This window comes from Rhinopithecus roxellana, chromosome 19, assembly GCF_007565055.1.
Source record: "Rhinopithecus roxellana isolate Shanxi Qingling chromosome 19, ASM756505v1, whole genome shotgun sequence".
Taxonomy (NCBI): domain Eukaryota; kingdom Metazoa; phylum Chordata; class Mammalia; order Primates; family Cercopithecidae; genus Rhinopithecus; species Rhinopithecus roxellana.
This window is the reverse complement of record NC_044567.1, coordinates 71,824,869-71,893,330: the sequence shown is the minus strand read 5'-3', so window position 1 is coordinate 71,893,330 and position 68,462 is coordinate 71,824,869. Positions and strand designations below refer to the sequence as shown.

General features: G+C 52.1%; 3 protein-coding genes across 5 annotated transcripts; all 3 read left to right on the top strand.

Annotated features, from left to right (window-relative positions):
• The first annotated feature begins 288 nt into the window (after positions 1–288).
• PYY (peptide YY) lies at positions 289–1,569 on the top strand. The gene is made up of 4 exons (XM_010353934.2): positions 289–413; positions 825–1,012; positions 1,127–1,207; positions 1,337–1,569. The coding sequence occupies exons 2-4, from the start codon at positions 825–827 to the stop codon at positions 1,359–1,361; spliced, it is 294 nt and encodes a 97-aa protein (XP_010352236.1). The 5' UTR covers positions 289–413; the 3' UTR covers positions 1,362–1,569.
• A 10,890-nt stretch (positions 1,570–12,459) lies between these two features.
• PPY (pancreatic polypeptide) lies at positions 12,460–14,137 on the top strand. Of its 3 annotated transcripts, none has more exons than XM_010353933.2 (4): positions 12,460–12,515; positions 13,301–13,491; positions 13,725–13,796; positions 13,987–14,135. In XM_010353933.2, exons 2-4 carry the CDS (start codon positions 13,301–13,303, stop codon positions 14,009–14,011), a joined length of 288 nt encoding a protein of 95 aa, XP_010352235.1. In that variant the 5' UTR covers positions 12,460–12,515; the 3' UTR covers positions 14,012–14,135. The 3 variants fall into 3 exon arrangements, with proteins under 3 accessions (XP_010352235.1, XP_010352234.1, XP_030779309.1); XM_010353932.1 differs by having other exon boundaries at positions 12,485–12,515; positions 13,695–13,796; positions 13,987–14,088; XM_030923449.1 differs by lacking the exon at positions 12,460–12,515 and adding an exon at positions 12,694–12,769 and having other exon boundaries at positions 13,987–14,137.
• Positions 14,138–32,344: 18,207 nt separating this feature from the next.
• LOC104662147 (MAGUK p55 subfamily member 2) lies at positions 32,345–64,751 on the top strand. Its single transcript, XM_010363087.2, has 13 exons — positions 32,345–32,606; positions 35,895–35,958; positions 42,096–42,214; positions 56,601–56,753; positions 56,904–57,053; positions 57,430–57,657; positions 58,370–58,501; positions 58,610–58,715; positions 58,800–58,868; positions 59,106–59,267; positions 59,972–60,174; positions 60,550–60,678; positions 62,135–64,751. Exons 2-13 carry the CDS (start codon positions 35,928–35,930, stop codon positions 62,309–62,311), a joined length of 1,659 nt encoding a protein of 552 aa, XP_010361389.1. The 5' UTR covers positions 32,345–32,606; positions 35,895–35,927; the 3' UTR covers positions 62,312–64,751.
• Positions 64,752–68,462: the final 3,711 nt, after the last annotated feature.

Below are 68,462 nucleotides of genomic sequence, written 5' to 3'. Positions count from 1 at the left end.
GTCTTAGGGGCTGCCCCAGGAGTCTAGATCCAACCGCTTCACTTCCTCAGGAGACTAGACCTGCCATTGGGGGGCTGTGGGGTGAACATGGGGTTCAGGCTGGGTACCCCATCCAGTGAGACCCCGAATCTGAGCATGGCAGCTGCCCCCTCAGCTCCTGCGAGGTGGAGACATCACACACTGGCTGGGTATAAGCTCAGTGATCTGGCGAGGGTGGAAGGAGGGAGGAAGAAGGGCCCACCCCCTGCTGGCTCCCCCTCCCCCTAGGACTCCCCCTCCCTTTCCAGGCGGGGATATAAGCCCCACAAGGAAAGCGCTGAGCAGAGGAGACCTCAGCTTGACCTGCTGCAGTGCAGCCCTTGGGACTTCCCTCGCCTTCCACCTCCTGCTCATCTGCTTCACAAGCTATCGCTGTGAGTGGCTGGGGGCTCAAGCATGGTCTGCTACCAGGAAACCCAGGGTGTTTTGTGGGGAAACTGAGGATGGGTGGTAGAAACTGGGGGTGAGTGGTAGGAAACTGGATTGGAGGGGGCCATTGGAGGTGGGAAGGAGGCCCGGGAGTCGCGTTGCCAGCAACTAACTCTCTGTGCAGCAGCGGGAGCAGGGTTGGGGAGGCAGGCAGGGATTATGCCCCTCTCACAGATGAGGAAACTGAGTCAGGAGACGGTGCAGTGCCCGAGAACACACAGCAAGCCGGTGGCTGAACCTTGGTCCGGTACCAGCCCCAGGAAGAGCGTCGGAGCGCGGCCCCGACGGCAGCCGCAGCCTCCCGCCGTGGAGGGTCGAGGCTTGGAATGACCCACCCCCTAGTATCGCCTTCCCAGATGGTGCTCGTGCGCAGGCCGTGGCCCGCCTTGGCCACAGTGATTCTGGCCCTGCTCGTCTGCCTGGGGGCTCTGGTCGACGCCTACCCCATCAAACCCGAGGCTCCTGGCGAAGACGCCTCCCCGGAGGAGCTGAGCCGCTACTACGCCTCCCTGCGCCACTACCTCAACCTGGTCACCCGGCAGCGGTGAGCGCAGTCGCCAAGCGGGCGGAGCGGGACCCCTGGGGCTCTCACTCTGTGGCCCCGCTCCACCTGGGGGCGTGGCCAGATCTGACCACGCTCTTCCCGCCCCGCCCCCAGGTATGGGAAAAGAGACGGCCCGGACGCGCTCCTTTCCAAAACGTTCTTCCCCGACGGCGAGAACCGCCCCATCAGGTCGCGGTAAAAGCGCTCCCGGCACCACACATCCTGCCTCCGAGAGCGCGGCCTGGCCCCACCCTGGCAACATCACTTACGACGTCTCCCAGGCTCGCCTCCCCAGATCCAATTCCTTCCCCTTCGCTTCCGCAGGTCGGAGGTCCCAGACCTGTGGTGAGGGCCCCTGAGGCCTCCTGGGAGATCTGCCAACCACGCCCATCTCATTTGCATACGCACTGCCGACCCCAGAAACCCGGATTCTGCCTCCCGACGGCGGCGTCTGGGCAGGGTTCGGGTGCGGCCCTCAGCCCGCATCTCGGTGCCCCCGCCCCCTGGGCTGGAGGGCTGTGTGTGGTCCTTCCCTGGTCCCAAAATAAAGAGCAAATTCCACAGAAACGGAATGTGTGCCTTTGTATTTCCTTCCCTTTCTCCTTCGTGGAGGTGGTGTCCAGTGGAAGTGGAGAGTAGAGACGTGGGGGTCAGGGAAGAGAAAACCGACTGGGACAGAGGCGCCCCAGGCTGGGGCGGGCGGCGGGGTTTCCTCTGCTCGGAGCCCGGGGAAGACTCGACCACCCAGCCTGGAGCTGGACAGCGCCCAGACCAGGAATTGCTGTGGAAGGAACTCTGGTCGAGTAGGGGCAGGGGTGGATGGAGCTCTGGAAGAAGGGCGGGGAGCCTGCTAGGCAGCCTAGGAGAGCAGATGGGGTCAGGGCTGTCCCTCCCCCACCCCGTGAAGCCAAAGACGGCTGGGGGACGAGTCAGGCACCAACACACTGGGGAACTTCCCCAGGAGCTGTATTACTAGCGCCCAGGGCTGGAGTGGCTGGAGGTGAAGTGTGATCCAAAATGGGGCTGTGGAGGAAGAGCCGTATAGGGTGAGATGGCTGTATGTGTGCTGGCCGGAGAGGTAGGCCATTTCTACCGTCCCCCTTTCATTGAGTAGAGGAGCAATGGGAGTGTGGAGGCTGCCTTGTCCCTAAGAAACTGCCCTCCCCCGTATCACTGAATTCACACTCAGTGGATAAGTCATGAACTGTTCTTTCCCAGTGACAAGGCCATAGGGACACCCTCCATGTAACCCCCCCTCTCCCCTGGACTAGCTACTGAAGCCTAAAGGCTCTGTGGATGTTTAAACTGGAATCCAACTCGAATCCCCTCACCACTCTGCACCTATTCCGGAGCCTCTGCCTGCAGACTGATCTCCCCTGAATCCGTCCTTCCCTGCCCCTTTGCTCCAAGAAGCTTGCCTTGATTGTCCAATTGCACTCTTCCTGCCTTCTCTGGCTGCCCGGCTCTCAAGGCCTCCGCTCTGTTCACTGAGAGTTCTGTCTATGTCTCTGTATCCTGTGTCCCTCCTGGGGCCTCAGGAAGGAAGGGCCTCTGTTTCCTTCCTGGGACACAGCCTTCTGTACCTGTGAGCTCTCTCCTGGGACTCTAGGTCAGCAAGACCTGCCCAAATCTGAAGCAAGGCGCTAGGAGATGAGGGGGGAAATCAAAGCCTGTTACCCAGAGAGTGAAAAAACAACAGGAAGGCTGGGGCATCCTTGCAGCAGATCAGGGTTTTTTTGTTTTGTTTTGTTTTTGCTTTTTGTTTTGAGACAGAGTTTTTGCTTTTGTCACCCAGGCTGAAGTGCAGTGGTGCGATCTCGGCTCACTGCAAACTCCACCTCTTGGGTCCAAGAGATTCTCCTGCCTCAGCCTTCTGAGTAGCTGGGACTACAGGCGCCCGCCACCATACCCGGCTAATTTTTGTAGTTTTGGTAGAGATGGGGTTTCACCATGTTGGCCAGGATGGTCTCGATCTCCTGACCTCGTGATCTGCCTGTCTTGGCCTCCCAAAGTGCTGGGATTACAGGCGTGAGCCACTGCGCCCGGCCTGGATCAGGGTTTTTAAGGACTGTTTGCAGTTCAATGGTTCTGGAAGGAGAGAAGACTCTAAAGCTGACTGTGCCATAGCTGCAGAGAAGGTCCCTGCTTGGACACAGGTCCCTTGGGGACCAGAGGGCTCTGACACCCACCCTCCCCTGTGCTGCCCTCCAGCCTCCCTGGAGGTAGAGCTGAAAGGATGAGGCAGAGGAGGCAGGTGGAGGTCACCAGCTATGTGGATTCTGATGCTCTGTGCCTTTGCCCAGGTCACTCTCCCTGCTTGCAGAGCCCTTTCCCTCTCTTCAGCCTGGAAGATACTCTCAGGATAGTGGTCACCTCCTCCCGGAAGCCTTGCCTGATTTCTTGGGGACAAAGTTAGTTTCTTTGACTCCCTCTCCCCATTCATTATCTTAGACCCACTTTCCATCCCAGTTTGCCTCCTGTCTTCTCTCCTGCAACAGAACAGGTGGGACGGGAGCACACAGTGGCTGCCCAGAGCTTTGGTTCATTGTGTGGGTGGGGAGCGGGGAGAATGTGTCTGTGTGTTGGTGTCCTTGATCCCCTGTCTACTGATCTGCCTGGGAGAGCTATAGTCAGTTTAAGGCGGATGGAAGAGAGACCTGGTATGAATTAGGCATGACTACAGACAATTTCTGTCCAGCTTGACATGTCTCATTGACCATCAGTGACATGGGTCCACCTCATGTTCATTTTGAGGAGCGTTGAACAGTTTAGGGTAATAATATTATTAATAATTATTATTAGCATATTAATGATGACAATAGCAATAATTACCTTTCCCAAAAAACACTTATTTAATGTGCTAGACACTGAGCTGTTTATTTTACATATATCATATTACTAGGATATTGATTTGGCTTAAAAAAAAAAAACAGGTGGAATTAACAGTGGCTTAAGCAAGATAGAAATTTATTTCTCTTGCATGAAATGTGAGTGGCATCTGGGGAGCTGGCAGTTGTACTCCATGAGGGCGTCCAAGAGCCCAGGCTCCCCATTTGTGGCTTCCCCATGCCCTCATCTATGTCATTTACAGGACTGAAGACAGCCCACCATGGCCTTATCTGTGTTCTGGCCAGTGGCAAGGGAGGGAAGGGCAAGATAGGCACTCTGGTTACTACATTGTATAATAAGTTACCCTAAAACTTGGCAGCTTCAAACAACCATTGTACATCACTGAGGATTTTGTGGGTCAGGGTCAGGAAGTGCTCCTCCTGGCAGTTCTTGCTGTGAGTCTCACATGCGGATACTACCAGAGGTTGGCAGGGTTGCAGTTAAGGATCCACCGGGCTGATGCCTGAGAAGGCTCGTTCGCATGCTGGTGCCGGCTGTTGAGTTCAGCCGGGGCTGTTGACCATTGTACCTACATGTGGCCTCTCCAGCCTGATATTCTTGGGGTAGTTGGACTTACATGGTAACTGGTCTCCTGCTTAGAGTATTTCAAGAGAATCAGATGAAGGTGGCATTGCTGTTTAGTTTGCTAGGGCTGCCATAACAAAGAATCACAGACTGGGTGGTTTAAACAACAGTTCTTGTGGCTAGCAGTCTGAAATGAAGGCGTTGGCAGGTTGATTCCTTCTGATCTGTTGCAGGCCCCTCTCATTGTCTTGAAGATGGGTGTCTGAGCTGTGCCTCTTCACCTCATCTTCCCTCTTTGCATGTCTGTTTCTGTGTCCAAATTTCCCCTTTTCAAAGGAGAACAGTCCTACAGGATTAGGGGCTCACACACTATAGTATGACCTCATCTTTTTTTTTTTTTTTTTTTTTTTGAGATGGAGTCTCACTCTGTCGCCCAGGCTGGAGTGCAGTGGCGTGATCTAGGCTCACCACAACCTCCACCTCGCAGGTTCAAGCGATTCTCCTGCCTCAGGCTCCGGAGTAGCTGAGACTACAGGCATGCGCCACCTCACCCAGCTAATTTTTGTATTTTTAGTAGAGATGGGCTTTCACTCTGTTGGCCAGGGTGGTCTCAAACTCCTGACCTTGTGATCCGCCCACCTTGGCCTCCCAAAGTGCTGGGATTTCAGGCGTGAGCCACCGTGCCTGGCAACCTCATCTTAACTAATTATATCTGCAATGACCCCATTTCTAAATAAGGTCACATTCTGAAGTACTGGGAGTTAGGACTTCAACATATGAATTTCAGGAAGAACACAATTTAACTCATGACAACCATTTTTTGTGACCCAGCCTCAGAAGTCACACAGCACCATATCCCATATTCTATTGGTCAAAGCAGTCACAAGTGCACTCACATTCAAGAAGAGGGGACACAGACCCCACTGTAGGATCACACATGAGATAGGAGGTATTTTTGTGTCATCTTTGAAAAATATAATCTGCCATAGGCAGGCACATCCATTCCTAAAAACAGAATGGCAAAAATCGCTTTAACTCTCAGCCCATTGGCTAAAGCCTAGTCTCATGGCCCCACTTAGCTGCAAAGGCAACCTATGTCTTTGCTGAGTGGCTGTGTGCCCATCTCAAGCTCTTTGTTTTTACAAATTTTTTAAATTTATGAATGGATTATCTTTTTTGTTTTGTTTTGTTTTTTTGAGGCAGAGTTTTGCTCTTGTTGCCCAGGCTGGAGTGTAATGGCATGATCTCAGCTCACTGCAACCTCCCCTTCCTGGTTCAAGCGATTCTCCTGCCTCAGCCTCCCGAGGAGGTTGGATTATAGGCATGCACCACCACGGCCCAGCTAATTTAGTATTTTTAGTAGAGACAGGGTTTCACCATGTTGGACAGGCTGGTCTTGAACTCCTGACCTCAGGTGATCCACCCGCTTTGTCCTCCCAAAGTGCTGGGATTACAGGTATAAACCACCGTTCCCAGCCGGATTATCTTTTTGTTATATAACAAACCTACATATGCACCATCTCAAGGTCTTTGATGATGAAAGGAGAATGTGGATATTTGGGCACCTAACATTATCTGCTAGGAACATGATGTCCTTTGAATGTCATCTAGAAATCATTTGGGCCTATCTCTTCATTGAACCAATGGGAATCCCAAGGCGGAGAGGAAGAGAGGCTTGCAGGAAACCGTAGAATAAAGGACAGAGGTAAGAGATCTCATCCCGAAGCAGTTCTGTTTCTACTAAACATGAAATCTAAACTCTCTGCCAGAAACTCAGGCTTTTCATAACACCCCTTCCTCCTTCGGTGGCATTTCCTGCAATTTCTCAGTATGTGCCCCTGAAGTGCTCAACCCCACTGCCACAGAGCCCTGCTTCTGTGAAATAACATTTCCCCCTGCCTCCAGCCTTCAAGGCCACTTCAGGTCTCATTTCCTCCAGGAACCTTACTGCCCTGGCCTCCCTGTTTACCTCCCCAACACTTTCTTTTCTTTTCTTTTCTTTTTTTTTTTATGAGATGGAGTCTTGCTCTGCTGCCCAGGCTAGAGTGCAGTGGCGCGATCTCGGCTCACTGCCAGCTCCGCCTCCTGGGTTCATGCCATTCTCCTGCCTCAGCCTCCTGAGTAGCTGGGACTACAGGCGCCCACCACCACACCCAGCTAATTTTTGTGTTTTCAGTAGAGAAGGGGTTTCACCGTGTTAGCCAGGATGGTCTCGATCTCCTGACCTCGTGATCTGCCTGCCTCCGCCTCCCAAAGTGCTTGTTTTTTTTGAGATGGCGTCTTGCTCTTGTCGCCCAGGCTGGAGTGCAATGGTGCTATCTCAGCTCACTGCAACGTCTGCCTCCCAGGTTCAAGCAATTCTCCTGCCTCAGCCTCCTGAGTAGCTGGGATTACAGGTACCCACCACCATGCCCGGCTAATTTTTTGTATTTTTTGTAGAGACGGCGTTTCATCATGTTGGCCAGGCTGTTCTCAAACTGTATTATGTAGCTTAGTTTAGTTTCTATTTCAGCAAGAAAGAAGCCTTCCTCTTTGAGAAAAATTTGGAGCGGCAATGACAGGATTTGCTATTGCAGACACTGGAGACAGGAAGGGAGAAATATTGAACTCTCCCTGTGTGTCTTCAGGAGGCCCTGGAGGCAGATGGAGTTCCCAGGGCAGAGAGAAGTGGAGGCAGAGCCCAGGTTCCAAATTAGTGGAGTGAGCCCCCACTGGGTCCTGAATTGGCTCAGAGTGGGTGAGAGAAGGGGCTTAAGGTACGTGTGTGCATGTCACAGCTATCCCCAGCCCAAGGGCTTCTCCAGGGCATAGGTCCTGGCATCTGGGGGCAGCTACCCCTCACTCTATCTCTTCCTCTGCTGTTGCCATTTAATTTTGGAATAAGACATTGGCTTAAGAGCTGGGCCAGGCTCTAGCCAGTGGCGGGTTGGGATTGGGGGGGTCTGCAAACAGGGATAAAGCCAGGCTGGAACCATGTGGACCTGGGTTTAGTTTTGACCCTTCCTGACTCCCATGTGACCTTAGACAGCCTCAGCTACCTCACTGGACCTCGGTTTTCTCATCCGATAAGGGCGAAGAGTAATTCCTGCCTCTCTCACAAGGTAGCAAAGAGGCATTTGTAAGATGACCTGTGAGTAAGGTTCTGAAGCACAGGGCTAGGTGAGGGATGGCTGCCAGCTTGCTAGAGGGCCACAGCCAGTTTCTTCCCCTTTCTGAACTTTCATGTCCTCACTTTCAAAAAAAGCCATCCTGACCAGGTGCAATGGCTCATGGCTATAATCCCAGCACTTTGGGAGGCTGAACTGGGTAGATACTTGAGCCCATCTCTCAAAAAAAAAAAAAAAAAAAATAGCAGGCCATGGTGGCAAGCACTTGTGGTCCCAGCTACTTGGGAAACTGAGATGGGAGGATCCCTTGAGCCCAGGAGACAGAGGCCAGGAGACATCGCTGTAGTGAGCGATGATCATGCCACTGCACTCCAGCCTGGGTGACAGAGTGAGAGCCCGTCTGAAAAAAAAAGAAAATTAAAAAAAAAAAAAAAGCAAGCCATCCCCCAGCTTCTCACGCAGCTTTGACCTCTTTGTAGAACGCTTGCTTCTTCATCACCTCCCACTGCCCCCATGAGGCCCAGAACAGATGTGCGATAAATGACCACTCATTGGTTGATTAACTGAAAGCAGCAGGGATTGAGGTTAGACAGCCAGGATGGGGGCGGGGCAGGGGAATGTGTGTGATGGAGGACTCGGTGAGGGCCAAGCTGCTGCCCTGGGGTCACGTATGTAGGGGCCCCCATTCCGTTTGCTCCTTTACCTGCCTTCATTCACTCTGTGACCTCAGGTGTTCCTGGGGTGTTCCTCTCCTAGTCTCATAGCACTTACTCCATCCCCATCACCGCCAGTGGCCATCTGCCTTGTGCCAGAGGGCGTGGTGTTGGGCAGAAGAAGAGGTACCACTATCATCTTCATTTGGTGGGTTTGCAAACCAGGAATTGGTGCTTTCTTTCTTTCTTTTTTTTTTTTTGAGACCAAGTCTCACTCTGTCGCCCAGGCTGGAGTGCAGTGGCGCAATCTTGGCTCACTGCAACCTTTGACTCCCAGATTCAAGCGATTCTCCTGTCTCGCCCTCCCGAGTAGCTGGGACTACAGGCGTGTGCCACCACACCCGGCTGATTTTTTTAATTTTTAGTAGAGACGGGGTTTCACCATGTTGGCCAGGATGGTCTTGATCTACTGACCTTGTGATCCGCCCACCTCCGCCCCCCAAAGTGCTAGGATTACAGGCGTGAGCCACCGTGCCTGGTGAATTGGTGCTTTCTTTAAGCAGGGCTCTGTGGCAAGCACTATGGGAACATTACCGAAAAGAGGTCCTGACCCAGACCCCAAAAGAGGGTTCTTGGGGCTCACGCAAGAAAGAATTCAGGGTGATTCCGCAGAGTAGAGTGAAAGTAAGTTTATTAGATAAGGAAACAAGGGCCAGGTGCAGTGACTCACACCTGTAATCCCAGCACTTTGGGAGGTCAAGGCAGGAGGATCATTTGAGCTTGGTCAAAAAAGTGAGCCCCCACCTCTACAAAATCAATCGATAAATAAAAGGAAAGTAAAGAAACAAAGAATGGCTACTCCATAGGCAGAGCAGCCCCCAGGGCTGCTGTCTGGCTATTTTTAATGGTTATGTCTTGATCATATACTAATAAACAAGGGGTGGATTATTCGTGAGTTTTCCAGAGAAGTGGGGATTTCCCAGAACTGAGGGTTCCGCCTCCTTTTAGACCATGGAGGGTAACTTTCAGATGTTGCCATGGCATTTCTAAACTGTCTGGTGCTGGTGGGAGCATCTCTTAGCATGCTAATGTATTATAATTAGTGTATAACGATCAGTGAGGCCAGGCACAGTGGCTCACACCTGTAATCCCAGCACTTTGGGAGGCTGATGGGGGCAGATCATTTGAGGTCAGGAGTTCGAGACCAGCCTCACCAACATGGTGAAAGCCCATCTCTGCTGAAAAAGAAAAAAAGAAAAATCAGTGAGGGCAATCAGCAGTCACTTTGATCACTCTCTTGGTTTTTGCGTGTTCTTACCAACTTCTTTACCTCATTCTATCAGCAGGGTCTTGTGACCTGTATCTTGTGCCGGCCTCCTATCTTGTCCTGTGACTAAAAATGCCTAACCTCCTGGGAATGCAGCCCAGCAGGTCGCAGCCTCATTTTACCCAGCCCCTATTCAAGATGGAGTCGCTCTGGTTCAAACGCCTCTGACAGGAACACATGAAGATGAGTGAGAACCATTGCTGTGTTCTAGACATAGTGATGTAGTTAAACTTTGCGTCCCCACCAAATCTCATCTAAATTGTAATCCCCATAGTCCTCATGTGTCAAGGGAGAGACCAGGTGGAGGTCATTGAATCATGCGGGCAGTTTTCCCCATGCTGTTCTTGTGATAGTGAGTGAGTCACCACGAGAGCTGATGATTTTATAAGTTGCTCTTCTCCCCTTTGATCAGCACTTCTCCTTCCTGCCGCCTTGTGAGAAAGATACCTTGCTTCCCCTTTGCCTTCTGCCATGATTGTAAGTTTCCTGAGGCCTCCCCAGCCATGCTGAACTGTGAGTCAATTAAACCTCTTTCCTTTATAAATTACCCAATCTCGGGTAGTTCTTTTTGTTTTTTGTGTGTTTTTTGAGATGGAGTCTCACTCTGTTGCCCAGGCTGGAGTGTAGTGGCATGATCTCGGTTCACTGCAACTTCCGCCTCCCCAGTTCAAGTGATTCTCCTGCCTCAGCCTCCCAAGTGGCTGGAATTACAGGTAGGCGCCACCATGCCCGGCCAATTTTTGTGTTTTTAGTAGTGATGGAATTTCACCATGTTGGCCAAGCTGGTCTTGAACTCCTGACCTCAGGTGATCCGCCCGCCTCAGCCTCCCAAAGTGCTGGGATTACAGGTGTGGGCCACTGCGCCTGGCCTCGGACAGTTCTTTTCAAAGCAGTATGAAAATGAACACACATGGCCATGTAGTGTAGACAGCACATCTACTACCACTTCCTCCTGGATTGTCACCACATCCCTGAGAGGACCCAGAAGAGGAATCTGTTGTTTGCATAGGAGAAAAATGAAAGCTACAGTTTGGTTGACATTTGTGGACTACTTGTTATTTCTTAGGCACTTAGGTTTACCTCTGCGACAGGACAGAACTACAAGTGGCCCTGGCATCTGAGTCAATCCCTAGATCCACTGTCCGTCAGGTGGGGCTGGGTCACCACATGAGTAGCAGCCAGAACAGGTCCCTCCAAGGCCATGGTCCTGGGGGAGCTCAGACCTTTTAACTAGGGTTGGAGCCTGGCGCCCTCTGGCGGCAATAGCTGCAACCTCTACCTGCCAAACCCAAGGCCAGCATGAGACCAGTCACCAGCTCACACCCTTGTTTTGCAAGCAGAAAACCTCAGTCCAGAGAAAGGCCCGGGCTTGCTGAGACAGAACGACTTTCATATTTGCCTTGTGGAATGTAAGTTGTCTGGTGAAGCATTATTGCTCTTCTTGTTAACAAAAATCAAAATTGGGAGGGTTAAGGCAGAACACTGATGTTTGCTGAGCCTTCCTTTATTCTCCGTATCTTGAGATGGGCATGATGAGCTCATTTTACAGAGAGGAAAAGTGAAGCTCAGAGAGGTTCAATCAATTACTTTCCCAGGCTCACACAGCCAGCCAATGGCAGAGCCAGGATTTGGTCCCAGGTCTGTCTGACTCTAACCCCACCCTGCCAGATCCCTGGAGTTTCACCTCCAGTCCCCTCTTCCCCAACAGTCCCCCCACCCCCCAACTTCTTGGTGTACTGATCTGGGACAGCAGAACCATCAGCAGTCATAAGTCCTTAGCTCCGTACTCCGTGTCACCGTGTCATTCAGACACAGCCAGTTACCACTCCTTGGCCTAAGCTGGGGAGGGAGACTGGGGGTTGGGAAGAGATGCTGGGCAGGGGAGATTCAGGGGCTTCTGGTGGGGATGGATTAGTGGGGTTGAGAATCTAAGCCAGAATTTGGGACCTCGGTAGCTATGAGATCTTGAGCAAGCATCTTTACCTCTGTGAGCCTCAGGTTTCTCAGCCAAAAAGTGGGAAATTCTACCAATACTTTGACAGTCCAGGTTTGGAGTTAGATTTTGGCGTTAGATTTTGTTTCAAACCCTGAATCTCCCACTGACTGGCTGTGTGGTTTGGAGCCAGTGATTTGACATCTCTGAGCAGATTTCACATCTGGAATCTGTAAAATAGGTTGTTGTGGGGATTTAGTGAGGTGACTGAGCTGGAAGCACTTTGGAAAATGTGAGGCTTTACAAATGATGCTGGTTTTTAGCACTTCCCTGGAATGGGGGCTCTGAGATGGGGAGGGAAATGGCTATGGGAAACTGGCACCCCCTCAACCTTTCCCCTGAACCCAAGCACATGAGTTCTCATTCTGCATCCTATGCACCCACCAAATGGGTTTCTCCAAGCCTGGTACCCCACTCCTTTCCACCTTGCCTGAGGACCTGAGGTGCCTTCCCTCTTCCCACCTTGTTCTAGTTGCAAGCTTCAGAGGATGGCCTGAGTTTCCATTCTTCATCCTGGAGGCTCCAGCTGCAGCCTCAATCTTCCAGCTGCAGCTTCAATCTTCTGCCCCGAGGGAATCTGTTGGATGATTTGGGTTGATCCTTGGGAGGCAGGAGAGCTAGTTCCAAGGCCTGTGACCAAAACCTTTCAGTCATTCTGAAGTTCCAGAACCCCATCTTTCTTGAACCAAGCCTGCTCTGGTGCCCAAAGGGAAGGAGTGTCAGTGATGGGGGCCCACAGGAGACTTTTCCTGTGGTCCAGTTTTGTCTGTTATGCTGCTGGTCTGGCACCCACAGCACTGCCCTGTCCTCCTCCCATCTCTGGCCTCAGATACTGACAATATCGGGAGACAGTTGGAGGAGGGGCGAGGGCTGTGGAGCGAGAGAAGCTGACAGGAGGCGGGGACTCTGGGGGGCTGAGGGCTATAAAGCGGCCCAGCCGAGGGCAGGGGCCCATCCGGCCTGAGGCAGGTGCTTGTTTGGTCTAGTACCCATTTACTCTGGACTCCAGGTAAGTGGGCTCAGCCTGCCTGGGGCTCTGGGGGGCCTCCCCCAGGCTGGGGCCTCGGATCGAGAGGGCTCTCGGATCCCCCAGGCTGGGGCCTCGGATCGAGGTGTTTCGCAGGCCCAGGGGCCTTGGGAGGCCTAAGGTCCTGCTTGGGTCTTGCTGTCTGCATCTGGACAGACCTGTCACGCTAGAAGACAGCATGTATATGTGCACACTCGTGTGCATGGCCGTGAACCGGAATGTGTGACTGTGACCTTGTGAGTGACTGGGGTCCCTGTGTGAGTGCCTTTGCTGGTCTGTGCAGGACGACATGGGCAACAGCATCTTCTCCAGGACCCACATCTGTGTCTCTATCGCAGGGTGGAGGGCCAGACCCACAAGGTCATGGATTTCTGTCCTTGGCTTCCTGAGTTCATTCTGTGTCCCCCACCCTGTGGGTGACCTGGCATGGCCTTATTCCCACTAGCTGCTGCCTCCTTGGAGCCATGAGGCCCTGGATGTCATGAGTCCCATGTCTCCAGGACTCATGTCCCCATTTTCTCTGCTATGCTTTTCTAACTTGCAAGGCGCTGGCTTGCTGGGCTGCTCACAGGACAGGCTGTCCGCGCCTTGAGAGCAGTGTCTAGGAGGTGGAGTGGTGAGCTTGGAGTGGCCCTTTGCTCTGCCCCCTTGTCCCCAGGCTTGGAGAAATGGATGATGGGCTAAGGGGCTGGGTAGATGGACCCTGCTTCCTGGGCACAGGAAATCTGCAGCCCGGGCTCTCCACCTCCCCTCTGCTTGCTCCTCAGATGGCTGCCACACGCCTCTGCCTCTCCTTGCTGCTCCTGTCCACCTGTGTGGCTCTGTTACTACAGCCACTGCTGGGTGCTCAGGGAGCCCCGCTGGAGCCAGTGTACCCAGGGGACAATGCCACGCCAGAGCAGATGGCCCAGTATGCGGCTGATCTCCGTAGATACATCAACATGCTGACCAGGCCTAGGTGTGTGCCACAGTCGGGGAGAGAGATCCAGCCCCTGGGACCCTGAGCCCACTCCACATTCCTGGCCACACCCTATCCCCAGCCCCAGCCCCTTCCAGGCCTGCTCTTGGGCATCTGTGCTGAACAGGCCTAGGCCAATGTGCCCTGGGAGAGATGGTGCCTACAGGCAGATATGAAACAGGTGGGCTGGCACCTGGGCACAGTGCTTGTGCCTGCTGCCTCTTCCCTCCCAGGTATGGGAAGAGACACAAAGAGGACACGCTGGCCTTCTCGGAGTGGGGGTCCCCGCGTGCTGCTGCCCCCAGGTGAGTTTGACTCCCTGCCCTGTCTGTCCAACTCCCTGGGGCTGAAATAGGGGTGGTGGGACTGAATCAGGGTTTGGAAAGGTGTAGTGGGGAGTGGAAGAGGGAGAACAGGAACCCAGAGCCAGCCTGAGGCCTCCTGAGGGCACGAGGCCTACGCCCTACACTGCCATGTTCTGCTCCGTCCTCACAGGGAGCTCAGCCCGCTGGACTTGTAATGCTACCTTCTGTCTCCTGCGACTCCATGAGCAGTGCCAGCCCAGCTCTCCCTTCTGCACCCTTGGCTCTGGCCAAAGCTTGCTCCCTGCTCCCGCACAGGCTCAATAAAGCAAGTCAAAGCCACAGCCTGTCCTGTGTCTCTGTGGACCCCTGGTGGGGGCAGCAGGAAGCGCCAAATGCATGGGAGGAAAGAGGAGGGCAGGGCAGAGGAAAAGGGGATCATCCAGAACATTGGTGGGGTCATCAGAGCCGCTCAGCTCATCCTCTCCCTTTCACAGAGGGACAAGTCGTGGCCCGAGGAAAGCAGGGACTCCTCTGAGCAGATGGTCCTTCATGGTCCTTCAGCAAGTCTGTGAAGTGGCAGTCTTGAATCTTCCCAGTTCAGCACCCATAGATCTTCCCGACATGGCCCGATGACAACCCTTCCCTAAGTGCACCCCTCACCAGTGCCTTACTGCAGCCTAGGCAGCAGAAGCACCAAAAATTATACTAAAGCATCCTTGGCATGGGGGCAGGGGCACAGCCCAGCCTGGAAGAACGATTCTGGTGCTACAGCAGTCATGGCTGCATCCAGGGGCCTGAGCTGCCATCCAGAAATTTGGAGAGAATGGGCTGCCCCGTGAGGTAGTGAAATGCTGGGCACAGGAGGTATTCAAGCTACTGTGGAAGGGGAGGAGGCTGGATTCACTGAGAGTTCCAGCCAATCGAATCGAATCTGTAGATTGCACACTCCAGCCCTGTGAGGGCGAGGACCTGGATCCCGCCCCAGGGAGCACTGCCCAGAGTCCCAGAGAGCACCCATCTCTTCCTGGCCTTTTTCAGGCACCCTGAATAGGTGGGGACAGTGTGCGCATGCATGCGTGTGTACATGCGTGTGTGTAAAGGGGAGAAGTCAGGGAACCAGAATGTGTCCGGTTCCTAGAATGGCTTCTCCTGCCTCCCCCACATGCTTGCCCTGAAGGGATGGGGTTTGGGTTTGGAAGATGAGGTGTCCGCTTTTCTGGGCTTAGCACCTTGCACAGAAATGGAAATAGCACCACAATTGTGTTTCTCTTCAAGTCCTACTCCATCTGGTGTGTGCAAATGACCTGGAAGTAGAACCAGGTCCTAAAAGGCAAAGAGCTTCTAGAGGATGCAGCTGCTTGGCTCAGATTAATTTTTTGTTTGTTTTTGGAGACAGGGTCTTGCTCTGTCACCCAGGCTGGAGTATAGTGACATGATCACAGCTCACCATAGCCCTGACCTCCTGGCCTCAAGCGATCCTTCTGTCTCAGCCTCCCAAGTAGCTAGAACTATAGGCACATGCCACCACACCCAGCTAATTTTATTTTTGTAGAGACAGGGTCTTGCTATGTTGCCCAGTGTGGTCTCAAACTCCTGGGTTCAAGCGATCTGCTCACCTTGGCCTCCCAAAATGCTGGGATTGCAGGTGTGAGCCACTGTGCCCGGCCTTTGGTTGATTCTTAAATCAAAGGGATGTCTGGATAGAGAGATGGTTTTGCAAGAGAACGGTTTGAGTCTGGGAGAGGGAGTCTGAAGTCCCAGCATTTTCTCTGGCAGCTTAAGGGTATGGGTGGTGAATGGGGAGAGGAGTGGATACTTCTTAGGGCCAGGGGTTCACACCCTGGAGACACACCTGGATGTGAGGGTAGGATCAGGGCAGGGGGCTCTTTCCCCACTAGGTCTCTCTGATGGCCATGGGAGCCCCCAGAAGAGAGAGCCACCCTCACACTCAGCTTCTCAGGGACAGGCCCCGGCCAGGCTCCACCCTTTCTCCTGCTCTGCTCACTCCCGAAGGACTTAGAAGTCCAGGAGGCAAAGACGGCCCCCTATAATCTGCATGCTGAGGGGCAAAGGCACCTCTTCTTGTTCCTGTGCCAACTCTGACAGCCCAAGCTGGGCTGTTTGGTAGAAATTTGAGCCAGGTGGGAGTTGGGGTGTGTCTAGCTGAAGCCCCTCCTTTGAGGTTTCTTCTCTCACCTCTGCTCTCCCTCTGGGTTAGAGCCCTCCCACACTGGTGCCATCTGTGCAGGACTAGCAGGGCAATAAGTGTCTTCTCCAGGACCTGTATCTGTGTCTCTACCATGGGGTGGAGGGCCAGACTCACAGGGCCATGTATGGGTGACGTGGAGGAAGGCGGATGGGTTACCAGAGGAGGACCCCCAACAGCTGAGGTCTTTTTCTCCAACAGCAGAAACTCCAGAGTCCCCCTTCCCCTCTGATGGACTGGTCCCTCCCTGACCCCAGGCCCACAGAAGTCACTGAAGCAACAGAAATTTGTCTTTATTGTTTCCACTGAGGGGATGAGGAGGGGTTGAGGCCCCTCTCAATATAAAGGGGTTGGTGGGCAGAGAGGCGTCTGGAGGCCAAGGCCCAGCCTGGAGAAAGAAGCTCCCCCACCGGGGCGCTGTGTCTCCCTGAATGCTCTCCCCCAGGAGCTTCCTCTCGCTATCACTCAAGCTTCCCCCAGTCCCGAGGCCCCTGGCTCGGTGCCGAGCGTCCAGGCTGTCCTACCTGGGGCCTCGGGAGGACATCGGTGGTCGGGGTTCCGAGGTATTCAGCCACTGGGGGTTCGTGGTGGTCCATGGAGGGTATTTCGTGCCTTTCGATGGGGAGGTGTTCGTGGCGTTCGCAGTTTTCTTGTGGTTTTTAGATTTCTTCGGGCTGGGAACAAGTCTTTGCAGTCATGAGGCTGCTCCCCGAGCCCAGCTCGGGCCGCGATGTGCGTGGGGGTGCCTGGTGGTGTCCGTGTCCCGCCCCCCGCGCCCCCCCACCCCTCCACCTCCCGCTTTCCTCCCTACCTCACGCCCTCCGCCGGCCCACCTGCTGTTGAAGAGCTTCCCCATGTACTTCTTGAAGGAGCCTAAGTTCAGCCAACTGGCGGCCCTGGGCTGTGGCACTTGCAGCTCCTCGCCCAGGGCGCCCTCGGGCGGCAGCAGCAGCGACACGAGGCCCGCTATGGCCAGAGCGAATACGCAACGCAGAGCCGGCGTCTGGAGGGGGCGGGGCAGACAGAGCCGCGGGCGGTCACGTGATGCGAGGACTGGGGTCAGCGCGGCGCCCGGACCGGAGCTTGCAGGTGTTCCGCGCGGTGGGCAGGCTGGGGTGCAGGGGTGCTGAGACCGAGGGACGTGTCTATTTCTGGGACACACACCAGTGCACAGACGCCATAAAGAACATCCTGGTGCCCGGAGCACCTGGACATGCCCCGTGATGCAGGCGGAGCATCGAGGTGCTGTGGCTCACGCCTGGAATCCCAGCACTTTGGGAAGCCGAGGCGGGCGGATCACCTGAGGTCAGGAGTTGAAGACCAGCCTGGCCAAAGTGGCGAAATCCTGTCTTTACTAAAAATGCAAAAATTAGCCAGGCGTGGTGGTGGGCGCCTGTAATCCCAGCTACTGGGGGGCTGAGGCAGGAGAATTGCTGAAACCCGGGAGGTGGAGATTTTAGTGAGCTGAGATTAGGCCACTGTACCCCAGTCTGCCCAACAGAGCCAGACTTCTTCTAAAAAAAAAAGGCCGGGCGCGGTGGCTCGAGCCTGTAATCCCAGCACTTTGGGAGGCCGAGATGGGCGGATCACGAGGTCAGGAGATCGAGACCATCCTGGCGAACACGGTGAAACCTCGTCTCTACTAAAAAAAATACAAAAAACTAGCCGGGCGAGGTGGCGGGCGCCTGTAGCCCCAGCTACTCGGGAGGCTGAGGAAGGAAAATGGCATAAACCCGGGAGGTGGAGCTTGCAGTGAGCTGAGATCGCGCCACTGCACTCCAGCCTGGGCGACAGAGCGAGACTCCGTCTCAAAAACAAACAAACAAACAAACAAACAAAAACAAAAACAAAAACAAAAAAACAGAAAAGGAAAGAAAAAGAAAAAAAAAAATGAACAGGGAGACACACCCTAAGGTGGATGCATGAGGATGGCATAAAGCCATTGGTCAGCTCCCTAACCTCACCGACCTCTCTCCCGCAAACTCCTTGCTTGTCCACCTCTTTTCTCCCTGCTGTTCCTGCAAAATGACAGTCACTCTGTTCTCTGTCTGGAAGACTCTTCCTCCAGACATCCTCATGGGCCAGCTCTGTCTCCCCTTGTAAGCATTAGCTAACTCCTTGCTTGTCCACCTCTTTTCTCCCTGCTGTTCCTGCAAAATGACAGTCACTCTGTTCTCTGCCTGGAAGACTCTTCCTCCAGACATCCTCATGGGCCAGCTCTGTCTCCCCTTGTAAGCATTAGCTCAAAATCCACCTTTTAAATGGGTCCTACCCTGCACCCCTATTTAAAATTGCAACCCTGTTGGGCGCAGTGGGATTACATGCCTGTAATCCCAGCACTTTGGGAGGACAAGGTGGGAGGACTGCTTGAGCCCGTGAGTTGGAGACTAGCTTGGGCAAAAGACAGGCAGCCCGTCTCTACAATTTAAAAAATAAATAAATAACATAATATTGCAACCCAACCCCTCATCTTTCTGTATCTTTTTCTCGCTCTGTTTTTGCACTGTTTTTTCTTTTCTTTTTCTTTTCTTTTCTTTTCTTTTCTTTTCTTTATTTCTTTTTTTTTTTTAAAGACAAGGCCTCCTTTTGCTTTCCAGGCTGGAATATAGTGTCAGGATCATAGCTCACTACAGCCTCAAACTCCTGGGCTCAGGCCATCCTTTTGCTTTGGCCTCCCAAGTAGCTAGGTCTACAGGTGCATACAACCATGCCCAGCTAAATTTTAATTTTTTGTAGAAATGGAGTCTTGCTATGTAGCCCAGGCTGGTCTCAAACTCCTGGCCTCATGAGATCCTCCCGCCTCATCTCCCAGAGTTCTGGGATTACAGGTATGAGCTACCACACCCGGCCTGCACTTTCTAACTTACTATATTCTATACTTACTATATTCTATACTGACTATATTCTATACTGACTATATTCTATACTGACTATATTCTATACTGACTATTCTATACTGACTATACTGACTATACTCTATACTGACTATACTCTATACTGACTATACTCTATACTGAGTATATTCTATACTGACTGTATTCTATACTGACTGTATTCTATACTGACTGTATTCTATACTGAGTATATTCTATACTGACTGTATTCTATACTGACTGTATTCTATACTGACTGTATTCTATACTGACTGTATTCTATACTGAGTATATTCTATACTGACTGTATTCTATACTGACTGTATTCTATACTGACTGTATTCTATACTGACTGTATTCTATACTGAGTATATTCTATACTGACTGTATTCTATACTGACTGTATTCTATACTGACTGTATTCTATACTGACTGTATTCTATACTGAGTATATTCTATACTGACTGTATTCGTATAACTGACTTATTCTATACTGACTGTATTCCTATACTGACTGTATTCTATACTGACTGTATTCTATACTGACTGTATTCTATACTGACTGTATTCTATACTGACTGTATTCTATACTGACTGTATTCTATACTGACTGTATTCTATACTGACTGTATTCTATACTGACTGTATTCTATACTTACTATATTTGTTGTCTGAGTCCCTTCCCAGCAGCATATCCTCCCTCAATGTAAGCATCATTAATTACAGCTGGGCTCTTCGCCTATTTTGTCTATTGATGGATTACAAGCACCTAGAACAGTGCCTGGCACTTAGTAGATACTCAATAGTACATATTAAATGAATGACTGACAGTTACACAGAGGAAAGCCAGTCTGAGGATTCACACACCCAATGCACAGAGAATTTTGTGCCTGCAACACACAATGATTTACAGACTATGGTGCCCATAAACATGATGCACACCCCCAGAGCTCCTAAGCCCCTCAGCCCTCTTTTAACCAGGAACTCCCCTCATCACCATCACCCCCAAGCAGGAATAAGAAGCCCTAGGAGCTATCCTGGCCCTCAGAATGGCAGAAGAGGCTGCCCTGGCCTATCTCCTTCATGCCCTTAGTGGGCCTGAGGAGGGGCCCTTGGTGCCAGGCCCTATCCCCAAGCTCCTAGAGAATACAGCTGATGAGGGCCCAGACTTGGCCACCAGACATTACCATGGTGCTGGGCAGGTGCAGAGGAGCTCAGCAGAGTGTCACTGGCCAGGACCTGAGGCCCTTTATATTCCTAAGCATCCATGCCCCCTTTCCCTCTGAGGCTCCATTCACAGCATAGCCTTCTTTTCCTCCCCGTGTCATGACCTGAAAGTCCGGAACAGAGAGAAGGTGGGGGTGGAAGCACATGGGCTACCAGCTGTTCTGACCAGGTCACAGTCCCTGCCGGGGGCCCAGAAGTGTGGGTGGCAGAGGCAGGGAGGCCTGGGGTGTCAGGTAACTTTTTGCTCCAAGTACACAGATCCCAGGGAGAAACTGGCTCTGGGGTTGAGAGGGGGCTGTGCTTTTCCCAGGGGTTACTGTCAGGGTTTGGAAGGGGGTTATGCTGAGACCAGATTCCCCTCCCCATCTGGCTAGATCCAAGGTACATCTGCCTCCTTCCCCTGCAGGGCTGCTTTGGGGTCCCAGCATCCCTATTCCCTGCCCCTAGGCCTGCTGCCATGGGGAGGGGGTGGAGTTGCAGTTTCTGGTTTCAGGATTGCAGGCCCCGCTGCACAGCCTGGAGATTTTCTCAGCCTGCCTGACCATTTTGGAGCCCCTGAGGCATGACCTGCTGAGCCTTCTGGAGGGCGGTGGGTCTTGGCTGCTTGGATAATGGACTTAGGCCTTGGCTGCCTCAGGCCACAGAGCCTCAGCTGTGTGGCCTGTCAGGAACCCTCTACGTCCTCAATATTGCTGCTTTTCTGGGGCAAGTTGTAAAATGTGTGCCAATCTGGTCTCGTCTGGTTTCGTCTGGTTTGATCTGGTCTGGTCTGGTTTCATCTGGTTTGATCTGGTCTGGTCTGGTTTGATCTGGCCTGGTCTGGTTTCATCTGGTTTGATCTGGTCTGGTTTGATCTAGTCTGGTCTGGTTTGATCTGATCTGGTCTGGTTTCATCTGGTTTGATCTGGTCTGGTCTGGTTTCATCTGGTCTGATCTGGTCTGGTCTGGTTTGATCCGGTTTGATCTGGTTTAATCCGATCTGATCTGGTTTGATCTGGTTTTGATCCGGTCTGGTCTGGTTTGATCTGGTTTAATCCAGCCTGATCTGGTTTGATCTGGTTTGATCCGGTCTGGTCTGGTTTGATCCTGTTTGATCCGGTCTGGTCTGGTTTGGTCTGGTATCATCCGGTCTGATCTGGTTTGATCTGGTTTCATCCGGTCTGATCTGGTTTAATCCGGTCTGATCTGGTTAAATCCGGTCTGATCTGGTTTAATCCGTCATCCGGTCTGATCTGGTTTAATCCGGTCTGATCTGGTTTAATCCGTCATCCGGTCTGATCTGGTTTAATCCGGTCTGATCTGGTTTGATCTGGTCTGGTCTGGTTTGATCCGGTCTGATCTGGTTAAATCCGGTCTGGCCTGGTTTGATCGAGTCTGATCTGGTTAAATCCGGTCTGGTCTGGTTTGATCCGGTCTGATCTGGTTTAATCCGGTCAGGTCAGGTGGTTTCATCCGGTCTGGTCTGGTTTGATCCGGTCTGATCTGGTTAAATCCGGTCTGGTCTGGTGGTTTAATCCGGTTTGGTCTGGTTTGATCCGGTCTGATCTGGTTTAATCCGGTCTGGTCTGGTGGTTTAATCCGGTCTGGTCTGGTTTGATCCGGTCTGGTCTGGTGGTTTAATCCGGTCTGGACTGGTCCGGTTTAATCCAGTCTGATCCGGTTTGGTCCGGTCTGATCCAGCTTAATCAGGTCTGATCCAGATTGAACCGGCTTAGTCCGGTTTGAACCGCTTTGATCCGGCTTAGTCCGGTTTGATCCCGTTTAGTCCGGTTTGCTCCGGTTTGATCCGGTTAAGTCCGGGGTTTGATCCGGTTAAGTCCGGTTTGACACGGTTTGATCCGGTTAAGCCCGGGGTTTGATCCAGTTTGATCTGGATAAGTCCGGTTTGAACCGGTTTGACCCGGATTGATCCGGTTTAGTCCTGTTTGATCCGGTTCGGTTTAGTCCGGTTCGACCCGGTTTAGACCGGTTTGATCCGGTTTAGTCCGGTTCGACCCGGTTTAGACCGGTTAGATCCGGTTTGATCCGGTTAAATCCGGCTTAGTCCGCTTTAGTCCGGTTTGAACCGGTTTGATCCGGTGTGATCCGGTTTAGTCCGGTTTAGTCCGGTTTGATCCGGTTTGATCCGGTTCGAACCGGTTCGATCCGGTTTTGATCCGGTTTAGTCCGGTTTGATCCGGTTTGATCCGGTTCGATCCGGTTTGATCAGGTTTGATCCGGTTCGATCCGGTTTGATCCGGCTCAGTCCGGCTAGAACCGGTTTGATCCGGTTTGAACCGGCTCGATCTGGCTTGAACCGGTTTGATCCGGCTCAGTCGGGTTTGATCGGTTTGATCCGGTTCGATCCGGTTTGATCCGGCTCAGTCCGGCTAGAACCGGTTTGATCCGGTTTGAACCGGCTCGATCTGGCTTGAACCGGTTTGATCCGGCTCAGTCCGGTTTGATCGGTTTGATCCGGTTCGATCCGGTTTGATCCGGCTCAGTCCGGCTAGAACCGGTTCGATCCGGTTTGAACCGGCTCGATCTGGCTTGAACCGGTTTGATCCGGCTCAGTCGGGTTTGATCGAACTGGCTCGATCTGGCTTGAACCGGTTTGATCCGGCTCAGTCCGGTTTGATCGGTTTGATCCGGTTCGATCCGGTTTGATCCGGCTCAGTCCGGCTAGAACCGGTTTGATCCGGTTTGATCCGATTTGATCAGGTTTGAACCGGTTCGATCCGGCTCAGTCCGGCTAGAACCGGTTTGATCCGGTTTGAACCTGGCTCGATCTGGCTTGAACCGGTTTGATCCGGCTCAGTCCGGTTCGATCCGGTTTGATCCGGTTTGATCCGGTTCGATCCGGTTTGATCCGGCTCAGTCCGGCTAGAACCGGTTTGATCCGGTTCGATCCGGTTTGATCCGGCTCAGTCCGGCTAGAACCGGTTTGATCCGGTTTGATCCGGTTTGATCCGGTTTGATCGGTTCGATCCGGTTTGATCCGGCTCAGTCCGGTTCGATCCGGTTTGAACCGGATTAGTCCGGTTTGAACCGGTTTGATCCGGTTTGATCCGGCTCAGTCCGGTTTGATCCGGTTTGATCCGGTTCGATCCGGTTTGATCCGGCTCAGTCCGGTTTGATCCGGTTTGATCCGGTTCGATCCGGTTTGATCCGGCTCAGTCCGGTTCGATCCGGTTTGATCCGGCTCAATCCGGTTACCGGTTTGATCTGGTATGAGCCGGCTTGGTCCGGTTTGAACCGGCTCGGGTTTGATCCGGTTTGATCCGGTTTGAACCGGTTCGATCCGGTTTGTGGTTTGATCCGGCTCGAGCCGGCGGTTTGATCCGGTTTGATCCGGTTTAGTCCGGTTTGATCCGGTTTGAGCCGGCGGTTTGATCCGGTTTGAACCGGTTTGAACCGGTTTAGTCCGGTTTGATCCGGTTTGATCCGGTTTGAACCGGTTTGGTCCGGCTCAGTCCGGTTTGAACCGGTTTGATCTGAGCCGGTTTAGTCCGGTTTGATCCGGTTTGAGCCGGTTTGAGACGGCGGTTTGATCCAGTTTGATCCGGTTTGAGCCGGTTTGATCCGGCTCAGTCCGGTTTGAACCGGTTTGAACCGGTTTGAACCGGTTTAGTCCGGTTTGATCCGGTTTAGCCCGGTTTGATCCGGTTTGATCCGGTTTAGCCCGGTTTGAACCGGTTTGAACCGGTTTAGCCCGGTTTGATCCGGTTTGATCCGGTTTGATCCGGTTTGAACCGGTTTGAACTTGAACCGGTTTGATCCGGTTTGCTCCGGTTTGAACCGGTTTAGCCCGGTTTTAACCGGTTTGAACCGGTTTGATCCGGTTTGATCCGGTTTGAACCGGTTTAGTCCGGTTTGAACCGGTTTGAACCGGTTTAGTCCGGATTGAACCGGTTTGATCCGGTTTGAGCCGGTTTGATCCGGCTCAGTCCAGTTTGATCCGTTTTGAGCCGGTTTGATCCGGTTTGAGCCGGCTCAGTCCGGTTTGAACCGGTTTGAGCCGGTGTGATCCGGTGTGATCCGGTTTGATTGTTTGATCCGGTTTGTTTGATTGTTTGATCCGGTTTGATCCGGTTTGAGCCGGCGGTTTGATCCGGTTTGAGCCGGTTTGAGCCGGTTTGAGCCGGTTTGAGCCGGTTTGAGCCGGCTCAGTCCGGTTTGAACCGGTTTGATCCGGTTTGAACCGGTTTAGTCCGGTTTAGTCCGGTTCAGTCCGGATTGAACCGGTTTGATCCAGTTTGCTCCGGCTTGATCCGGTTTGATCCGGTTTAGTCCGGATTGAACCGGTTTGATCCGGTTTGATCCGGTTTGAGCCGGTTCGATCCGGGTTTGAGCCGGCGGTGTGATCCGGTTTGAGCCTGTTTGAGTCGGTTTGATCCGGCTCAGTCCGGTTTGAACCGGTTTAGTCCAGTTTGAACCGGTTTAGTCCGGTTCAGTCCGATTGAACCGGTTTGATCCGGTTTAGTCCGTTTTGATCCTGTTTGATCCGGTTTGAGCCGGTTTGATCCGGCTCAGTCCGGTTTGAAACTGTTTGAACCGGTTTGATTCGGTTTGATCCGGCTCAGTCCGGTTTGAACCGGTTTGATTCGGTTTGATCCGATTCGGTTTGATCCGGCTCAGTCCGGTTTGAACCGGTTTAGTCCACTTTGAACCGGTTTAGTCAGTCCGGTTTGATCCGGCTCAGTCCGGTTTGAACCGGTTTAGTCCACTTTGAACCGGTTTAGTCCGGTTTGATCCGGTTTGAACCGGTTCGATCTGGCTCAGTCCGGTTTGAACCGGTTTGATCTGGTTCGATCCGGTTTGATCCGGCGCAGTCCGGTTTGAACCGGTTTGATCCGGTTTGAGCCGGTTTGAGCCGGTTTGATCCGGTTTAGTCCGGTTTGAACCGGTTCAGTCCGGTTTGAACTGGTTCGATCCGGCTCAGTCCGGTTTGAACCGGTTTGATCCGGTTCGATCCGGTTTGATCCGGCTCAGTCCGGTTTGAACCGGTTCGATCCGGTTTGAGCCGGTTTGAGCCGGTTTGAACCGGTTTAGTCCGGTTTGATCCGGTTGGAACCGGTTTGATCCGGCTCAGTCCGGTTTGAACCGGTTTGATCCGGTTTGATCCGGCTCAGTCCGGTTTGAACCGGTTTGATTCGGTTTGATCCGATTCGGTTTGATCCGGCTCAGTCCGGTTTGATCCGGTTTAGTCCACCTTGAACCGGTTTAGTCCGGTTTGATCCGGTTTGAACCGGTTCGATCTGGCTCAGTCCGGTTTGAACCGGTTTGATCTGGTTCGATCCGGTTTGATCCGGCGCAGTCCGGTTTGAACCGGTTTGATCCGGTTTGAGCCGGTTTGAGCCGGTTTGATCCGGTTAAGTCCGGTTTGAACCGGTTCAGTCCGGTTTGAACTGGTTCGATCCGGCTCAGTCCGGTTTGAACCGGTTTGATCCGGTTCGATCCGGCTCAGTCCGGTTTGAACCGGTTTGATCCGGTTGGAGCCGGTGTGAGCCGGTTTGAGCCGGTTTAGTCCGGTTTGATCCGGTTTGATCCGGTTGGAACCGGTTTGATCCGGTTTGAGCCGGTTTAGTCCGGATTGAACCGGTTTGATCCGGTTTAGTCCGGTTTGATCCGGTTTGATCCGGTTGGAGCCGGTGTGAGCCGGTTTGAGCCGGTTTGATCCGGTTGGAACCGGTTTGATCCGGTTTGATCCGGTTTAGTCCGGTTTGATCCGGTTTGATCCGGTTTGATCCGGTTTGAGCCGGCGGTTTGATCCGGTTTGAGCCGGTTTGATCTGGTTTGAGACGGCGGTTTGATCCAGTTTGATCCGGTTTGAGCCGGTTTGATCCGGCTCAGTCCGGTTTGAACCGGTTTGAACCGGTTTGATTCGGTTTGATCCGGCTCAGTCCGGTTTGAAACTGTTTGAACCGGTTTGATTCGGTTTGATCCGGCTCAGTCCGGTTTGATCCGGTTTAGTCCACCTTGAACCGGTTTAGTCCGGTTTGATCCGGTTTGAACCGGTTCGATCTGGCTCAGTCCGGTTTGAACCGGTTTGATCTGGTTCGATCCGGTTTGATCCGGCGCAGTCCGGTTTGAACCGGTTTGATCCGGTTTGAGCCGGTTTGAGCCGGTTTGATCCGGTTTAGTCCGGTTTGAACCGGTTCAGTCCGGTTTGAACTGGTTCGATCCGGCTCAGTCCGGTTTGAACCGGTTTGATCCGGTTCGATCCGGTTTGATCCGGCTCAGTCCGGTTTGAACCGGTTTGATCCGGTTTGAGCCGGTTTGAGCCGGTTTGAACCGGTTTAGTCCGGTTTGATCCGGTTTGATCCGGTTGGAACCGGTTTGATCCGGTTTGGTCCGGCTCAGTCCGGTTTGAACCGGTTTGATCCGGTTTGAGCCGGTTTAGTCCGGATTGAACCGGTTTGATCCGGTTTAGTCCGGTTTGATCCGGTTTGATCCGGTTTGAGCCGGCGGTTTGATCCGGTTTGAGCCGGTTTGATCTGGTTTGAGACGGCGGTTTGATCCAGTTTGATCCGGTGTGAGCCGGTTTGATCCGGCTCAGTCCGGTTTGAACCGGTTTGAACCGGTTTGAACCGGTTTAGCCCGGTTTGATCCGGTTTCATCCGGTTTGAACCGGTTTAGCCCGGTTTGATCCGGTTTGATCCGGTCTGAACCGGTTTGATCCGGTTTGAACCGGTTTAGTCCGGTTTGAACCGGTTTGAACCGGTTTGATCCGGTTTGAACCGCTTTAGCCCGGTTTGATCCGGTTTGAACCGGTTTAGTCCGGTTTGAACCGGTTTGAACCGGTTTGATCCGGTTTGAACCGCTTTAGCCCGGTTTGATCCGGTTTGAACCGGTTTGAACCGATTTGAACCGGTTTGATCCGGTTTGCCGGTTTGAGCGGCTCAGTCCGGTCAGTCCGGTTTGAACCAGTTTGATCCGGTTTGATCCGGTTTGAGCCGGTTTCATCCGGCTCAGTCCGGTTTGATCCGGTTTGAGCCGGTTTTATCCGGTTTGAGCCGGCTGAGTCCGGTTTGAACCGGTTTGATCCGGTTTGATCCGGTTTGATTGTTTGATCCGGTTTGTTTGATTGTTTGATTCGGTTTGATCCGGTTTGAGCCGGTTTGATCCGGTTTGAGCCGGCGGTTTGGTCCGGTTTGAGCCGGTTTGAGCCGGTTTGATCCGGCTCAGTCCGGTTTGATCCGGTTTGATCCGGTTTGAACCGGTTTAGTCCGGTTTAGTCCGGTTCAGTCCGGATTGAACCGGTGTGATCCAGTTTGGTCCGGCTTGATCCGGTTTGACCCGGTTTAGTCCGGATTGAACCGGTTTGATCCGGTTTGATCCGGTTTGATCCGGTTTGAGCCGGTTTGATCCGGGTTTGAGCCGGCGGTGTGATCGGTTTGAGCCAGATTGAGTCGGTTTGATGCGGCTCAGTCCGGTTTGAACCGGTTTAGTCCAGTTTGAACCGGATTAGTCCGGTTCAGTCCGATTGAACCGGTTTGATCCGGTTTAGTCCGGTTTGATCCGGTTTGATCTGGTTTAGTCCGGTTCAGTCCGATTGATTCGGTTTGATCCGGTTTAGTCCGGTTTGATCCGGTTTGATCCGGTTTGAGCCGGTTTGATCCGGGTTTGATCCGGCTCAGTCCGGTTTGAACCTGTTTGAACCGGTTTGATTCGGTTTGATCCGGCTCAGTCCGGTTTGAACCGGTTTAGTCCGGTTTGATCCGGTTTAGTCCGGTTCAGTCCGATTGAACCGGTTTGATCCGGTTTAGTCCGGTTTGATCCGGTTTGATCCGGTTTGCTCCGGGTTTGATCCGGTTTAGTCCGGTTTGATCCGGTTTGATCTGGTTTAGTCCGGTTCAGTCCGATTGAACCGGTTTGATCCGGTTTAGTCCGGTTTGATCCGGTTTAGTCCGGTTTGATCCGGTTTGATCCGGGTTTGATCCGGCTCAGTTCGATTTGAACCTGTTTGAACCGGTTTGATTCGGTTTGATCCGGCTCAGTCCGGTTTGAACCGGTTTGATTCGGTTTGATCCGATTCGGTTTGATCCGGCTCAGTCCGGTTTGAACCGGTTTAGTCCGGTTTGATCCGGTTTAGTCCGGTTCAGTACGATTGAACCGGTTTGATCCGGTTTAGTCCGGTTTGATCCGGTTTGAGCCGGTTTGATCCGGGTTTGATCCGGCTCAGTCCGGTTTGAACCGGTTTGATCTGGTTTGATCCGGTTTAGTCCCGTTCAGTCCGGATTGAACCGGTTCGGTCCGGTTTGATCCGGTTTAGTCCGGTTTAGTCCGGTTCGATCCGTTTCGGTCCGGTTTAGTCCGGTTTAGTCCGGTTCAGTCCGGTTTGATCCGCATCAGTCCGGTTTGAACCGGTTTGATCCGGTTTAGTCCGGTTTGAACCGGTTCGATCCGGCTCAGTCAGGTTTGAACCGGTTTGATCCGGTTTGATCCGGCTCAGTCCGGTTTGAACCGGTTTGATCCGGTTTGATCCGGTTTGAGCCGGTTTGAGCCGGTTTGATCCGGTTTAGTCCGGTTTGAACCGGTTCAGTCCGGTTTGAACTGGTTCGATCCGGTTTAGTCCGGTTTGAACCGGTTTAGTCCGGTTTGATTCGGTTTGATCCGGTTTGATTCGGTTTGATCCGGTTTGATCCGGTTTTAGTCCGGTTCAGTCCGGATTGAACCGGTTTGAACCGGTTTGGTCCGGCTTGATCCGGGTTGATCCGGTTCAGTCCGGTTTGATCCGGTTTGATTCGGTTTAGTCCGGTTTGATCCGGTTTGGTCCGGCTCGATCCGGTTTAGTCCGGTTTGATCCGGTTCGGTCCGGGTTGATCCGGTTTAGTCCGGCTCGATTCGGTTTAGTCCGGTTTGATCCGGTTCGGTCCGGGTTGATCCGGTTTAGTCCGGTTCGATCCGGTTCAGTCCGGTTCGATCCGGTTTGATCTGCTTCAGTCCGGTTTGATCTGGTTTGATCCGGTTTAGTCCGGTTTGATCCGGTTCGATCCGGTTTGATCCGATTCGGTCCGGTTTGATCCGGTTTGATCCGGTTTACTCCGGTTAGATCCGGTTCGATCCGGTTTGATCCGATTCGGTCCGGTTTGATCCGGTTTGATCCGGTTTACTGCGGTTTGATCCAGTTTAGTACGGTTTGGTCCGGTTCGATCCGGTTTAGTCCGGTTTGAACCGGTGGGATCCGGTTTGAACCGGTTTAGTCCGGTTTGATCCGGTCTGAACCGGTTTAGTCCGGTTTGAACCGGTTTAGTCCGGATTGGTCCGGTTTGATCCGGCTTGATCCGGTTTAGTCCGGTTTATTCCGGTTTGAACCGGTGGGATCCGGTTTGAACCGGTTTGATCCGGTTTAGTCCGGTTTATTCCGGTTTGAACTGTTGGGATCCGGTTTGAACCGGTTTGATCCGGTTTAGTCCGGTTTGATCCGGTTTGATCCGGTTTAGGGGTTTCATCATACTGGCCAGGCTGGTCTTGAACTTCTGAACTCACATGATCTGCCTGCCTCGGCCTCCCAAAGTGTTGGGATTACAGGCATGAGCCACGGCACCCCACCCAAGTTTTTTTTTTTTCTTACTGAGAAGTATAGTCCATAAATATGGTTTCCAGAACGAGGCACCCGCGAGTCGCAGGTGTGGAGGCAAACCACCGCAGAGGGTGAGTGTAGATAGACTAGGGATAGCTGTTGGTGGCCCCTGGTGGTCATTATAGGAAGTGCAACATCACTCAGTGCAAAGCCTTATCTGCTGAAAATTTGTAACACTCTTGAGTTTTATTTTTCTCTGCGCCTTGACTCCCAAAACTCTGGGCTGAACACCACCATAGAAAAATCTTGATTTTGGGGGAAGGAGAGATACTACCTGCACCCTTATGACCTCTGAGGCTGAGGCAGGGAGTAAGGCAGAGCTAATTACAGACCCCAGAGAAGGAGGACTCATTCCCCTCTTGAGGTAGGGAGCAGCCCTTAACTGCTAGGGGATGCATTTCCGAACCACAAACCTGCTTCCCTTCCCAGCTACTCCATTGCCAACTATTAGCACCTCTATTCCTTTGGGGAACAGCTTAGGACACACTGCACCTTTATTATGGCATTCAGCTGTGCTACCAAGAAGCGCTTTTTGTATCTATGTAACACAGCCCTTCCTGACTTCAACCCCAGACTGTGAACTCTAGGAGGTCATGGCCCGTATCTGTCTCAGTATCACAGAAAGTGGTACCTTGCCTGGCACAGAAGAGGAGCATCCTATTCTGCATCAAGAAATGTTTCTTCTCTTTCTGTAACTGCACAAGGCTGTTGTGAGAATGAAACAATTTGTCATTTGTAAGGTCCTGAACAGATGTGAGAGGCTGGCATTCTGCAAGGCCTTTATTAGAGAGATACTTGTTGACTCACGAATGCAGCAGGGCAGCCGCTAAGAATAATGAGTTGGGCTCCACCTCCCCAGGTGGGCCAGAATCTGAGATCCCAGCCTGTCCTGAGGATCCTAAATAGAATGGAAGGTTTGCTGTGGGTTACTGATTGAGAACTAATTAATATCTTGTAGAGATTCAAATTCTTCCTCTTCCCAAATACAAATAGCTGCGTGCTTTCCAGCCCAGAGGTGGACAGGTGAGAGTGGAGGGTAGCCTTTATAATGGAAAGGGGAATTCTTCCTGAATTCAATTAGAAGGATTTTCTAGGCTGGGTGTAGTGGCTTATGCCTGCAATCCCAGCACTTTGGGAGGCTGAGGCGGGCAGATCACCTGAGGTCAGGAGTTCGAGACCAGCCTGACCAACATGGAGAAACCCTGTCTCTCCTAAAAATACAAAATTAGCCAGGCGTGGAGGCGCATGCCTGTAATCCCAGCTACTCGGGAAGTTGAGGCAGGAGAATTGCTTGAACCCGGGAGGCAGAGGTTGCGCGGTGAGCCGAGATCGTGCCATCGCACCCCAGCCTGGGCAACAAGAGTGGAACTCTGTCTCAAAAAAAAAAAAAAAAAAAAAAAAAGGGTTTTCTAGCTTGCAGGTAGAGGAGAGAGCTGCAAGCAATGTGCTCCAGGAACCCTCTTTGTTTAGAGAACAAAGCCCGTAATTCCTGTCAAAGCTATCTGGGGTCGATAACTTTCTTCTCTCAGTAAAAGCCTGGGGCACCTAAACAATGTGGTTTTCAGAAGTTTGGCCGCCTCTGTGGCTTTTCCCTATATTCAAACTTATACCCTTGGAATTCAGGGGAGAGCTGAGTCTTGGGACCTAGGGACCAGTTCCCTGCTTTCGGGATAGATTCCCATATCTGAGATTTCCAAGCAAGCTTCCAGGATATAATCCATTTCTTTTCTTTTTGTTTCTTTTGAGACAGGATCTCTGTTGCCCAGGCTGGAGTGCGGTGTTGCAATCTCGGCTCACTGCAGCCTCAGCTTCCCAAGTGGCTGGGACTACAGGCGCGCGCTGCCACGCCCAGCTAATTTTGTTTATCTTTTGTAGCGATGGGGTTTCACTATGTTGCTTAGGCTAGCCTCGAACTCCTAGGCTCAACCGATGCTCCCGCTTCGGACTCCCAAAGTGTTGGGATTACAGGAGTGAGCCACCGCGCCCGGCCAAAGATGAAGTTCATTTGTGATCTTAGGATGACTCCCACATCTTGCTGAGGGTAACCGGACGAGGTGGAGGAACGCCAAGGTCGGATAAGTAGCGCAACTGACCCCAAATGCCAGGCGCACTGCACAGAGCCTCCCGTATTTGGAGGCCCAGTATCTTTTACTAGCAGATCTGGGGTGGAGCCGGAGGCTGGGCGAAGGCGGGCCAGTGGGTTTAACCCTTTATTTACTTCTTGGGGATGGGACTCTGAGGAAGGCTAGCCAGTTACTTCTTTATTCCATAGACAGGGAAATAGACCAGGCCTCCCTCACCCAGACCTAGAATAGGCTCTCGAATCCTTTCACGAAGACATTTCCTCTCTTTTGCAAATTTTCTGGAAAGTCTGGAATCCAGATACTCACCCTCTGAGTCCTTAAAAAGCTGTCCCTGATCCCGAGGCCTTCTGGGGCTGGTATCCTGCTTCCTGGGAGTCTCTCTAAAGTCTTCCCGTTCCTTTTCTCAATATGGAAGCAGAATAACGAGGAAAGGTGATGCACGCCTGGGACTAGAACGCGGGTCTAAGCCAAGAGGGGTGGGCGGAGTAATCAAGCCGGTCTCATTCGGCACTTTTACCATCGCCGTTTTAAGGGATCCTTGGGAGCCGAAGGACACCAGCGGGTACCGGTACCAGTCCTGCCTCCCTAACCCGTCCCAGTGGGACGGCGTCGTGGTCTGTGCGGTGTCTCCCAAACCACTACCTGGCTGCCCCCGTACCAGCTGCTGGGAAAGACTACTTCCTCCGAGTTGTGCCTGCCTCCGCGTTCTTCTCCCCTCCCCTCTCTGCCGGGCCTCCGCCCCCTCGCGGAGAGGCCTTGCCGCTTTAAGAGCCGGGCTAGCGATTGACAAGCAATAAACCGTGAGCGCCCGGCTGCGCTGGAGCTGCCCGGAGCTAGGGGCTCCCCGGGGCGCAGGTAGGCGTCCCCCGGCCCCCTGGCCAGCACCCACCCCAAGACCTCCGCCTCCTTTTCGTCCTGGCACGGCACTTAGGACCCTATTCACTGGGTTTAAACTCCACAGGCCCCTTTCACCCAGACCCGTTCCCTCCCTCTCCACCCGCCCCCGCCCCTGGGCCCTCTTTCTGGGGTGCTAGTTGGGAGAACCAAGGCCCGCTGCCCATTGACACTGGTCCGCGCCCCTGCAGTAGGGGCTCCAAAGTGGCTTCGGGCACCAAGGTGGTGAGCTGTGAGGGGCCCAGGTATCCGCGCGGCCTCCCCGGGGTCTGTGCGGGCTGGGGGGACTTGGAAGCCCGGCATTACGTAAGAACCGTGCTGTTAGCGCTTCCGGGGGTTGGGGAACGAAACAGAGGTTGCGCTTTGTCCCAGTGGCCCCCGGTCCCCCTAGGCGGCCAACACCACAGTCTTCACTGGGAGGGGGTCCCCAGAAGGGGCGCGCTGCTTCTCCCGCTTCCCAGGCTGTATGTAGCGGGACGGGTCGGGAGCCAGGGTTAGGGTCTGGAGACTTGGGAGAGGACCGGTGCCAGAAGCGAAGAGCCAGGGTTAGAAAGTTAGGTCAATTAAGGGGGGGGGGGGATGAGGACGGGGTGGGGGTTGGTGGCTGGGGCAGTCATTTAGTGACCTCATCCCTGGTCTCCGGCGGGCGCGCAAGCAGAGAGCCTTCTTTGATGGCTGACAACACGCCCCCCTCCCCCAGGTCCTAGCGCCCAGTGTGTTAGGGCTGGGTCCGCTGGGGCAGGGGTGATCCGATTGTCCAAGCATGCACGTCCGCCTGGCCTTTCGACCCCATCCTCTGACCCTCAGTTCTGTCCAGCCCTCCCCGCGCCCTCTCGCGCTCCAAAGCGCCTTTGTCAGACCTTTCTTCTCCGCACCTCTTTGTATGTGTACGGATGGAGGGATGGGTGGGAGGTTGGAAGAAACCTCTCCCTTTTACTGCTGGTCCGCTCTCCTACGGACACTTTGGGTGATGGGGATATCTCGGAGGCAGAGCTGAGAGGGCATCTGGGCCCAGGCTTTTGGAAGCCAAGGTGCAGGTTCCCAGATGCCTGGGTGCAGGACCTTGGCACGGAGCCAGGCTAGCTTGCCTGGCACTGCCGTTCTCTTGTGGGCACAGCCAGGCCCCGCCCTCTCAGAGGCTTGGACAGGCGTGGGGGAGCAAAGCCAGCCGATGCTGTGGGAACCGACTCCCCGGGAGAAAACCCAGGCAGGCTGGGCAAGACTTCTGAGCGCAGGGATTTCATACAGGATTCTCCCTGCCTTTTGCCACCTTCCACGCTCTAGGGAAGGAGGACTTCTGGAGTCAAGAGTCTCTGACCTTATGAGGGAGAGCAGCAGCAGCCAGGAGAAGGCTCCAGGTCATCAAGGCCTGGGGCGGTGAAGGAAGGGATCCCTCCTTCCTGCTCTCTAGAAATAGAGATTGGCACAGTGGATCCTGGGCATTTCTTGCAGCCTGGGTGTAGCCTGAATAGGGGTGCCTTTCCCCTCACTGAAAGCACCTTTCTTCCATGTCCTCAGGGGCAGAGCCGGGAGGCAAGGGAACCATCCCCCTCACTTTTGTAATTTCTGTCACCTGAGCTCAGGTGACCAGCTCAGGCCTGAGAGGGGAATGGGAGCAGAGAGGGTTTTATTGAAATCAGGTACGAGTCCTCTGGGAAGAATCCTCTTTGGGGGCAGGTGGAGTTGCTGTGGTTCCCTCATCCCCAGGACTCAGCAGGCATTCAGTCCTAAAGTGGGCACTGCCAGATGCTTCCCCCTACTCCCCACCCCTGCTGTGAGCCACTGCCTCCTGTTGTCATGGCAACTAGGAATTAGGGTTTTATCCAGCAGCACATGCCCAGGAAGGCAAAGGAAAGAAGGGTGGGGGGTCACCCCCTGCCCTCTCCTGGGAGAACGAGGGAGCCCATCCTAGCCTGGGGAGGCCCTGGAATGGAAACTGGGGCTGTAGACTCCATGCCTGGTTCTGCCCAGAGCACTTGGTCTCCTTGTGCCAGCTCTGAGCTAAGAAAGGGAGAGAGGAGAGAGAGCCAGCCAGAGGGGCCATGGAGAGGTACATGTAACATCTGTCAGCCCCCCAGATAAATGTCTGTGAAACATCGACGCTTTGGTAGGCCTAGGTTCCAGAAGCAAATAAAATCAATGTGGTTCTGGCTCTCAGGGAACCTACAGTCTGGGAGTACTTGTGTTTTCTACTTTGACTCAAATTCTGGACTCTTCCATTATTTTTTTAAATGATTTTTTTTAATGACTTTTTTTTTTTTTTTTTTTTTTTTTTGAGACAGAGTCTCGCTCTGCCGCCCAGGCTGGAGGGCAGTGGCCAAATCTCAGCTCACTGCAAGCTGCGCCTCCCGGATTTACGCCATTCTCCTGCCTCAGCCTCCGGAGTAGCTGGGACTACAGGCGCCCGCCACCTCGCCCGGCTAGTTTTTTGTGTTTTTTTTAGTAGAGACGGGGTTTCACTGTGTTAGCCAGGATGGTCTCGATCTCCTGACCTCGTGATCCGCCCGCCTCGGCCTCCCAAAGTGCTGAGATTACAGGCTTGAGCCACCGCGCCCGGCCAATGACTTTTTTTAAAAGACAGGTTCTTGCTCTGTTGCCCAGGCTGGAGTACAGTGGTGCAACCATGGTTCACCACAGCCTCGACCTCCTGGGCTCAAGAGATCCCCCTGCCTCAGTCCCACAAGTAGCTGGGATCATAGGCACACACTGCCACACCTGGATAATTTTTAAATTTTTTGTAGAGATGAGGGTCTTGCCATGTTGCCCAGGTGGGTCTCAAACTCCTGGGCTCAGGTGATTCTCCTGCCTCAGCCTTCTAAAGTGCTGGGATTATAGGCATGAGCCACCTGCTCAGCAAAATTATGTTCTTACCCTCTAAAAATTCTACTTGTTCCTTCTTCAAACAAACAAAAAAGACAGCAGGAAGAAACACTTTATTTATATACTTATTTTTGAGTCATAAAACCTGGATTTTCATTCTAGCTCTCCTTATTAGCTTCGTGATCTTGGGCAAATCAGTTAACCTCCTTTATCCTCCCTGGTCTCCTCCTCCTCAGAGAAATAGGCATGTAATACCTGCTCTTTCTGCTTCCCAGGACTGTTGGAATCACTGTTGTTCTCCAACCCCCACTTTCTGGGCAGCACCTTCTCCCCTACCTTGCTGACTGGTCCTGAAGGGGAGGCTCTTCCTGTTCCCTTCCCCATTGCTTTGCCCTTGTATCTGCTCATCCTCCTCTCTCCCCTCTCCAGGAGAGACGTTTCAGAGTCCTTGCCTCCTTCACCATGCCGGTTGCCGCCACCAACTCTGAGTCTGGTAAGAAGGGGATGAGGATGTTAGCTTATTTCAGTGGTTCAGAGGGTGCCAGGCGAGGACTTAGGGGTGGGCACTTGCACAGGTCCAGATGAGAACCAACTGGCTCCACTGCTCTTCCATCCTACCACTTAGCCATTCCTTCTGGCAGCTGCTGTGGCCATCTCCTCTGTGTGGGTTCCTGTGCTGGAACGGAGAAGAGAAGGAATAAGACCCATACCTGCTCCCCTGCTCCAGTGTAGGGCTGGAGCACAACTCACTTCTGTGGAGGGCAGGGGATGCATGCTCCAGAGGTGACCCGTACTATTGCTGGAGGGCAGTGGCATGGGACCAGGGCTTCAGGAGGTGGCCTGGGAGCTGGCCCTTGGAGAATGGCTTAGGGATGGAGGGATTACAGCAGTACAGCCTGGGGCTGAGAAGTCCATAATCACTGCCCACTAGGCCAGCATGTGCCACAGGTGGAGAGGTGGTACTAGGGGCCAGGAAGCTCTGAGTGAAGGAACGCGAATACCAGGTCAGGATACCTGGGCGTGGCTCTGTAGGAGGCATTAGGACAAGGGAAAGGGCCACTCAGATAAACTAGCAAAGCCTCAGTAGCAAACTGCTTAACCTCTTGGAGCTCACATTTCCTCTTCTGTAAAGAGGCTGCTGTGAGACGCAAAGGCTGTAATAGGAGAGCCCATTACTTTTAGGAATAGTCATACTTATTATACTGCTGTTGCTGCCGCTGCCACCAAGTTGTTGTTATTTTTAAGGCAAGGTCTGGCTCTTTAGCTTAGGCTGGAGTGCAGTGGTACAAGCTTGGCTCACTGCAACCTCTACCTACCAGCCTCAAGCCATTCTTCCACCTCAGCCTCCCGAGTAGCTGGGACTATAGGTGTGCACCACCATGCCAAGCTAATTTTTGTATTTTTTGTAAAGACAAAAATGTTGCCCAGGCTGGTCTCAAACTCCTGAGCTCAAGTGCTCCATCTGCCTCAACCTCCCAAAGTACTGGGAATTCAGGTGTAAGCCACTGTGCCTGGCCTGAGTTGTTATTTTGGCATTAACCCTGTGTCCTTGAAACAGTCACCTCCCTTTGAAGACCTGAGAATTCCCTAAGATGAGATGATGGGACAAGATCAGTGTTCTTAACATTTTTTTTTTTTTTTTTTTTGAGACGGAGTCTTGCTCTGTTGCTCAGGCTGGAGGGCAGTGGTGGGATCTTGGCTCACTGCAACCTTCGCATCCCAGGTTCAAGTGATTCTCCTCCCTCAGCCTCCCAAGTAGCTGGGATTACAGGCACCCATCATAATGCCCAGCTAATTTTTGAATTTCTGTAGAGATGGGGTTTCACCATGTTGGCTAGGCTGTCTCGAACCCCTGACCTCAGGTGATCCACCCGCCTTGGCCTCCCAAAGTGCTGGGATTACAGGCGTGAGCCACCGCACCTGGCCTGTTCTTAACTTTTATTGGTCCTGAGTCACTTAGAATCTGGTGACAGCAGTGAGCCCTCATCATAGACATATGCATCCATGCACAAAAGGTACATGCCACTCTAGGAGCTCATGGATTCCTGTAGTGCACGCAGGACCCCAGAAGGTTGAGTTCCCTGTGATAGAGGCTCTCTGAGTCCCCGGCAGCTGGGAATTGCTATGGTTCTGCTCTTGTGTTGTCTGAACTTCCCCCTGCCTGGATGCCTCCCTCCCATGCAGCTCCTTCCCTTGCTCTAGGCCTCGCTACTGCCTCAGCTAGAGGTTCCAGGGCTGCCACTTTGGGTAGAATGATTCCTCTGTCCCTCCTCTCCGAGAACATGAAGGGAGTGAGCCAGGGTCTAAACTGTGGCACACTTGTCCAGGAAAGGCCTCTTCTCCTTGCAGTGGAGGGATGGCACCAATGTCTCCAGCTTCTGCAGCATTGGAGGGCTCAGTTTCCCATCTCCTGTCTAGCCTGCTGGGCTCCCTGGGGTCTCCCCGCCTCTCAGCCTGCCTAGGCCCCACTGTAAGCTGCTTAGGGGTTAATTAAACCCACCCCTGAGCCCATGCTTAATGGCCTGTCCATCCGGGGCTGCCCATCAATGGTGCCTGGGGTTTCATCAATGGTGCCTGACTGGGGTGTAGGAGGAGGAGCAAGTCCAGCAATTTGGCTTCCTTGTTGCAGACCACTTGATGGGGGCGTGGTGGGGAGGATGGGGGGCAGGGAGTGGAGCCTTGGGGTGTGGCAGTGGGTTTTGCTTCCTCAAAGGACTCTTGGGGCTCCTGCTCCCCTTCATGTTGTTCAAGGGGCTGCTTCTGGCCTCTCATATTCAAAGGAAGAAGTACAAAGTGTTTCTCTTCCTTCAGGCAGCCTCTGTCTTATCCCAAGCTACATTAGCTCCCAGCTTCAAAAATCTAATGCTGGGTTCTGCCCCTTATTATCTGGTGGTCATTATACTTCCCACAGGACAGAGAGACAGCTGTGTCTCTGCCTCTGAGTTCAGGCTCCCCTTCCCTCCTCCTTCCCTGGGAGATCCCTGTCTTGGACTCTGTGAAGGGCAAAGCTAACAAGGTCCTTTTTCCGCCCTTCCCCATGGGTCAGTATGGTTGTTGGAAGGGAGGGAAAAGGTATAGGTGTATTCCGTTTGCAGAGAGACCCCATGTCTACTTTGGGTAAAGTCAGGGGCCCTTTTCCTGAGATTTGGGAGATAAATGGGCAATGGAACTGGGCTGAGAGCTTAGAGATCCTGAACCTGGCATCTCCTGATCTGCAGCCTTGCTCCCTCTTCCCCTGTCACCAGATTCCCTTCCTTCTTTGGATCAAGACTGGGATATGTGGCTGCTTTCAGGTGGAGCTGTCCCTTTAAATCTCTCCTCCATCCCTGGGTTACTGTCCTGGTGTGTAATTCTGCTGCCATGGAAACCCCAGGGGTGCAATGTGACTTGGTGCCACTCCTTGGGGAATGGCTGAGTGGAGGCTGCAGTACCCTGGTGGTGGCCTCTTGGGCACAAGATCTCAGAGGAATGGGGTCACCGAGGTGGAGCTGAATCCCTCCCTTCTGCCCACACTTTTCGCTGTGTGCAAATGTGCCCTTACTTTTCCTTTCCAGGGAACTGAGTTCCAAGATGCCTGGCTTGCTTCCTGGGCATCACCCCCTTCATCAAGGGGAAGAACTCATGGGAGATGGGGGAGGGGAAGAAGCTGCTGTGAGGTGAGGGGTAAGCAGGGCTGGGGCACCGTCCCTACCCACAGCCATGTCACCCCCCGCCCCCTGTATCCTGCCTCCCAGTGGCTGGCTGCGGGCTGGTGGGGGGAGGCGTTTGGGGCTTGAGGTATTTGCCCCATGCCCGAGTGAGGCTGCCTCCCGGTGGAGGGCTGAGTCGTTCTTGGGGACTTCCTTCGATTGAGGGACCATTGTAAAGGAAGCAGGGCCTGGAGAGGGGACTGAGAGCAGAGGTCAGAGGGCGTAGGCAGGAGGTGGTATGGGGTGTATCAGAGGAGGGACTTCTAGAAAAGAGGGTGCAGGGACAAGATGGGTCAAGACTTTTCTCCCTCGGGTCTCCTGAAGCTGGCTGTGAGGGGAGGGTCTCGGGGTACCGTGCCAGTCTTGAAGGGGCAGCATGCCTACCCCCTCCCCAAAACCTCCTGTTAGACGCCTCCTCCCCATCCCCACCGACACTGACATGCTGGGGATCGGGCCATCTGTGGGACTAGGGCTCCCTCCCACCACCTTTCTCCCACCCGGGTTACCGCCTGCTCTGCACCGCGCAGCGCCAGTCGGCGGGGGTGGGGGGGGGTGGGTGGGCTTTAGCCAATCAGCAAGGCGATCACGGCGGCTGAGCCTTGCTATTGGCTGGTTCCTCAGAGGGTGCTCCCCCGACTCCCGCCTTCTCTAGCCCCGCCAGGCTCTGGCTCGGAAGGCGGCAGACGGTGGTGTGCAGGACACTCCGGGAGTCCCCGGGGCTGGGGGCCGCCATGGCAGGCAGCCCAGGCAGCGGGGTCTCCTTGGAGGGTATATCCCTGGGGTCTTCTGAGGAAGCGGAGCTCCAGAGGGAAGGTAGGGAAGGGTGGGCCAGATGGGGGCGGGGCAGCTGACCCCTTAGCCTACCTTCCTCCAGCAGAGTCGGGGCATCTGGGGAGGGTGGCCTGGGAGAGGTCATCTGAGGGCACCTTCAGGAGAGCTGTCCTGGGCAGAGGGCACCAACTCCCTTGGCTCAGTCCTCCCCTGGGTAACTGACGGAGGGAATCTGGCATACCCTGGCAGGGAGGGAAGGGTCCCTGCCCTGGCCTCTTTCAGAGCCCACTGGGGACTTCGCAGGTAGGTCTCTGACCAATGCCAAGCCCCGGCCTGGGCAAGAGGGGTCTGAAGGGCAAGCTTGGACTTTTTTTCTGGAGAAGGCAGGGAGCAGGAGGAGGAAGGAGATGGGTGTCCAGGAGTCCCTGAACCATCTCTGACAGCTCCAGTTCTAGTGCCCCCTCCTCTCCACTCCTGTTCCTTCCTGGAGGAGGGGAGCACTGACAAGAGCATTGAGAGGCGCCAGGGGTGCATCCTCCCCCGTCCTCCACGGCTTGGGTTCTGTTATGCAGATGTAGGCATAGGTGGCATGGTGGCAGAGTAATGATACCCCTTGCCCATCTCTGCCCCCAGCTGGGCACATTCGGCTTCTCACTTCCTTTTCACGGAACTTGCCACAGCCTGGAACTCCCATCTCTGCCAGTGAGTGAAGGCAACCCCCACCTCAGATCTCGGGGGCGTTGTTGCAGCCCAGCTGCAGGTGTTACCATGTCCTCTGTTATGTCCCATTCCGGGCTGAGAGTTTGCTTATCCCTGTGATGACTTGGTGTGACCTTGGCCTTTGGGTGCCCACAGTCATTCCAGGCCTCCAGTGCCTGTTTCCCTAGCTCCTGCCAGCATTCCTGCCATCCTCAGATTTGACTTCCTATCATCTATGTTACTTTCTCAGTTATAGATCATTGCCACTCAGAGCTGAAGGGCCTGTAGTCATCATCTAGCCCAACCCATCCATTTTACAAGCAGGAAAGACTGAGGCCAGTGAGGGACAGTGACTTGTACAATGTCACACTGAATTAGTGGTGCTTAGACTAGAGGCTCTGCAGGCCCTGGCTCCTGTGTGGCTGCCTGCTTGACTCTGGGCCTGTACTCAGGGACTTGCTCCAAGTACTGTCTCATCCTTAAGCCTGCCAGGTGCAGGTGGCTGAGTCCTGGGCTTCAGCCCATCTAGAGATTGAATAAGGAACTTGTGGTTTTCTTTCCTTTTTCTTTCTTATTTTTTTTTTTAAGACAGTCTTATTTTTTAATTTTTATTTTATTTATTTGTTTGATTGTTTTTCAAGACAGAGTCTCACTCTGTCGCCCAGACCGGAGTGCAGTCGTGCAATCTTGGCTCACTGCAAGCTCCGCCTCCCAGGTTCATGCCATTCTCCTGCCTCAGCCTCCCGAGTAGCTGGGACTATAGGCGCCCGCCACCATGCCTGGCTAATTTTTTTGTATTTTTAGTAGAGACGGGGTTTCACTGTGTTGGTCCGGATGGTCTCGATCTCCTGACTTCGTGATCCACCCACCTCGGTGTCCCAAAGTGCTGGGATTGCATGTGTGAGCCACTGCTCCCAGCCAGAGACAGTCTTGCTCTGCCACCTAGGTTGGAGTGCAGTGGCGTGATCTCAGCTCACTGCAATCTCTGCCTCAGCCTCCTGAGTAGCTAGAATTACAGACCGACACCACTATGCCTGGCTAATTTTGGTATTTTTAATAGAGATGGGGTTTTGCCTTGTTGCCCAGGCTGGTCTTGAACTCCTGGCCTCAAGTGATCCACCCAACAGCTTGTGGTTTTCTGGTGCAGGGCAGGACCTGGAACCTGACACCTGCTTCCCTTTCTCCCCCACCTCAGAGTCTCTTCCAGCTGCCTGGAGCCTCCCACCTGCTCAGGCTGGCGTTACCTAGGGTGGAGAGAACAGGCCAAGGAAACTGTCCCCTTCCTCAAGGACCCCTGTCCCAGGCATTTAAGGGCCTGGTGTGCCTGTGCTGGGCAGGGAGGGGAACGTTGTCGGGGAGGGGCTGTCTTCTGTGGGACATGGGGGTGGTGGAGTGGCAGGTATTGTGGTGTGTTTTAGTCTTCTGTACCCAGCTGGTACCTGTGTATCTCACTGCCCATACCTTCCCCCAGCCATGCAGCAAGTCCTGGACAACTTGGGATCCCTCCCGAATGCCACGGGGGCTGCAGAGCTGGACCTGATCTTCCTTCGAGGCATTATGGAAAGTCCCATAGTAAGATCCCTGGCCAAGGTACAGTGCTCCAGGGAGGTGGGCACAAGGGCACTGTGCCTGGGGAGGCACAGTAGGGGATGGGGTATTAGCTACAGAGGGCCCTGGGAATGGGGCATGTGGCACAAGAGGCCCCCCTGAAGGGGATTGTAGAAGAAAATCATGCCCAGGTGATGACCTGAGTGGCTGCAGGTAGAGAGGGCTGCCCCGGCACCTGTCTGGTGAGTGCGTGGGTGGATGTTTGGTGACCGCCAGCTTGTGGAGTGTGTGATTGGTGTGGGCCAGCATGCACATGTTGGAGAATCTCTAGAATTCATCTTGCCTGTCCTTCTGCCTTTGGGCATTTTGTGTGCATGTCTTTCTAAGGTCACCTGCTATGTATCAGGTTGGGAAGAGGTTCACTAAAAGAGAAAATAATAGGACAATTTGGTAATGACAGTGATAGAGGTGGACACACTAGGCATTTTGGGAGCGTAAAGTCCAGGTGCCTAACCCAGCCTGGGGTGGGCAAGGCGGCCTTCCTGCAGGAAGGACCACTTGAGCTGAGTGGAAGAATGAGGAAGAGGAGGAGGGCATTCTGGGCCACAGAAGAGCTTGAGCAGAAGCACAGAGGTAAGAAAAAGTCAGGAGTGGCTGGGCGCGGTGGCTCAAGCCTGTAGTCCCAGCACTTTGGGAGGCCGAGACAGGCGGATCACGAGGTCAGGAGATCGAGACCATCCTGGCTAACATGGTGAAACCCCATCTCTACTAAAAAATACAAAAAACTAGCCGGGCGAGGTGGCGGGGGCCTGTAGTCCCAGCTACTCGGGAGGCTGAGGCAGGAGAATGGCATGAACCCGGGAGGCGGACCTTGCAGTGAGCTGAGATCCGGCCACTGCACTCCAGCCTGGGCGACAGAGCGAGACTCCGTCTCAAAAAAAAAAAAAAAAAAAAAAAAAAAGAGTCAGGAATGTGCAGGGGATTGGAAGTGCTAGTGTGTGTCTGAGCCTCAAGCGTGAGACAATGCGAGCTGTGCAAAGGTTAGGGGCTGTGTGTGGGTGCTTGGGCGTCCTTCTGTGAGTGTCATGAGTATCAGGGAGGCTTTACGTGTTTTTGTTTTATTTGTTTATTCATTTTTTTGAGAAAGAATTTTGCTCTTGTTGTGCAGACTGGAGTACAATGGCATGATCTTGACTTACTGCAACCTCCACGTCCTGAGTTCAAGTGATTCTTCTGCCTCAGTCTCCTGAGTAGCTGGGATTACAGGCATGTGCCACCATGCCCAGCTAATTTTGTAGTTTTAGTAGAGACGGGGTTTCTCCATGTTAGTCAGGCTGGTCTTGAATTCCTGACCTCAGGTGATCTGCCTGCCTCGGCCTCCCAAAGTGCTGGGATTACAGGCGTGAGCCACTGCGCTTGGCAGGCTTTATGGTATTTAAGCAGGGATGTGATGGCCAAATGTGGGTGTTTTAAGCAGCCACATGGAGAACTGTTGGGGAGTTATATCTGGAGTTGGAGAGGCCAGTGAGTGGCTCTTTAGTGGGTTGAGTATAAAATGCTGAGAGCCTGAACTGGAGTTGTGGTCCCAGACCTTAGGGTAAACTGGTGGAACTTGGTGTTTGGCAGTGAGGGCTAGGGGACAGCAAGGCACCTGGGATCCTGCCCCGGGGAGTGTGGAAGGATGCCCCCTTTCCTGAGGAGGGGAGGTGGGGATGGTGCCCATGGCTGCTGGGATTAGGATACAAAAAACTAGCTGGGCGAGGTGACGGCGCCTGTAGTCCCAGCTACTCGGGAGGCTGAGGCAGGAGAATGGCGTAAACCTGGGAGGCGGAGCTTGCAGTGAGCTGAAATCCAGCCGCTGCACTCCAGCCTGGGCGACGGAGCGAGACTCTGTCTCAAAAATACATACATACATACATACAAGGAATTATACACGTTTCAAACATAGAGATGTTCCATGAAGGCAGGAATGTTTGTCTTTTTGATTCACTGCTGTATCCCCATAGCCTACAAAATGCCTGACACATAGTAGGTGCTCACTGAGTATTTGTTGAATGAATAAATACAAAAGAGTATAAAAAATAACATAATAAACTCCTGAGTACCCATCTCCAAAATGTTAATAATGTTTGTTTTGACTCTTGGCATTTCTTAAGAAATAAAAAGTATGAGGTGCACGGCACGGTGTGGCTTACAGCTTTAGTCCCAGCACTTTGGGAGACCGTGGTGGGTGGATCACTTGAGCTCAGGAATTCAAGACCAGCCTGATCAACATGGTGAAACCTTGCCTCTATAAAAAAAAAAAAAATTAGCCAAGCATGGTAGCATTCACCTGTAGTCCCAACTACTCAAGAGGCTGAGTGGGGAGAATTGCTTGAGCTGGGTAGGTCAAGGCTGCAGTGAGCCATGATCACACCACTGCACTCCAGCCTGGGTGACAGAGTGAGACACTGTCTCAAAAAAAAAAAAAAGAAAAGAAATAAAAAGTTTGACACAGTTAATGCCTCTCCCCTTCTTCATTTTCACTGCGTTCCCTTCCCACAGGTAACCACTGGCTAGAGATTGATGTCATTTCACTGAATGTTGGCTTATCTTGCCTGCATATGTGTTTAGCTATAAACAATATACCTTGGTATGAATTTTTTTTTTTTTTTAAGACAGGGTCTTATTCCATCTTCCAGGTTGGAGTACAGTGAACCCCTGTTCTACAGTGAAACAATTATAGCTCACTGCAGCCTGGAACTCCTGGGCTCAAATGATCCTCCTGCCTTAGCCTCCTGAGTAACTGGGACTACAAATATGTACCACCATGCCTGGCTAATTTTAAAATTTTTTTGTAGAGGCAGGATCTTGCTGTGTTGTCCAGGCTAGTCTCAAACTCCTGGCCTCAAGTGATCCTCCCAGCCTCTCAAAGCACTGGGATTATAGGCATGAGCCACGATGCCTGGTTCTACCTTTGTTAGGTGTGCTTTTTTTTTTTTTTTTTCTGGAGTCTCACTCTGTTGCCCAGGCTAGAGTGCAGTGGTGCAATCTCGGCTCACTGCAACCTCTGCCTCCCAGATTCAAGCAATTCTTCTGCCTCAGCTTCCCAAGTAGCTGGGACTACAGGCACGCGCCACCATGCCTGGCTAATTTTTTTTTTTTTTTGAGACAGAGTCTCACTCTGTCACCAGGCTGGAGTACAGTGGCACGATCGCGGCTCACTGCAACCTCTACCTCCTGGGTTCAAGTGATTCTTCTGCCTCAGCCTCCCAAGTAGCTAGGACTACAGGCACGTGCTACCACGCCCAGCTAATTTTTGTATTTTTAGTAGAGATGGGGTTTCACTATGTTGGCCAGGATGGTCTTGATATCTTGACCTCATGATTCGCCTGCCTCGGCCTCGCAAAGTGCTGGGATTTTAGGCGTGAGCCACCGTACCCGGCCATTTTTGTATTTTTTTTTTAGTAGAGACAGGGTTTCACCATATTGGCCAGGCTGGTCTCGAACCCCTGACCTCATAATTCTCCTGCCTCAGTCTCCCAAAGTGCTGGGATTACAGGTGTGAGCCACCATGCCCGGCCATTACGTGTGCTTTAAAAATTTATATAAATGAAATGATAGTGTAAGGTGCTTCTGTTTTTGAGATTTCTATTTCATACAAGTAGTACAGCTGTCGACCTAAGTATAGTTAGAGATAGGGAGATTCATTTGAATTGCTGTGTGGTGTTCTGATACAGCAGTCCCCAAACTTTTTGGCACCAGGCACCAGTTTTGTGGAAGACAATTTTTCCACAGCTCAGGGTGAGGGGAGTGGTTTCGGGATGCAGCTGTTCTACTCAGATCATCAGGCATTCGTTAGACTCTCATAAGGAGCACACAACGTAGATCCCTGGCACGTGCAGTTCACAGTAGGGTTGGCGCTCCATGAGACTCTAATGCCACCACTGATCTGACAGGAGGTGGAGCTCAGGCAGTAATGCTTGCTCACCTCCTGCTGTTCGCCTAGTTCCTAACAGGCCACGGACCAGTACTGGTCCATGGCCTGGAGGTTGGGGACCCCTGTTCTAATATATGAATAGAGCTGTTTGTTTATTGGTTCCCCCCCGAGAGATGTGTATGTCACTGCTGATTTTCCTCTCTGAAAAACAGTGCTGCAGTGAACATCCTTATATCCATCTGCTTCTGCACGCATGTGAGGGTTTCTCTAGAATGGACACTTGGCAATGAAATTGATGAATATGTGCAGTTTTGAACCTCAACATCTGTAACTTTCCAAAGTGGATTTCAGAGTTGGGTTTATGAGACCACATCACCTCTGGGTACTTTAGCTATTGTCTCCACAGTGAGACAGTGAGACTTTGCTTTGGGATGGCAGAGTCTCAGAGTGAGACAGCCCTCTTGACAATACCCTTCAAAGCAGAATCCCCCCTGATAGCATTACGCTCTGGTCCAGTCCACTTGACAGTCCGCTCGACAGCTCTCTAATGATGGGTTTACTGGCTGGCTATGTCATTCACTCATCCATCCATCCATCTGTCCATCCATCCATCCATCCATCCATCCATCCATCCATCCATCCATCTGTCCATCCATCCATCCATCCATCCAATGAATACCTATTTTGCACTTGCCACATACCAGGCACAGTGCTGGGGTTATGGCAGTGAACTGCCAGATAGTTTGTTTTCCTGATGAAGCCCAAGTCTGTCTTCCTTTCACTGGACCCCACAATGCCCCAGTCCTGGAACCTCACAGTAAAGCCTAATTGAGAATGAACCATTGTGCTATGTCACATTGTAAGTAAACTCCCTTCTCTGGAAACATTTCTTGGTCAGGATTTTTTCCAAGAAATTTCTGGTATGGTTCCGGATTCATAGAGCACAATAGAAGAGATTATGGACATTTCTTCCCCTCTGAGACCCCCAAAACAAGACTAATGGGCTAAGGCAATCCAATGACTTCTCTCTCCCTGTGGTTGTGAAACAAACAGGAAGTGAATCTCCCTAAAGGAGCCTACCTGAGCTCGTTGAAAAAAAAGCCATACATTTCTTCTGTCCTTGTATAGGTGATCCTTTGCAATGTAAATTTGCCACTCCTCTCATCAAAGACAGTGTCTCTCAGAGCTCCCTGCATTGGACAATGGGAGCTACTTCCTCCTTCTCACCAATTTTTTTTTTTTTTTTTTGAGATGGAGTCTTGCTCTGCCGCCCAGGCTGGAGTGCAGTGGCCGGCTCTCAGCTCACTGCAAGCTCCGCCTCCCGGGTTCACGCCATTCTCCTGTCTCAGCCTCCCGAGTAGCTGGGACTACAGGCGCCCGCCTCGTCGCCCGGCTAGTTTTTTGTATTTTTTAGTAGAGACGGGGTTTCACCGTATTAGCCAGGATGGTCTCGATCTCCTGACCTCATGATCCGCCCGTCTCGGCCTCCCAAAGTGCTGGGATTACAGGCTTGAGCCACCGCGCCCGGCCCCTTCTCACCAATTTTAATGATTTTGTGTACACAGACAAATTTCTAACCTAATAGACAAAGCACTGTGATCAAAGATCCAACTGCAAAACTTGGTGAAGTGGCCCAGAAACCCAGAGGAATGAAATCAGATTGGAGCCACATGTGGTAGCTGTTGGCCTCCCTCCCTTACTCCGTGGAGCTGGGCTTGACTCTCTCTGGGGATGTGGCAGGCAGTGTGGGAGGGTCCAGGCTGGGTAGATCTAGGACCAGGGAGGGGCAGGGCCTGAGGGTACAAATCTGGAGGGTTAAAGGCCCTAAGGGAAGTCAAGTCTGGCAGAGAGATCAGAAGTCTAGGTGGTTGACTGCACACAGCAGGTGGCGGCCCTGGCAGGTGGCTGGCATCTGGGAGGGCTGACATGGATCCGGTAGCAGGTGTTCCAGCTGCAGACAAGGTCAAGGTGAAGAATCCGAGGCAGGGAACATTCAGAAATTCAGAAAAATTGTTACTAATGGGGACTTCTGCCAGCTGAGAGGCATGTGAAGGCTGGTGTAAACTAATTCACATGAGATGAAGAAGAAAGAACACAGGGCTTGAAGTCAGAAGATTCCACTGACTGGCTTTGTGAGTTTTGTATATCTGTCAACCTCTCTGAACTTGTTATTTCTTATGGAGGAATTTTTAAAAAATTAATTATTTAAGTATTTATTTATTTTAAAAGAAAGATGAGGTCTCACTCTGTTGCCCAGGCTGGTGTTGAACTCCTGAGCTCAAGTGATCCTCCCACCTTGGCTTCCCAAAGTGCTAGGATTACAGGCATGAGCCACCATGCCCAGCTTAGTTATTTCTTTTGAGAAGTGGGGAGAATGATACCTATCCCTCAGAGTTGTGGTGGGGCTAGGTGGAGGTTATGGAAGTGGAAGTACTTTTTTTTTTTTTTTTTTTTTTTTTGAGACGGAGTCTTGCTCTGTTGCCCAGGCTGGAGTGTAATGGCATAATCTCGGTTCACTGCAACCTCTGCCTCCCAGGTTCAAGCGATTCTCCTGCCTCAGCCTCCCGAGTAACTGGGATTACAGGCCCACCATCCCAGGCTAATTTGTGTATTTTTAGTAGAGACGGGATTTCACCATGTTGGCCAGGCTGGCCTCGAACTCCTGACCTCAGGTGATCTGCCTGCCTTGGCCTCCCAAAGTGCAGGGATTACAGGCATGAGCCACCGTGCCCGGCCAGAAGTGCTTTTTGAGTCAGAAAGAGTTGTTATAATCTTAGCTTTAGACTGGAGTTCACAGGGAGGCCTCTTTTTCTGTGGGGAGGCTAGGGTAGAAGAGCTGGGAAAGCAAGACATGGCCCTAGAAGAATAGAGGTCTAGGGAGGTCACTAAGATAGGGGCTCTGACAAGGGGACATGACAAGCAGAGGGTGTAGTGGTGAGGCCAGTGTATCAGTTCGCTTTTGCTGTGTAACAAACCATCCTGCTGTGTAGTGGCTTAAAACAACTGTGATTTAATTGCCCTGATTTTGTGGGTTGGTTGGGTGGTTCTCCTGGTCTGGGCTTGCTTAGCTGGGGCTGGGTGGTCCAGGATGGCCTCACTCACATATCTGGTGTCTTAGCTGGGAAAACTGCAATGTCTGGGTTGGCCAGGCCCCTTTCCATCTGGTCTCTCATCCTCAGCCACCTTCACATGGTGGTCTCACAAGCAAGGAAGGACAAGCCCTTAGTCACAAGCACTTTCTAAGCCTCTGCTCACATTTGATAATGGTCCATTGGCTAAAGCAAGTCACATCTGTCAAACTCACATTAAAGAGTTCCTTTACTTTCTGACACACTACTCTCTGGGACATCTTTCAGCTTTTTATTTCACTATTTAATTATGAACCAGGGCTTCAAATAGGAATTCCCTGTCTTTTACCATGATCAGGGGGGTTGGAGTAGAGGGCAGAGGGAAAACTTTTCATTGAAATGATTGTGTAGTGTTTGCATCTGCAGCCTGCTACAGCTCTGGATTGGGAGCTGGCTCCACATGAGCTAGCTGTGTCTCCCACCCAAGCTTCTGGTCTATCATGAGCTTGAGCCGCTGCTTTGCTGAGGATGACTTTCAGAGCAGAATGAAATGAATGGCTACCACAGAAATTCAAATCACTCTTCTAGTTCTGGGCCATGTGTCACCTAACGTGAAAAAGAAGAATAAGTCTTAGCAAAATAATAGTGATTAAAAAAGTAGTAAGGGAAATAATTGTTCACTTAATATTAAGTGAAAAAAAATCAGGCCCCAGGGATGGATAAAATCATGATTCCCCCCTTTTTTTATGTCATAGAAAATGCATTTGGACAGACACTATTCCCTTTTTGTTAACTATATTCATTTCAGAAGTATGTAGAATACATACAGACACATTAAAACTCTTTAATTGGGAAGCCAAGGAATGACAAACACACTAAATCAAGATGGTGCTTGCAGCTGGGTGCGGTGGCTCACACCTGTAAACCCAGCACTTTGGGAGGCTGAGCTGGGTGAATCACCTAAGGTCAGGAGTTCAAGGCCAGCCTGACCAACATGGAGAAACCCCATCTCTACTAAAAATACAAAATTAGATGGGTGTGTTGGCGCATGCTGTAATCCCAGCTACTCGAGAGGCTGAGGCAGGAGAATCACTTGAACCCGGGAGGCGGAGGTTGCAGTGAGCCGAGATTGCATCATTGCACTCCAGCCTGGGCAACGAGCAAAACTCCGTCTCAAAAAAAAAAAAAGGATGGTGCTTTCTGCAAGTGGGAGGGGTGAGTGGGGCATGTGGTTAGATGTAGGATATTGTCAAGAGCTTTGTTTTTTAGTTTGGGTGGTGGGTTTTCTTAGATCCTTGTTATATCATTTAAAAAAATCTAGCTGGGCGCAGTGGCTGAAGCCTATAATCCCAGCGCTTTGGGAGGCCGATGCAGGCAGATTGCCTGAGCTCAGGAGTTTGTGACCATCCTGGGCAACATGGTGAAACCCCGTCTCTACTAAAATATAAAAATTTAGCTGGGGGTGGTGGCGTGTGCCAGTAGTCCCAGCTACTCAGGAGACTGAAGCACAAGAATTGCTTGAGCCTGGTAAGTGGAGGTTGCAGTGAGCCAAGATTGTGCCACTGCACTCCAATTTGGGCTACAGAGTGAGACTCCGTCTAAAAAAAAAAATTATTTGTTTAGTTCAGCCCACTGAGGTGTTGGTTTTGTATTTGAATGATTAAATGTTTAAAGTTTCCTCAGGACTGTGAGGTCGAGCTTGGAGAGCTGTGCTTTCGTATCTGTGGGTATAAAATGTCCAGGAGTGGCCGCAGGAGGAGGAATGGATTAGCCCATGGTGGGAATGTCATTAAGTCAAAGATAAGAGGTAAGCAGCTTAGGAGGCATCCTGGCTTCCCCCTTGATCAAACACATCTCCTCGGAAAACTTGTCCTCCATCCATGGACCAGACAGTGCTAAAGTCAAAATGAGCGACCTCTCTAATGCTCACATCAGGACACCTGTGCCAGAGCTGGCTCCTGTGAACCCAAAAGAGCCATGCAAGGGTTGCCATGGTGAGATTGCTGCTGCCTGAGTGCCTTTGTCTATTCTTGACACTCAGTTGTTGGGGCTTTGATTCCCAACATTGTCCTAGGCACAGGCTAATAGAGCCAGAGCTGGGATGCCCCCCTCACTCTAGGGCTCCATGGGCTGGGCCCAGCTAAATGACTGAAAATCACATAGGGCTCTGTGGAAGACCAACCCTCTGGGGCTTTTTCCTGTCCCCAAATGCTACTCCTTTGCCCCATTAGTTGTCTGTTTCCCCAGTAGGTTGTGGGTGTCAGTCTAAAATGCTGCCCACCTGGCAGAGGATGGTTTAGGAGGCTATGGGGCCATGTGGGGTGCTGTTCCCTGGCCTGTTTAGGGAAGGAGAAAGCAGACAGGATCTAACCTTTATTGAGCACCTGCTGTGTGGTGTCCCAGGCACTGTGTCCATCTCACCAAATTCTCACAGCAGTCCTGTGAGGTGCTATTCAAATCTCACCATCTCATGGCTAAACAAATGTTCTATTATGAAAAAATTTAAAAATATATCCTGAACCTCTATCACCTAACACCCCACTTCAACATTTAACAAGTCATGCGTAATCTTATTTCATCCACACCTTCGTCCACTTCCCTCTCTCCTCCATTGTTTTGGAGTACATCTCAGCCGTAATAGATTGCATCTGCAAGTGTTTCATTGTGTATATAAACTACTGGACTCAACTGAAAAGGATTCTTTTAAAAAGTTATACTACTATTCTTACACCTAAAAAAATCAAACAATAGTTTTCTTGTGAATTTTTTAAATTAAACAAATTTTTAAAAATAGAGGTGGGGTCTTACTGTCTTGAACTCCTGGGCTCCAGTGATCCTCCTGCCTTGGCCTCCCAAAGTGCTGGGATTACAGGTATGAGCCATTATGCCCGGCCATGAATTTTTAATAAATGGTATTAGAACATCTGGATAGTAATTTTGAAAGATATCGAAGTATATTTATTCCTCACATCATATATCAAAATAAACTCCAAAAAGATCAGAGATCTCTATGTGAAAATATAAATCATACACATCCTAGAAGAAAACAAGGCTCTGTATATGGGAAAAGCCCTCCCTTAAAACAAGAAAACAAAACACTATGCCTCAAAATTCAGATGCATGAAAGATTATTACATTCACCCACATTAAAAACAATTTTTTTTTTTGAACCAAGGTCTTTCTCTGTCACTCAGGCTGGAGTGCAGTGGTGCAAACAGTGCTCACTGCAGCCTCAATCTCCTGGGTTCAAGTGATCCTTCCACCTCAGCCTCCCAAGTAAGAGTAGCAGGGACCTCAGGTACATGCCACCATGCATTAAAATGAGCATTAAAAATGCTCAGGTGCATTTTAAAAATATTTTGTAGCAACAGGGGCTTGTTGTTTTACCCAGGCTGGTCTTGAACTCCTGGGTTTAAGCAGTCCTCCCTCCTCGACCTCCCAAAGTGCTGGGATTGCAGGTGTGAACCACTGCACCTGACCTAAAATTTTTTTTTTTGCATGCAAAAATACCACAAGCAGAGTCAAAAGACAAGTGGCAAACTGGGGAAAGTGATTTGCGAGAGATATCACAAAGGACTAATTTTCCCAATAGAGGGAAAACGTTTTTTAAAATAGGGAAAAGAATAAAAACCAAGACCTGACAGAAAAATTGGGAAAGACATGAGTAGACAGTTCACAGAAAAGTATATACAGATGGCTCTTAAACATATGGAGAGATGTTTGACTTCACTCATAATAAGCAAAATGCAAAGTAAGCCCCACTGAGAGATCATTTCTCCTCCATGTGATTGGCAGACATGCAAATGTTTGATCAACACTCTGGTGGTGAGCTTCAAGAATATCCCTCATACAGTGCTAGCAGGAGGGCAAATTGGCCCAAGTCCCATGGAGGGGAATTTGTCAATATCTAAGAAAATTACGTATGTATTTATTACTTGACCCAGCAGGACTTCTAGGAATTTACATGGAAGATCTTCTCCACAGATATACAATACTATGCCAGAGTCATTTACTGCAACATTATTTGCAATAGCAAAGTATTAGAAACAAATACCCATGGAGACTGGTTGAATAAATTACAGGAATCCAGTCATGCAATGGAGTCAAATGCAATAATTAAAATAATAAGATGGCCATGGTGGTTCACGCCTGTAATCCCAACCCGGGAGGCAGAGGATGCAGTGAGCTGAGACCGTGACACTGCACTCCATCCTGGGTGACAAAGCAAGACTCTGTCTCAAACAAACTAAAAATAATAATAAAGGAAGATCTCCATGCAGTTTCATGGAGTGATTTCTATGGCATATTTTTAAATAAAAAGCCAGAAAACAAACCAAATCAGTTAAATAAACAAAAGCCCCAGGGTGTCAAAGGGTATATACAGTGTACTATGTTTTATGTAAGAAAGGGCAATTTTTTAATTTATTTAGAAACAGAGTCTTACTCTGTTGCCCAGGCTGGAGTGCAGTGGCACAATCTCAGCTCCCTGCAACCTTTGCCTCCCAGGTCCAAGTGATTCTTGTACCTCAGCCTCCTGAGTAGCTGGGATTACAGGCATGTGCCACCATGCCTGGCTAATTTTGTATTTTTGGTAGAGATGGGGTTTTACCATGTTGGTCAGGCTGGTCTCGAACTTCCGACCTCAGGTGATCCTCCTACCTCGACCTCGCAAAGTACTGGGATTACAGGCGTGAGCCACCTTGCTTGGCCTTTAATGGTGATTTCTGAGATTTTGATGCACCCATCACCCAAGCAGTGTACACCATACCCAGTGTGTAGTTTTTTTATCCCTTAGGCCCCTACTACTCATCCCCGCTGATTTTTACTTAATAGATTTGTGATAGGTAGTAGCAGTTGTATAGCAATTCTGAAACTGCTTTGAATATTGAAGGACAGAACAAATAAGTAAATATATTGATGTTATTGGGAAATAAGTTCTCACTGAAGGAAAAGGGAGACACAAATGTGGAATGGGGGAAGATGAGAAAAATCCTTTAGAGTTTGATTTTATGTGGAGCCATCGGTATCTACTAATGACTGCCAAAGAAATGATGCCCAGAAACAATGGGTACTGAGTGCCCACATCTTGGTTTCTAAATACTATCCCCTGCTAAAAGGAATCAGAGTTCCTTGGAGAAATTGCTGATTCCAGACCTGGGGTAGGGAACATATCAAATGAGCCTGTGCCAGAAGGGAAGGAGATGCTCAAGGACTGATGGGAACATGTCAGCAGGACAGAGGTGTGAATGGGGCTCCCACTGGACAAATTTGGGATAAACTGCGTCAATGAAGATAGTGATTGTAATGGATTAGAACACACAAAAATAAAAAAAAATTCGTAGTGATATCATGAGAGAGAGAAGGAGAGAAAGAGGAGTAGGGTGGTAGAGAGAAAAGAAGAGCTCATTCTTTTTTTTTTTTTTGAGACAGAGTTTTGCTCTTGTTGGCCAGGCTGGAGTGCAATGGCACGATCTCGGCTCATTGCAACCTCCGCCTCCCAGGTTCAAGCGATTCTCCTGCCTCAGCCTCCTGAGTAGCTGGGATTACAGGTACCCAGCACTACCCCCGGCTAATTTTTTGTATTTGTAGTAGAAACGGGGTTTCACCATGTTGGCCAGGCTGTTTTGCAAACTCCTGACCTCAGGTGATCCACCTGCCTTGGCCTCCCAAAGTGCAGGGATTACAGGCGTGACCCACTGTGCCTGGCTGAAAAGCTCATTCTTATAGTAGAATGCCAATAAATGTAGAAGGAATGATGGGAATTAGGTAATCACTATTTTGCAACCTCCAGTATAATAATCCATTTAGGCAAGGATCATAAATTGACGCTGAATCCATTAGTGAAGGATTTTGGGGGAACAGAATAGTCACATAGTCTCAAAGTATGGGAAAGACACTAAGACACAAGATCACCTACGTGGAACTCTTGTCAAAAGGATTAACGTAAGTCTAATCATGAGGAAACAATCAACTAAATCTAGTGCTAGATCATCCTAAAAACTACTGGCCTGGAGTCTAAAAATGTCTAGGCTGGGTGCAATGGCTCATGCCTGTAATCCCAGGCTTTGGGAGCCTGAGGTGGGAGGATCGCTTGAAGCCCAGAGTCTGAGACCAGCCTAGGCAACGTAGTGAGACCCTGTCCCTACAAAACAAAAACAGAAACAAACAAAAAAAAAACACAAAACAACAAATGTCCTGAAAGTCTAAAAGTTATTGGGATCTGTTCTAGATTAGAGGAGAATAAAAAGATGTGTCAACCAAATACAACATATGATCATCAGTTGGATCCTGAATCAGAAAAAAATAGAACTATAAAGGATACTTTTGGGACAAGAGTAGACATTTGAATATGGACTGTCTTACATAATATATTAATGAATCAATGTGAAATTTCTTGCAGGTGATAATGGTATTGTGGTTTATGCAGCAGAATGTCTTTGTTCAGCATGAAATACATGCTGAAATACTTTGGGATAAAGTGGCTTGTGTTGTCTGCAATGATCTTTCAAAGATTCAGAGGGGAAAAAAAAGGTCTTCTTATATACTCTTGAAATTCCTTTCTTCCTGACCCACCTAACCTAATGCTCCCCACTGGGCTGGTCACTGGCGAAGGATTCCTTTTCCGTTTTCAGCGCACCTTGGTATGGAACCCGGAGCCAGCAGAGTGACAAATAGGTGCGGGGCCTGCTCCTGGCACCATGTGCTGATTTCGTGTCCCCTCATTCACTGGGAACACTGAGTTGAGAGCCTGGAGATGCAAGTTCAAGTCCTAGTGACCGTGGGAAAGTTATTCCACCTCCCTAACTTCCTCATCCGGGGCTTCAGGGTCTTCAAGACCCCACCCAACCATGATGTCCGGTGGAAGAAGCTATTTTTTTTGTTGTTGTTGTTGAGACGGAGTCTCACTCTGTCGCCCAGGCTGGAGTGCAGTGGCGCGATCCCAGCTCACTGCAAGCTCTGCCCCCCGGGTTCACACCATTCTCCTGCCTTAGCCTCCTGAGTAGCTGGGACTACAGGTGCCCGCCACCACGCCCGGCTAGTTTTTTGTATCTTTTAGTAGAGATGGGGTTTCATGGTGTTAGCCAGGATGGTCTCTATCTCCTAAGAAGCTATTTTTGAATGCCAATGCATATAGGGTCCTGGCAGCTGGGGACAATTTGGTAACTTCTAATGACCCTCTGTGGCAAGGGGATGGTTAGGAAAGTTTGTCCTTTGGTTTCTTCCTTCCCTAAAGTAGGTCCTAGTCATTTTGGGGAAGAAAGGAGACAGCAAGGAAAGAATGTGCACGTGTGGGTATTATTGTGTGTCAGTGAGTGAGGAGCTGAAGCTGGGGGCTGAGGGTGGGGTGGGGAAAATGCCTGGGGGCTGAGGAGGACCCTGCTTGGTGTCTCAGGGCTCCTGGGGAAGCTCCTAGCTGCACCTGTTCTGCTTCCACCCCCAGGCCCATGAGAGGCTGGAGGAGACGAAGCTGGAGGCCGTGAGAGACAACAACCTGGAGCTGGTGCAGGAGATCCTGCGGGACCTGGCACAGCTGGCTGAGCAGAGCAGCACTGCTGCCGAGCTGGCCCACATCCTCCAGGAGCCCCACTTCCAGGTTCCTGGCCGCTGGGGCTGGGGTGAGGGAGCAGGAGGCGGGTGGACCGGGGCATGCTGCTGTTGGAGGGGCCGGCAGGAAGTTGGAGCTGGGATGGGAAGAGAGCCAGGGCACTGCCCCATTGTCCCTGCTTTTCCCACCACCCCCTAGTCCCTCCTGGAGACGCATGACTCTGTGGCCTCAAAGACTTATGAGACACCACCCCCCAGCCCTGGCCTGGACCCTACATTCAGCAACCAGCCTGTACCTCCCGACGCCGTGCGCATGGTGGGCATCCGAAAGACAGCCGGAGAACATCTGGTGAGGACTGGGCAGGGCCAGAGGCGGGGCTGGTGAGGGTGGGGGATTGAGAATAACCAATGAGGGGACAAAAAAGGCCAAACGTGGTCTGAAGATGAAGATGGGGCCAGCTTTGTGCAGGGAAGGGCCCATGCAGACCCAGGAGACCATAGACACTGCACACTCACCTGTGTCCGCACCTCTCCAGTCTGCCCGCTTCCCCCCGCCATTAGTACCCGCTCTAAGTGAAGAATTTAGGCAGAAGGATGGAGGAGGACTTTGTGAGTGCGGGGGTGGGTGGGTGGGGACAGGAATGGAGGTGCTATTAGGAGAGTATTTGAAGATTCTGACTTGGAGCAATCTGGGCCTCATCTTACACTCTCCCTCTGACCTCCAGGGTGTAACGTTCCGCGTGGAGGGCGGCGAGCTGGTGATCGCACGCATTCTGCATGGGGGCATGGTGGCTCAGCAAGGCCTGCTGCATGTGGGTGACATCATCAAGGAGGTGAACGGGCAGCCAGTGGGCAGTGACCCCCGTGCACTGCAGGAGCTCCTGCGCAATGCCAGTGGCAGTGTCATCCTCAAGATCCTGCCCAGCTACCAGGAGCCCCATCTGCCCCGCCAGGTGGGCCCCTCCACCAGCCCTTCACTCAGCAGAAGGCCCGAGGGATGGCCGAGCCTCCTGGCTGTCAGGGTTGCAAGTCTCACTGAGGCCCTCCTCTCCTACTGGTTTCCTCCAGGGGAGATGAGGGTGGGACCTGTAGCCCAGGGGCAGCTGACTGCAGCTGCTGACAGGCCTCTGCCTCTGCTGCGCCTGCACGTGCTCCCGCATTGGCCGGCATTATGCATGCAGCCACAGCCTGGGGTACCAGAGTGTATGAGACAGTGCCTGCACCGTGGTCAGTGTTCGTCACATGTTTGTGCGCATGCGCAGGGCGGGTGGCGTTGTATGTCCTGGACAACTGTCTCCTAGTTGGTGGATTCTGGGGGTCTGGCTGCTCTGTCTACCTCTCCTATTGGCTCTCTCGCCCTCTGCCAGAGCCCTTCTCCAAGGGTAGAGGGTGAGTGGAGGGAGGGATCCAGGATTAGGTGCCAGGGTCCTGTCCCCTACTTGGTGGTCCCACATCCTTGGTCCTAAGATCTGAATCCTGTAGTACTAGATGTGAAGGGAGGTTGGCACCAGGGAGGCACATGGGCGGGCCTGGAGGCATCACTGCTGCAGGGGGACAGTTCCATTTCCCCTTGTGTCTTTGTGAAAAGAGGGGGCAAGGGGTAGACCTCCACCTGCAGCCTTCTACTGCCCCTTCCCCTGACCCTTTGCTGATTCCTGGGCCCAGGTATTTGTGAAATGTCACTTTGACTATGACCCGGCCCGAGACAGCCTCATCCCCTGCAAGGAAGCAGGCCTGCGCTTCAGCGCCGGGGACTTGCTTCAGATCGTAAACCAGGACGATGCCAACTGGTGGCAGGTGAGCCCCGGGCACCCCTGCATCTCTCCAGGTGTGGTGCGTGGGAGGGCAAGGGCACAGGGAGGGGTCCTCTTGCTCAGGCAGATCTTGGTCTCATGTCCGTTTCAGGCATGCCATGTTGAAGGGGGCAGTGCTGGGCTCATCCCCAGCCAGCTGCTGGAGGAGAAGCGGAAAGCATTTGTCAAGAGGGACCTGGAGCTGACACCAAACTCAGGTAGGAGGTCCCCCCTACCCACATCTCCCATCTGGGATCCGACAGGGCCCTGTCTGCCTCACTCACCCATCTCCCTATGGCCAGGGACCCTATGCGGCAGCCTTTCAGGAAAGAAAAAGAAGCGAATGATGTATTTGACCACCAAGAATGCAGGTGGGTATCAGAGTGTCCACTCCTTTGTCTTCCTCCAAGATGGCTTGCCTTTCCCTGTCCCCACGCATCACCCATGAAGATGTGTGCCTGGCTCAGATGCTGCCAGCTATGTCCCTAGGCCCTGCCCGACTCCCCCTTGCTCCCCTGTTCCAAGCCCTCTTGCCCTCAGCCTCCCTGAGAGCTCCGCCCCTCCCTCACCATGCAGCCTGGTGAGCAGCGCCATCTCCCTGTGTCCAGAGTTTGACCGTCATGAGCTGCTCATTTATGAGGAGGTGGCCCGCATGCCCCCGTTCCGCCGGAAAACCCTGGTGCTGATTGGGGCTCAGGGCGTGGGACGGCGCAGCCTGAAGAACAAGCTCATCATGTGGGATCCAGATCGCTATGGCACCACGGTGCCCTGTGAGTGGGAGCTGGGCCCTAGTCGGGGACAGGGAGCAGGGGCTCCCCTGGGGGCCAGGGCTGAGCCTACCGAATGGGCATCTTCATGGGCGCCAGGTCAGGTGGTACCTTTGGGTGTACGGGTTGGGGTGCATGCCCTCTGTGGGTAGGTAGGGGAACTTCAGGCTCAGGAAGGATGAGGGAGGTGTCCTGCCAACAGGTGGCCTAGTGGGCTGGGCTGGCGTCCCCTTTCCTTCTCTTGTTTCACTTGCTAAAAGCCGTGAAGAAAGTGAGTGCCCAGCTGTGCACCCGGGTGAAACAGGCTATGAGCTGTGCATGTGTAGCCTTGTGGAAGACAGGGCTTCTTAGTGGCAGAACCAGCGGGGGTGGTGGAAGCTCCTGGCTGCCAGAGGCAGGACTAAGAGCACTGCCCTGGTCTGCTTGGCTCTTGCTGTGTGGCTTTGGGCTGTACATTGCCCTTTCTGTACCTCAGCCTCTCGTCTGTGGGCTCTGGGTTAGACCAGGGTTACCACCTCATGTCTCTGTGTGTGCCAGTGGGGAGGGTGGGGGGCAGGTGTGTGCAAAGGCAGCAGTGCTGGCAAGATGAGGGGCAGACTGCACCCCCAAGGCTGGGAAATGGGGGCTTGGGTAAGTGTGCGTATATGTATCTGAGGCACTGTGACCTGCCCGTGCCCATTCGGCCCAACCTACCCCCATTCCCCTAGACACCTCCCGGCGGCCCAAAGACTCAGAGCGGGAAGGTCAGGGTTACAGCTTTGTGTCCCGTGGGGAGATGGAGGCTGACATCCGTGCTGGGCGCTACCTGGAACATGGCGAATACGAGGGCAACCTGTATGGCACACGTATTGACTCCATCCGGGGCGTGGTCGCTGCCGGGAAGGTGTGCGTGCTGGATGTCAACCCCCAGGTACTGCCACTCTGCTCCTTCCCAGCCTGCCCAATGTCCTCTCTGCTGCCTCGGTGCTCCCCCATAGTTCCAGGTACCTGTCACCTGAGCACACCCATGTACCCCCTCTGCCCTCAACTACTGCTTGAAACCCAGCCTACCTGGAACCTTTCTCAGCCTTCCAGAGCCCCCACTCCTCCTCTGGTCTCCTCCAGTCACCCCAGCCACCTGCCAGCTATTTGTCATTTGTCCCAGAACTCATGTCCCAGACCCCTAGGCACCCTTTTCCACCCACTCCCAAGTGCCCACCCCAACCCCAGTCACCCTCACAGCCTTTCTCTGGTTCCCAGGACAGACATGGGGATATGCTCCCTACCCTACCTTCTCCTTCTGCAGGCGGTGAAGGTGCTACGAACGGCCGAGTTTGTCCCTTATGTGGTGTTCATCGAGGCCCCAGACTTCGAAACCCTGCGGGCCATGAACAGGGCCGCACTGGAGAGTGGAGTGTCCACCAAGCAGCTCACGGTGAGGGCTCTGAGGTGTGGGGGAGGCGTCCAATGGCTGCCTAGGGTGGTGGGGGACAGGCCTGAGCTGACAGAGAGAAGGAGGTGGTGTTGGGGAGGGACGGGGCCCGCTCCAGTTATCGGTGAGGCAGGACGTGGTCCCCGACTGCACAGATGTGGAACGGGAGGTCTGAGAGAGGAAGTCCAAAGTCTCAGAGTGAGCCAGGCACACAGCTAGCCTGGGACACATGTGCTTCTGACTCCAGGCCCCCAGCTCAGCCCACTCTGCAGGGACAGAATGCTGGCCAGAGAGAGTTCCAGAGGGCCAGTGGAAGAGGTGGGCAGGAGGTGGGCCAGGTGAGCTTGGGTTCCTTATAGCTGGGGGAAAGCTGAAAGGTAGGAGAAAGCCAGAGGCGGGAAGGCTGGCTGGAGGGGTGAGTCAGTGTAAGAGAGCAGGCGGTGCCTGGAGGAGAGGCTTCACGCCAGCATTGCGGGACTCCAGCCCCTTCCTCCTTCCTCCCTGTGTCTTGCTGCGCCTTCCCAGGATGTGGAGGGTTTGCAGAGCTCTGAGCGCAGGGGTCCCTCTGCTGGCCATGCCTGGTGCTGCTGCACTCAGGCCCTGGGTACAAAAGGTACAAAAAGGTCACACAGTCAGTCAGTGGCTAAACAGGGTCTGCCTGACTCTCAAGTCAGTGCTCCCTCAAGTCTGACTAGGCTGCCTTATCTATGCAGCATGACAGGCTGGTACCAGGGCAATCCACAAGTACCCAGGACAACCCCACCCTCTAGCATGGCTGGGGCCCAGAAGAGGCTGTCTAGGCTGGCACGCTTCTGCCAGTGACCCCCTTAGGAGCTCTGGACCCTTGCCTGATTCCCATTCTGGGCACCTCCTCCTTGGCAAAAGGTGTGGCCAACCGGAGCTGCTGGGATATAGCTAGCTTCAGCTTATTTAAGTCAGTTGTCAAGTACCCTTCCCCACCCCTGCCCAGCCAGCTTCCACTGGGTCGAGGGTGGGGTTGTCCTGGGTACTTGTGGATTGCCCTGGTACCAGCCTGTCATGCTGCATAGATAAGGCAGCCTAGTCAGACTTGAGGGAGCACTGACTTGAGAGTCAGGCAGACCCTGTTTAGCCACTGACTGTCTGTGTGACCGTTTTATACCTTAATTTTCTCTGTTATAAATGGGGAAGAATTAATCCTACTTTGCAAAGCTGTAGTGAAGATTATGTGGCATGCAAAGCATTTAGGGGTGTGATTGGCAGTTACTAAAGCTTATTTTCTCCCTTTCACTCATCATCTGTTTGTGGTTGATGGTGAGCCACTTTGAGACAAACAGAGAGGGGCCCCTCACTCCCTAGCCAGGGAGTCCACACCAGAGTTGGGCTTTGGGGAGGGGGAGTGGGGGAGCTGTAGCTCCTTCTGACAGTGGGGGTGAGTTGTGGGAACTGACTGTAGGGAGGTCCCTTTGTGCCTGGGCAGGAGGCAGACCTGAGACGGACAGTAGAGGAGAGCAGCCGCATCCAGAGGGGCTACGGGCACTACTTTGACCTCTGCCTGGTCAATAGCAATCTGGAGAGGACCTTCCGCGAGCTCCAGGCGGCCATGGAGAAGCTACGGACAGAGCCCCAGTGGGTGCCTGTCAGCTGGGTATACTGAGCCTGTTCACCTGGTCCTCGGCCCACTCTGTATTGAAACCCAGAACCTGAATCCATCCCATTCCTGACCTGTGACCCCCTGCCACAATCCTTAGCCCCTATATCTGGCTCTCCTTGGGTAATAGCTCCCAGCAGCCCCTAAGTCTGGCTTCAGCACAGAGGCGTGCACTGCCAGGGAGGTGGGCATTCATGGGGTACCCTGTGCCCAGGTGCTGCCCACTCCCAATGCCCATTGGCCACCAGATATCTCTGAGGGCCAAGCCATGCCCAGGAATGTGTCAGAGTCACCTCCATAATGGTCAGTACAGAGAAGATAAAAGCTGCTTTGGGACCACATGGTCAGTAGGTACACTGCCCCCTGCCACCCCTCCCCAGTCACCAGTTCTCCTCTGGACTGGCCACACCCACCCCATTCCTGGACTCCTTCCACCTCTCACCCCTGTGTCACAGGAGCAGGCCTTGGGCTGTTTCCATGTGGCCAGGGGAATGCATGTCCTACTGGCAGCCAGACAGGCCTGGGTGGTGGTGCCAGCCTGGTGCCATCTTGAAGGCTGGAGGAGTCAGAGTGAGAGCCAGTGGCCACAGCTGCAGAGCACTGTAGCTCCCAGCTCCCTCGGAAAGGGGCAGGGTCACAGGGCAGATGCTGTTCGGTCCCTCCCTCACCCACAGCTTCTCACTGCCGAAGTTTTTCCAGATTTTTCCAATGTGTCCTGACAGGTCAGCCCTGCTCCCCACAGGGCCAGGCTGGCAGGGGCCAGTGGGCTCAGCCCAGGTAGGCGCGGGATGGAGGGCTGAGCCCTGTGACAACCTGCTGCTATCAACTGAAGAGCCCCAAGCTCTCCATGGCCCACAGCAGGCACAGGTCTGGGTTCTGTGTCCTTGACCTTGGTCCATTTTGTTTTTTTCTCTAGCCAGGTCTAGGTAACCCACTTGCGTCAGGGCTGCCGGGTTGGAGGGGCTGAGGAGGAGTGCAGAAGGGACCTTGGGAGCCTGGGCTTGAAGGACAGTTGCCCACCAGGAGGTTCCTCACACACAACTCCAGGGGGCGCCATTTACACTGTAGTCTGCACAGCCTGTGGTTCCATGTGCATGCTTGGCGCCTGTCTGTGCCTCTGGCACTGGGGTGTGTGTATATGTATGTGTGTGTGTGTGTGTGCACGTGTGTGTGTGTGTGTGTCAGGTTTAGTTTGGGGAGGAAGCAAAGGATTGTTTTGTTTTGGAGGTCACTCTTTGGGGCCCCTTTCTGGGGGTTCCCCATCAGCCCTCATTTCTTATAATACCGTGATCCCAGACTCCGAAGCCCTGGTCCTTTCCTGATGTTTTCTCCCTTGTCCTATTGTCCCTCTACCCTAAATGCCCCCCTGCCGTCACTTGGGGAGGGCAGTTTTGTAAAATAGGAGACTCCCTTTAAGAAAGAATGCTGTCCTAGATGTATTTGGGCATCTCATCCTTCATTGTTCTCTGCATTCCTTCCGGGGTGAGCCTGTCCTCAGAGGGGACAACCTGGGGCACCCCGAGTCCAAACCCCTGTGCCTCCCAGTTCTTCCAAGTGTCTAACTAGTCTTCTCTGCAGCGTCAGCCAAAGCTGGCCCCTGAACCACTGTGTGCCCATTTCCTAGGGAAGGGGAAGGAGAATAAACAGAATATTTATTACAAATGTTAGAATATATTTCTTATACTAGGAATCTCATTTGCATTTGCATAGAGTATACACATGGGGTGGAAAGGCCAGGCCTGCCCCCATCTGTTGGTGTGCCTCTGCATATACTACGCACTCATCTTCCTGCTCCTCTTTGCCCTTGATCAGTGTCCTTTCATCCTGGTTCATCTGTCCCTTGCATCACCCTCAGCCTAAGGGAGTGGGAAGGAAATGGGGTGTTTTTCTGCTGACTTGAGGCTATGGGGTCACTTGCCAGTTTCTACCTTTCCTGGGGGACTTAAGGGTAGAGGCAGGGGAAGATTTGTTTGCCCCCTTGGTCCAAATGACCATCATCTGTGATGGAAATGGGTTGGGTACCTGGCCCTCATGGCACCTTCACTGCTAGTGACAGGCGTGGAACCCTTCCCTCCTGTCTCTTCTCAGTCCTTCCTCTCTGAACAGCCTCCTACCTCCCCTGCCTGAGCACCACTCCACAGCCCTCCCAGGTACCTATCAAGTGGAAGCGGAGGCTGTCAGTCCTTGGCTCACCTGGGACAGGGCTGGGGCTGGGTTGGAACAGGTGTGTGTGCCCATGACATTAGCTCTGTGACTCTTCTCCCTCCCTGCCATTGTGGACTCTTGTATTTGAGGGACCTCAAGAGAGTGAGGACCCTACCATCCACTGTCCATGTTCAGTCCCAGCCCCAGTGCCCTTCCTCTGTCCCCTCCCTCAGCCATCCAGTTCTTGAGTTTTCTCACTGATGGGTTTTTTCTTTTCCTTGGATTAAATGTGAAAGCAAAGGCTTCTGGCTCTGCTTGTCTTTGGTTGGGGTTGGTGGATGGCTTTGGGAGAAAGTGAGAGCTGGGGAGCACAGCACAGATGACTCTAGAATGGAAGTCAGAGTGACATGTGTTGTTTTCTGCAATGTCTTCCTTTCCTGTCTTGCCCCTGCACACTCCCCCATCCCCAGAAGATGCTCCTTCTAAGTGCTTGTACCCAAGGACATGAACAGACATTTCTCAAAACAAGACATACAAGTGACAATGTATGAAAAAGTGCTTAATGTCACTAATCATCAGAGAAATGCAAACCAAAACCATGATGAGTTACCACCTCACACCAGTCTATTAAAAGGTCAAAAAATAAGAGATGCTGGTGAAGTTGCAGACAAAAGGGAGTGCTTATACACTATTGGTGGGAATGCAAATTAGTTCGGCCCCTGTGGAAAGCAGTTTGGAGATTTTTCATAGCACTACCATTCATTCCAGGAATCCCATCACTGGGCATCTACCCAAAGGAGAAGAAATCATTTCACCAGAAAGATGCCTGCACTTGTGTGATTGTCACTACGGGACTGAACGTAGGATGAACGCCACTTGTGACAGTTACTAGGGGACTGAACAAAAGAGGATGAACACAGAAATGAAAACTTAATACAAAAGAATCTGAAAGAAGGGTCCTTGCTTTTGCTTCTAGTGAGCAAGGGCCCTGAGCTTCCACAGCCCTCCATAGTTATTGGGCAGAAAGAGCAGGGAGGAGCAGGTAACCATTGGTCAGCTGCTTGATTTATCACAGGTTCACATAATTGCTAACAGGCTTCAGGTGTGCCTGTAGATAATCACAAACACTGCGCCTGGGGCGTGACTGCCCTCAGCATTCCTTCTGGGTGGCAGACGCAGTTTGTCAGTTTTTTGCCAACATTCTGCATTTATGAGAACAGTTTGCTGTTTGCTCGTATAGCCTTCAGTGGTATACTGAGTTGATCATGACCCTCATTCTTTCGGCCTCCAACACACTTGTATGCTTATGGTAGCACTATTCACCATAGCAAAGACAATGAATCAATTTAGGTGCCCATCAGTAGTGGATTGGATAAAGAAAATGTGGTACATATACACCATGGGATACAGTGCAGCCATAAAAATAATGAAATTGGCTGGGCCTGGTGGCTCACTCCTGTACTCCCAGCACTTTGGGAGGCAAAGGCGGGTGGATCACCTGAGGTCAGGAGTTCAAGACCAGGCTGGCCAACATAGTGAAACCCTGTGGCTGCCAAAAATACAAAAATTAGCTGGGTGTGGTGGTGCACACCTGTAGTCCCAGCCACTCAGGAGGCTGAGGCAGGAGAATTGCTTGTATTGCAATCTGGGAGGCAGAGGTCACAGTGAGCCGAGATCGTACCACTGCACTCCAGCCTGGGCGACAGAGTGAGACTCCCTCTCAAAAAAAAAAAAAACAAAAAAAAAAAAAAAAAACAACTCATGTCCTTTGCAATAACATGAATATAGCTGGAGGCCATTATCTTAAGCAAATTAACATAGAAACAGAAAATCAAATACCATATGCCCTCACTTCTAAGTGGGAGCTAAACATTATAGGTACACATGGACATAAAGATGGCAACAATAGACACTGGAGATGATGAGAGGAGGGAGGGAGGGAGGGAGACAAGGGTTGAAAAATGACATATTGGCCGGGCACTGTGGCTCATGCCTGTAATTCCAGCATTTTGGGAGGCCGAGGCGGGTGGATCTCCTGAGGTCAGGAGTTCAAGACCAGCCTGGCCAACATGAAAACCCACCTCTACTAAAAATACAAAAATTAGCCAGGTGTGGTGACACACACTTGTAATCCCAGCTACTTGGGAGACTGAGACAGGACAATCTCTTGAACCTGGGAGGCAGAGATTGCAGTGAGCCAAGATCGTGCCATTGCACTCCCGCCTAGGGGACAGAACAAGACTCTGTCTCAAAAAAAAAAAAGAAAGAAAACGACATATTGATGACGTACTGGGTTCTCTGTACACTATTTGGGTGACAGGTTCAATAGAAACCCAAACCTCAACATCACACAATATACCTATGTAACAAACCTGCACGTGTACCCCCTGAATCTAAAATTAAAAAAAATAAATGCCTGCACCCGGGTGTCTGCGAGCATTCATGGGGCTAGAGGACCCAGACACGCTGTGGCTAATCCACTCAGCTCCACCTGGAACTTGTGCGGCCTCCAGCAGGTCCCTTTACCTCTCTGGGCTTCAGGTTCATCTTCTGTAAAAGTGTCATGGACTCTTCCAGTGGTAACACTAGGATTGCTTCCAGGTGCTCAAAAACAGGGGACATAGGTGACATCAAAGGACCACCCAGGGGCAATGTTTGGCAAATCCTTCAGGGTTAAGAGGTCAGCTTTCTTCCTACCTGAGTTATTCAGCGGAACTGCGTGCCACTCCTTTGGGATCATTGAGGATTCTCAGGAGCTTTGGTGGTTCCCTTCTCCTTGCAATGGCCAGATGAGCAACCACCCTTTGGGGAAGTGCGATGATTTCCCCAAAGCATCCATGGGGGTTCATATCACCTCATAGTTCTGATGGAAATTTGGCATTGATTGTTAAACACCTCTATTCCAAAAGAGCCCCTGACCATTCCTGGCACAAAGACTGTCTTTCTGGTCAACTTCTTCTCTTTTGGTCGCTTGCCTCCACCATGTTGCTGGGTCCTCTCTGTCCTCTCCTTTTTTCCTCTAGTTTCTGGACAACTTTCTTCCCATTTCCTGGGGGCATTCCTGGAAACTCAGTATTTCTCTACTAAGCAACTCTGCACTTGTGTTTCTGTCCCAATCCAGTGGTTCTCAATTCTCGCTGCCTGTTAGGATCACCTGGGGGGCTAAATAAACAATTGCCCAGGCCCTTCTCCACATCAATTAGATCAGAAGTTCAGGAGGGGCCAACCCTTGTAACAACCACCACATCTCAGCAACTTAATACCTTTGTTACTCATTTCTTGCTCACATGACATCTCATGTATGTTGAGTGGTGCTACTAGCATTGATTCAGGGATCTAGCCTCTTTCTATCTTGTGACTTCATCTTTTTTTTTTTTGAGTTGGAGTCTGTTGCCCAGGATGGAGTGCAGTGGCGCAATCTTAGCTCACTGCAACCTCCGCCTGCCAGGTTCAAGCAATTTTGCTGCCTCAGCCTCCTGGGTAGCTGGGACTATAGGCATGCACCACCATGCCTGACTAATTTTTTGTTTTTGTTTTTGTTTTTTTTTTTTTTGAGATGGAGTCTCGCTCTGTCGCCCAGGCTGGAGTGCAGTGGCCAGATCTCAGCTCACTGCAAGCTCCACCTCCTGGGTTTACGCCATTCTCCCGCCTTAGCCTCCCGAGTAGCTGGGACTACAGGCGCCCGCCACCACGCCCGGCTAGTTTTTTGTGTTTTTTTAGTAGAGACGGGGTTTCACCGTGTTCGCCAGGATGGTCTCGATCTCCTGACCTTGTGATCCGCCCGTCTCGGCCTCCGAAAGTGCTGGGATTACAGGCTTGAGCCACCGCGCCCGGCCTAATTTTTTGTATTTTTAGTAGAGATGGGGTTTCACCATGCTGGCCAGGCTGGTCTCAAACTCCTGACCTCGTGATCTGCCCACCTCAGCCTCCCAAAGTGCTCAAAGTGCTGGGATTACAAGCGTTAGCCACTGTACCCAGCCAACACTATCTTTAATGAGTGGACTCCATAGAT

What these genes read in the sequence shown, in the direction of transcription:
- PPY (XM_010353932.1), top strand. Translation starts at nt 13,301, where the DNA reads ATGGCTGCCACACGCCTCTGCCTCTCCTTGCTGCTCCTGTCCACCTGT. An exon ending in AACATGCTGACCAGGCCTAG is followed by an intron (nt 13,492 to 13,694) that starts GTGTGTGCCACA and finishes ACCTGGGCACAG; the next exon opens with TGCTTGTGCCTGCTGCCTCT. An exon ending in CCGCGTGCTGCTGCCCCCAG is followed by an intron (nt 13,797 to 13,986) that starts GTGAGTTTGACT and finishes CCGTCCTCACAG; the next exon opens with GGAGCTCAGCCCGCTGGACT.
- PYY (XM_010353934.2), top strand. Translation starts at nt 825, where the DNA reads ATGGTGCTCGTGCGCAGGCCGTGGCCCGCCTTGGCCACAGTGATTCTG. An exon ending in AACCTGGTCACCCGGCAGCG is followed by an intron (nt 1,013 to 1,126) that starts GTGAGCGCAGTC and finishes CCCCGCCCCCAG; the next exon opens with GTATGGGAAAAGAGACGGCC. An exon ending in AACCGCCCCATCAGGTCGCG is followed by an intron (nt 1,208 to 1,336) that starts GTAAAAGCGCTC and finishes TCGCTTCCGCAG; the next exon opens with GTCGGAGGTCCCAGACCTGT.
- LOC104662147 (XM_010363087.2), top strand. Translation starts at nt 35,928, where the DNA reads ATGCCGGTTGCCGCCACCAACTCTGAGTCTG. An exon ending in ACGATGCCAACTGGTGGCAG is followed by an intron (nt 58,502 to 58,609) that starts GTGAGCCCCGGG and finishes TGTCCGTTTCAG; the next exon opens with GCATGCCATGTTGAAGGGGG. An exon ending in GGAGCTGACACCAAACTCAG is followed by an intron (nt 58,716 to 58,799) that starts GTAGGAGGTCCC and finishes CCCTATGGCCAG; the next exon opens with GGACCCTATGCGGCAGCCTT.